The sequence below is a fragment of the Homarus americanus genome, unplaced genomic scaffold (assembly GCF_018991925.1).
Source record: "Homarus americanus isolate GMGI-L3 unplaced genomic scaffold, GMGI_Hamer_2.0 scaffold32929, whole genome shotgun sequence".
NCBI lineage: Eukaryota > Metazoa > Arthropoda > Malacostraca > Decapoda > Nephropidae > Homarus > Homarus americanus.
This window is the reverse complement of record NW_024737097.1, coordinates 1,143,635-1,215,723: the sequence shown is the minus strand read 5'-3', so window position 1 is coordinate 1,215,723 and position 72,089 is coordinate 1,143,635. Positions and strand designations below refer to the sequence as shown.

General features: G+C 39.9%; 1 protein-coding gene across 1 annotated transcript; it reads right to left on the bottom strand.

Moving 5' to 3' along the window:
- Nucleotides 1-13,212: 13,212 nt before the first annotated feature.
- LOC121873151 lies at nt 13,213-68,340 on the bottom strand. Its single transcript, XM_042376469.1, has 4 exons — nt 68,212-68,340; nt 42,846-42,993; nt 26,276-26,482; nt 13,213-13,692 (listed from the first exon to the last, which is right to left on the bottom strand). Exons 1-4 carry the CDS (start codon nt 68,256-68,258, stop codon nt 13,534-13,536), a joined length of 561 nt encoding a protein of 186 aa, XP_042232403.1. The 5' UTR covers nt 68,259-68,340; the 3' UTR covers nt 13,213-13,533.
- Between the last annotated feature and the right edge of the window lie 3,749 nt (nt 68,341-72,089).

Sequence of the window (72,089 nt, the reverse complement as noted above, 5' to 3'; positions counted from 1 at the left end):
CGAGCTACATGCTGTCCAGAGGGGGTCTGGTGGCAGCGACCCTTAGACATTAAGATTAGAGTTAAATTATCCCCTTAGATTTAGTGACCCCAGTCTGGCAGTATATTTCGTCTTGTCGGCCGCCATTATAATATCATTCCATTTTTTGTTGTTTGCTTCCTTACATGCGTCTCTTAATTTTATCTGTAGTGCTGTCTGAGTTGTATAAAGCCATCTGTTACTGCCGTGTCTTTCCATGTACCTGTTTATTTCATTGTAATAGGTCTGGATTAATTTAACTTCTTCTGGTAGTCTGTTGTTGGGTAATGTTCTGAAGTGTGAAGTAGGAGTGTGTTTGGTTATAGATGTTTTTATTGCTGAGTGCAGTCTGTCCATTTCTGAGTCTATATCTTCTGTTGTTTTCCCTTGTAGGTTAATCGAATGGTGATTACCTAAGTCGTCTTTGTAGCTGTCCCAGTCTGTTTTGCTCATTTTCAGTCTCTTTTTTATTGGTATCTGTATGGGGCTTGTTGACAGTGTTAGTATAATTGGCAGATGGTCACTGCCTGTGAGAGGTCCTTGTTTTATATGGTAATTGAAAAAGGCTTTGTTGTTGGTAAAAATTTTGTCGGGTGTTGATTGTGTATTGTGATTTCTCCAAGTTGGAAAGTTAGGACCTAGATGATTGATTTTCCCTAGGTTTATTAATTGATTAAGGGCGTTTCCCAAGGCGTTATTATTTGTATTGTCGAAAATCCTGTGTCTGGCATTAAAGTCTCCTAAGATGTACATCGGGTGTCTATTGTTAGCCAATTTTAATAGGTCTTCTATAGGCGGTTTTCAAGTTTAAGTTTAGAAGCTCCAAAGTTGATGGTAGCGAAAGTCAGAGCGGGGAAGATGACAGAGGAAGGAGCAGGAGGTGAGGAAGGGAATTGTAGTGGGAGAGATTCTGCCGTGGCTTTACACGACTGCGTATATTTGGTTAGCACATAGCACACGTATTTGGTTTTGTCTGTGTTGGGTGTGTGATCCTCGGGTCACCACTCCTCCGGATTGTGTCAGTTCAAGTTTAGAAGTTCCAACAACTTTCCCTGAATACGAATTCGCAACCTTTCGATTTACAACAGGTACCTACTTTACTGCTAGGTGAACAGGGACCAAGGGGGCTAGGAAGAGTGTCCAAACAACTTCCGCTTGCCCGGGAATCGAACCCGTGACATCTTGCTTGTGAGGCAAGAGCGGTACCGCTTCTACCACAAGCGCCCCCTATAGGCGGGCGTGGCTGGTGGTATTTAAACGATTCTGCCAGATCAGATAGATAGATCGGAAGTGAGCGGCGCTGCTCATTGGTTGAAGTGAAGGCGGTAACTGTCCAATCACCGCGCAGTCTGAAAGCGAGACTTGCTCTGTGGAACTCGCCGCTGGTTGGCTGGTAAGCGGACGGCAAGTGACAAATCGGCAGTTGTAGGGGAGAGTGTAGTGGATGTCTCCCCTACAACTGCGTAGCCGCATTCCAATGCCACAGTATCCTAGCAACCAGCCACCTGCTACGTCTTCCCTAGCAACCAAACGAGCGACCCAGGGGGGGGCGTCACCAGATGCCACAGTATCCTAGCAACCAGCCACGTCTTCCCTAGCAACGGAGTCAAGAAACCGGCGACTTCCCACGGGTTTACTTCCGGCGGCTGTGTATATAAGCTCTGTCTCTCCATTGAGATTCATTCTGCTCTCGGTTCCTGAACACGCAACACCTCCTCCAAGCAAGCTCCTCGCTGTCCAGCTCTCATTCAACCTGGAGGCCAGCAACAGGCAACATCTCCTCTAACGAAGCTCCTGCACATCTACCTCCTTCAGCACGCTACTCACCGAACGTGTCTACTGAGCAGCTCCTCACCACACGGCATCACCAGCACCAGACTGTCTACCATATAACTTATATTATATAAGAAAACCACCACCTTAGAGTTTCCATTCATCCATCCTGAGTGCTAGACAACATAATATCACGAAACCCTACAAGAGTATCCACTACACTATCATCCTACTACTATTTTCCGATTTCCCCACCTTTCTTCTTGCACTATTCACCAACCCTAAGTCCCTCCAAAGTCCATCATAATTCTTCAAGTCCAGTTCCCATACCACTAATCTACACATCAGTGGATCAAGATCTCTTCACACCTTACTTCACCCATCGATTCGATAGGTCATTCTACTCCACGTTCTCAAGCCGACAAGACTTCCTCTCAAGAAGCTTCTCCATAACACAGCAACTCCCCAGCATCCTACTACATTGTACATACAATATATATGGAGTTTACGCTATTCTGAGTTTCCTTCCTCACCTCCATCCTCAGTGCGAGATATTCTTTATGTACCCTGTACGTCTGTCGTGGTCCTAAAGAAAGAGACAGTCGACACATACAGTAGATAAGAGAATTTTTTTTTTTTATTGGTGTCTAGTCATTGAAATAAACCACCTAACCAGTTTTGTGAATTGTTTTGTATGTGAGATTTCACATAAGATTTAAGTACATATAGTTTACTGAATGTTAAGTAAGAATAATTATCAAAGGGGGCAAATAATTTTTTTGTTATAAGTTGAGTGCAATCTTGTTTTATGACAGAGGTATAGTAAATTCATGAGAATACAGTCTAATATTTTCTAAGTTTAAACAAAAGCTACCCAAGTTTTGTTGTGAGAAAGTCATTTGTTGGAGATTGCAGAAAGTTTATACAGGTACTTACATGAATTGTTATATTATTGCCAGTGTAATTTTCTTGGGTGTACTCTTGTGTTGAAGCCAATGCAATATAATAATTGCTGTGACCACATGTGTTAATGCCACTGATACTTACAGACATTGTGTATGACAAGTGAGTACGTGCAGAGCACTAGTGTTGGAAAGTGGTTCACTCCTGATACTGTACAGTATATCGCCAGAAGTGTTGTGCTGTATACAGGTTATGTAAAATTATTTTGCTCTTATAACATTTATTATGAATTAGATAAGAAGTGTTCAAGTGCTGTCAATTTTCTTTTTACCATTGAATTTAATGATTTGTACACAGTTTTTTCATATTTTCCAGTGATGAATTTATTTGAGCTCATGATTTTAATGCTGAGTAGTGCATTAGTACAGTTCTGTACTTGAAGTTGTAGTGGATTTCTCCCCTACAAACGCTGTTTGTCGCTGAGTAGCCGACCCCACCAATTCCCCAGTGTATGCCTCGTGGACTAGGTCAACCAGCGCCGCCTTACATGACGGAGTCAGCTATTAAGCCACGCCTACCCCGCTATATAAGACTTGACCTCGTTGTGACCGCTCTCTTTCTACCTCCACCAACCAGCTAGCAACACCTCCGCCGCTGCCTGGCGGCCCTCTCTCCCGCCAGCGAGCATGGCGATCCACAAGCTGTCCTTCTCTGAGTGTCCTCACCAACCAGCTCTCTCTACATCACGCTTGTAACCATGCTGCATCCCCAGCACCAAGCTGCACTGTACATCCAATACAACATGTATATAGAGAGCATATTGTGAGTTTCCTTTCTCCATCCCATCCTGAGTGTGAACCAAACATCTTGAACCCCACAAAGTCTATATTATCAACTATCAACATTCAGTATTGATGATGCATTGTATGTTACAGTATTTGAAATATAATTTGGGGTGTACAGTACATTTAGCATTGCATTTGATTGTGTTTGAGGATCTTATGGTGAATGCAATTTTTTATTTATGTAATATTTGCCTCGTGAGATAGGCGAGATAAAGGACTTGTTGAGTACAGTGATTCTTTTTTCGTGTATTCACCTGTGAAGCCTTAGTGTAAGACTTTCTCTGGGACAGAGTCTCGTCAAGTATTATCACTTAGTGTTGTGATTGATCAGTTGAGCATTATTTTAAGTGGTTTTTGTGTATTAGAATTGTAAGCATTCTTTCTGAAGATTAGTCGAGTTGTTGTGACCTCAAGGCATGATGGCCGTCAGACGTGGACAGTTCAGGCGGACTGCTCACAACCAGTGTTTGATAAGTTGATGTTTAGAGTTGAGAAGTATGAGGTGGAGATGCCTTCATTTGAAGGAATGACACCCAGGTCTCACCACAAGTTGTTTCATCAGGAAAGGGACCTGATGAACAGGGAGGTGAACTAGAGCGGCAGAAGAGTAGGGAATGCCTCTCTTACTCGTTCATGAGTAGCAGGGACATTAGTGTCGTAGAGATCTTTAAAAAGTTGTAGACTTCTTGGTTGTTGATGTGCAATGGTGAGGAGTTATGTTTTTGTGTATTTGTGTTTTGCAATTTAGAGATATGAATTGGTTGAAAATGAGTGTGTGTTTGCCTCTGTGAGTTGATAAGTGTTAGGTGGTGAGTATGTTGTTTGCCCTGGTGAGATGTGAATTATGTGAGGTGAAATGTGAATTGTGGAGAGCATTTTGTGGAGGGACTGCCAAAGTGCAGGAAGGACATAGAGATTGGAGGGTGGATCAGCACAAGGGTTGCGACCATCTGTTGGGGATTTGTTACTCTAGGAAGTAAAGATAACATGAGTGATTTGTCAAGTTTTTGTGTGTCAGGTCCTAGCTAGGCTTGTTGTTGCATAAGGGTAGTATTCGTGGCTTTTCAGCAGGACCGGGCATGTAAAAGTGGCGCTAGTTCCGCTTAAATGGCTAGATGCCAGAGGAACAGACCAATCCGTGGCTAGATTAGGGTCCCTAAGGACAGTTTCGTTTTGCATTTTGTCCAGGGACACAGCTGCTTGACCCCCCCCCCTTGACCTTGCTACATCTTGCGAGTGGGACCCGTACCTTTCGTAAATAAGGTCAAACAAGTCTACCACCGGCTTGATGGGGTCCGTTCAACTATTCCTATAGCTTGAGAAGTCTCTGTTGAATCTCGGGGAGTCCAGGAAGCATATGATCAATCGCCTTAATGAAAACTTTCTTATATGTGAGAAACTAAATTTCAGTGTACTGTACTGTATGTATTGTGTAAAAAATTTTGTCTGTATGTATGTTTGCCTGAGTTTTTTCCAATGTTTTTCAGCTTGAATTGTAGAATATGTATGGATAGCAGTATGTACTATTTTATTTATTTACTGAATTTTATCCCATGTGGACAGTATGTAACCATTGCGTTTTCATTTTAAATTTTTTTGTTGGGCGACTTTTAGGTCTGAAATATTTTTGACGTGGCTATGATTGTCTGTATTGTGAACCAGTAACCAAGAGTAACCATTATTTAAAGAGTCTGTGTAACTAGTGCAAAAGTTTTATCGACACAACCACATAACATGAATCTTTGGAAAGGGGGGAGCTGTGTCATGGTCACAAGTACGCAACTAGTGTTCGTCTCAACACCTAATTATTCATATTATGCTCCACCGCCCACAAAACATGTGTGAAACTAATGAGTTACCCCTACAGAGAGACTTGTTTTCTCAAACAATAAGTACCATCCATTTTCTCTTTTTGCCTAAAGTGTCCTCCTGTAATGTAAGTTTCAAGTTATGCTATAACCTGTATGAGTAGCCATAAGTCCAATATTCCCATCGTGAGCTGAAGCATTCAAGGTGTCTTGAGTATACAGGTATATTAAAAGCTTCATCTATCTTTGTGTGAAGTGTAAATAGTGTTAAGACGAGGTGTTTTGAGGGCCAAGCAAGCAGCTGAACTATGTTAGGGCTTTAACAAGGTGTTTTGAAGGCCAAGCAAGCAGCTGAACTATGTTAGGGCTTTAACAAGGTGTTTTGAAGGCCAAGCAAGCAGCTGAACTATGTTAGGGCTTTAACAAGGTGTTTTGAAGGCCAAGCAAGCAGCTGAACTATGTTAGGGCTTTAACAAGGTGTTTTGAAGGCCAAGCAAGCAGCTGAACTATGTTAGGGCTTTAACAAGGTGTTTTGAAGGCCAAGCCAGCAGCTGATCTATGCTGGGGTTTTGTGTGAAGTTATGAGATGACTGTTCAAAACTGAAGTTGTATTTCTGTGATGTACAGACTTTCGAGAATCCGATGAATGTATTGAAATTATTGTCAGTTTTGTATCTAAGATTCTTATTTATCTTGTTAGCATAACCTGTCGACTGTAGAACACTTTGAAGTGTAACTTATATTCTTGGGAAGAAAGGATGTTGTGGTAAGGAGCTCCGCCCACAATATGATTGTCAGCCTGGGCACATGACATACTTTTACTTTTATCCTCTTCACCACTGATCGACTCGTTAGCCGCTTGGGCGATCGGTCACGTCTCTGTTACTTTTCTTTTTCTTTTATCCTCTTCACAAAATGATCGGCTCATTAGCCGCTTGGGCAATCGGTCATGTCTCTGTTACGCACTGTTGGCAAGTACTGGGCATGCACCGGCTCCTGAATGCACCTGAACCTGCTCCAGTGATAGTCAAGTCTGGTCTTGAAAGAGCTTACACTCGGTGTCATCATAACACTTTCTGGTAGATTGTTCCAAGAGTTCACAACTCTCACTCCGAAAAAGTTTGGCCTCACAGTTTTCTGGACTTGCAGCTTCTTTAATCTTGAGCTGTGACCCCTTGTGGGGCGAGCGTCTGCCAGCTCCAAGTAAGGACACTCGACTGAGTAGTGCCCCTCGAGATGCTTATACACCCCAATTAGGTCACCCCATTGCCCGACTGTAGTATAAACTAAGCAAGTTCAGGCGCTCCAATCTCTCAGGGTAGTTGAGGTGCTGAAGTGCAGGCACCAGTCTGGTGGCCCTCCTTTGAATATTTTCAACCAACTGACAATCCCTAGCATATCACGGGGAAAGACGGGGTGATAGTACTCCAAATGGGGAAGCACTTCACTCTTGAAGACTGTTAAGAGGGACGGATCGTGTAGATATCTGAATGACCTTCTTATAAGACCTAATAATTTATTTGCCTGATTTACCTTCTTCTCGTAATGGCCCGAAAACTTCAGCTCATTGTCAACATACACACCTAGGTCCTTCTCACATTGTCTCAAATAGTGCAATTTCATCATCCCGTTGGGACATATGATACGCTTCCTTACCGTTGGTACGCCTCAGGTGCATCCTCTTACACTTCGTGACATTGAATCTCAGCAGCCACTTCTTTGACCATTCTTGGCAAACATTTGTATGGAGGGGTGTACAACGTCAGGCATGTCATTTATAAAACAAACAAACAACAGCAGGCCCAAAACATTGCCCTGTGGTACCCAGCTTGTGACAGGTACAGATGATGATTCCATGCCATTAATCACCACACACTGCTTGTGGTCATGTAGAAAGTCTTCTATCCACGCTAGGACATTTCCCCGAATTCCACACCCTTCAAGTTTGATTTTCAGCCTTTCGTGGGGTACAATGTTGAAAGCCTTGGCAAAATCTAGGTACAGTAATACCCCGCTTAACGCAGTTTCGCTTAGCAGGATTTCACGTATACGCAGTGCCTCGCCAGAGCCGAACTTTCACTTAACGCGAGTTTTTTCCATGTATACGCGGAGAGTGTCCAGCTCGAGACGCTATTTTTAGATTCGCCCCACCCGCCTGCTCCCGCCTCCTCCCTCCGCCTGGGCAAGTCGCGCGCGGTAAGGTTGCGCAGTGCATGTCTCTGTTGCGTTTCCAACCCCTACCACAGAAGGTAACTGCCATCAAGGAGTTCCCCAAACCTGAAACAGCGAAGAAGCTCCGAAAATTCCTGGGTTTAGTCAACTACTACCACCGCTTCATTGCCCAGGCTGCTAACATCGTCGCTCCTCTCCACGATATTCTCAAGGGACTCCTCAAGACGTCTCACAACCCTCTCATATGGCCTCAGCATTCACCACGCCTTACCCTGCTGGCTCACCCTGCCCCCAATGCCTGGACCACTCACAACAGATGCTTCTTCTACTGCCGTGGGCGACGTCTTACAACAGGAGATCAACGGAACTCTCATGCCTATTGCCTTTTCTCACAGTGGCTTCAACCACCTCAACTAAAGTACAGTGCCTTTGATCGAGAGCTCCTGGCCATATATCTTGCTGTCAAGCATTTCCAGCACTTCCTCGAGGCCCGTCAGTTCACCATCTTCACTGATCACGTCCACGCCTTCGTTTCGGCCTCCCAGACACATACACTTCTTGTTCTTCGTCACTTGGTTTACATCTCGGAGTTCACCCGCGACATCCAACACATCAAGGGCAGCCACAACGAGATCGCCGACACCCTCTCTCGTTGTATATCCAGCATTTTTCCCTCATCTCCACCCATGGATTACAGACAGCTCGCCGTAGTTCAAGAGAACGACGAAGACCTTACAGCATACAAGATATCTCCCTCAGGTCTCGCCCTCCAAGAACTCCCCATTCCGGGTATGAACATCAAGTTGTGGTGCGACATGTCCTGTGGGCAGCCTAGACCGTTTGTGCCTCACATCCACCGCCGCGCCATCTTCGACCGCATCCACGGTCTCAGCCACCCAGGTGTACGGGCCTCCCAGTGCCTTCTCATGCAACTTCTTGTCTGGCCCGGTATCAAGGCTAATACTCGGAAATGGGCTGCCCAGCTCCTGGCCTGCCAGTCCTCTAAGATACATCGACACACACGGGCTCCCTTAGAAACCTTTCTTGTACCCAAAGGACGCTTCCAGGTAGTGCACCTCGACATCGTGGGACCTCTTCCATCATTCTGCGGTAACACCTACATCTTCACCTGCATTGACCATTTCACCAGGTGGACAGAAGCCATTTCCATGCCCAATGCTACAGCAGAGTCTGCCGTACGCGCCTTCCTGTCCGGTTGGGTCTCCTGTTTCGGTTCCCCCACGACCGTCATCACTGACCAAGGAGCCCAGTTTGAGTCACAACTCTGGCACAGCCTCCTACAGTTCCTCGGCACTTCGAGGCACCGCACTACCGCTTATCACCCTCAATCCAACGGCATGGTAGAGTGGTTTCACCGGCAGCTGAAGGATGCCATCAAGGCACAGCACAACCCCTACAGCTGGACGGATGCTCTACCCTTAGTGCTCCATGGCATCCGCGCATCACACAACAAGGACATGGACTGTAGCCCAGCAGATCTCACCCTAGGCGAGCCCCTTCCCCTACCCGGGGACTTCTCACTTACTCCTGACCTTGACCACATCACTCCTGCTGTCCGTCACGACCTACTGCAAACACTATGACAAGCAGTTACTGCATTCAAAGCTACTGCCCCACGTCAGCCATCCTGTCGCCCTGAACACATCCCTCCTGCACTACTCAATGCTGAGTATGACTTCGTCAGACGCGATGCTCACCGCAACCCACTTCAACGCCCCTATGACGGACCCTTCCCAGTTTTTGCACGGTCAGCGAAGTTCCTGACGATCATTCGCAATGGCAGACACGACACCGTCAGCATAGATCGAGTGAAGCCGGCCACCTTACCCAATGTGCCCCCAGCCCAGCATTACCGCCAACAAACCACGTCTGCACCAGTCTGCCCACAGTTGCCACTTGCAGCACCACCTTGTCCACAAAATTTCTGGGTACACTCTTTTCATCCTCAGGTACCTACTGCTCCTGATGCGGACCCTGCTCCTGATGCGGACCCTGCTCCTGATGCGGACCCTGCTCCTGATGCGGACCCTGCTCCTGATACGGTCGCTGCTCCTGATGAGGATCCTGCATCCGGACCTATGAACTCAGACACCTCACCCGGCGCCCCTGAGGACTTTGCACCTGCCGTGAGAGAAGCACCACATTCCTCACCTGTTCAACCTTCTCTTATCTACAACCCTCCTTCTCCCACAGATTTCGTGTCACTAGACGGAGTCGTCACCCGTTAGCGGCCGAGTGGTTCTCACCGCCGCCCGTTATGTCTCACATGTGGGATACAACCCTGCCAACAACAAGTTTTCTGCAGCGCTCAGAGGGGAAGGGGAGTATTGTAGTGGATACTCTCCCCTACAACTGCTGGTTGATCACTTGCCGTCCACTTACCAGCCAACCAGCGGCGAGTTCCAATTGTGATGTGCCTAACTTTCAGACTGCGCGGTGATTGGTCCGTTACCGCCTTCACCTCAGCCAATCAGCAGCGCCACTCACTTCACACCTCTCAACCTGATCCGGCAGAATCATATAAATACCCCCCAGCCTCGCCGTGAAGGTCATTCTACTCAATGCTCTCAAACAGACAAGACCTCCTGTAAAGGCTTGGACTTTGGGATATAAATCCCTTGCCAGCCTAATCAGGATCTTATAAAAGGAAAGTCACGAATCATGGGTTTCCAAGGGGTAACAAACAACCGTTAGAGATTGACATCTCTTTACTATGAATATAATCACAACAATTGCCACCACTCACACAAATATCAAATAAACAATTATGGGAGTCAAACAATTAATGGAGTCAAACAATTAAGGGAGTCAAACAATTACGGAAGGAAGTGGCGATGATGTGGCAGCCGCGGTAGTAGCTGGAGCAGGTGTCCAGAGATTGACAGCCAAATAGTAAAGGTCTGGAGAATCAGACCAGTAGCACCAGTTGAGTACACAACCAGAGTTTGAACGAACAGCGGGGTGCAAGTACAGCTGTGTTGACGGCTGGGTAGTGTCTGATGTGTGACGAAGCAACAGCGACCTTCTCACCTCCGTCTACCCCCCCGAGTGGGGCCGCGAACAAGCAAACGAGCGGCGGACAACCATCCTGCTCGTTACCGCCCTTACACCTCCTCTCAACAAGCTCCTCACCACACAGCAACTCCCTAGCACTGCATTGTACATACAATATATATATAGAAAAGCCATTGTGAGTTTCCCTTCTCACCTCCATCCTTAGTGCGAGGTCTCCTACATGTAGGTATGTATGTGAGCCATACAAAGAGAAATGTGACAACTGGCCACATATGATACACTACAGAGTACCAGCCTCCCTCCCTCCAACTCACAGTGTCTCATACGAAGGACTTTAAACTAGATGTTGTGTGTGTGTGTGTGTGTGTGTGTGTGTGTGTGTGTTGGGTATCAATTAATGAATAATAAATAAACAATATTGTATTGTTAATGACAGTACAGTAGTTTGATGAATAGTAGCGACGACTGTAGTACACCACTGTTCATCAAACGACGGTCATTGAGGATACAATATTGCTAATTTATTATTCATCAATTAATACCACAACATCACACCCAGACACCCTAACACCATCCACACACCCCCTATTGTACGACATAATTTATGCGTGGTTAACTGATGCGCAAGTGTGTGGCTGCATGGAGGCGAATTAAAAGATCAGCTGTTGAGGAGCCTATCACTTGGCATCACTGGTGCATGTTACCACTCCAACTCTCTTGTCATCCACACCTTTCTGCTTCCTCACTCCATATTTTAAAATGTTATGTAGCATAATGTTGAAGGGATACATCGTTGCTCATTTATACTTACACTTCTCACATGTACCTAAAAGATACTGTACTTTAGCTTTCATCTTTATTCACTACATCTTCAGGTCCTGAGACCCACTAATCCCCCATCCAACAATGGGTGACCTGACACTGCATCAGGTCAGTAATATGAGACCACTAATACCCCACGCTACCTTTACCACCTGACATTGTGTCAGGGTAGGTCAGTTACACAAGACCCACTAATCCCTCACAGCTCCATGGGAGTGGAAATCACGCCAGAATCATATAAATTTTCAGTTTTTAAATATTTATTTAATGAAACTTTTAGATAAACTACTCTGGGTTATTTTAGTAAAAAAAATGGAGTTTCTAACTTAATTAGAACTGCTTTTACAGACTCTGGTAGTTTAGACTCTTGGAAAACTTTCCCCAGCTCCCAGAAACATTGTGAGGATGTGGGCTAGTGTTTGTCTGTGCAAGATGCATAGTTTAGACACCCGGAAACTTTTCCCAGTAACCGGAAAAAATTTCAGCGATAAAGAATTTTTCCGTGTTTGAGAAAGTCGTCTGGTTAAACGAAAATCTCTCATTCCCAGGAATGCTGTGCACCAATTGTTCCGGCTAGCAGGAATGAGAGATTTCCAGCTAATCAGATGACTTTCTAAAACCCGGAAAAATTCTTTATCCCTGAAATCTTTTCCGGTTACTGGGAAAAGTTTCCGGGTGTCTAAACTATGCATCTTGCACAGACAAACACTAGCCCACATCCTCACAATGTTTCTGGGTACTGAGGATGTTTTCCTTGAGTCTAAACAACTGGAGTCTGTAAATGCAGTTCTAATTAAGTTAGAAACTCCATTTCTTTACTCAAATAATCCAGAATACAGTAAAACCTCGATTAACCGATTTTTGGATTAACCGCCGATCCTGGACCCCTAAAATAATTTTTTTTTACGGGGATTAGCCCACCCGGGCACAGGTCACTGACCCACATCGGAGCCTGGGGGGCGAAAATGTAATATTAATAATAATCATGATAATAATAATAATGATAATAATAATAATGATAATAATAATAATCATGATAATAATAATAATGATAATAATAATAATGATAATAATAATAATAATAATCCAAATGAATTATTGTGCTATTATTAGTGGTGTCTAGCGATGCAAGATATGTTGAGGGATTAATCTAAATGAATTATTGTGCTATTAACAGTGGTGTCTAACGATGCAAGATATGTTGAGGGATTAATCCAAATGAATTGTTGTCACTAGTGCAATTAATATATTTTTAAGTGCTGTATGGGTGGTGCTGTTGAGTGATTGTAAACTGAAAATGTCGTAATGTGGACGTGACAATATACTGTTTCACTGTCCGTGTTAAAACAATATTAACATTACTTTTGGGTTAGGTAGGATATAAATTTTGGTGGATTGGCCCTGCCTGGTGTAGCTGATTTAGTGATGATAATAATTTAGGTATGGGTAGGCTGGTAGGGTTAGCTTGGTATAGTAAGATTGGGTTATTTTTGGTTTTTATCAGGTTGGATTGGGTTGGGTTAGGTTAGGTATAGCTAGTTTAGCTTGGGATGGGTTGGATTAGGGTAAAATTGATTATTGCATCCTATGCAAAGTCAGGTACTTTGGGTAGAATTACTGTAAATAAGTCAGGAAGTATCTAAGTTGTTGCTGATATTGGTCATCTTGCATCTCTTGTGGGAAAGGTCTTCTAAAAGGAGGGGGAGAGAATGTGTTATTTCAACTGATGGGAGACAGCAATAATAAATAGCAGAAAATTAAAATTTTCTCAATGTGAATTCTAGAGAATCTTTTCATTATGACCAAGGTACAGGAAAAAACATAAAAATGCTTTCTTCAAAAACAAACAAACTGTAATTTATACTAAATCATCAAATATATTACAAGAATACATTTTTAACAAATTACTGAGGCCTTTAGGTCATACAGACACAGTATTGTAGAAGAGATAACAGACTTCATCATACACCATTATATTATGCAAAGGTAAATCCAATTAAAAAGGGAGTACAGTATATATGTAATATAAACTTACTTTTCTTAATACAAGAATCTCATAGTGACATAAACTTTTTGAATGCAAATGTATTTACAATTACCACTCTTTATCTTTCATTTAAACACATTAAATTAGCTTTCCAGCCAAAATCAAATGATTATATTACTCCCTTGTAAAGCTGTGGGCTAAGTGGAGTGTCGAGCCCAACACATAATTCAGCTGTGGATTCCTCTCCATCTTTAGCAATACGACCACTGTTTCTACACATAGTGAGTCTGAGAACATTCGAAGCATGTCCTTCCCTTTCTGCAACAATCTGAAAGATGAGTATTTCAGTCAGTGATGAAGGAATTAACAAAAATAACTCATATTATACAGTATTTTGCAATTCGTGCTTAACTTTTTTGGGAACAATCAGTTACCATAATTTTCTCTTATCAACCTAAACTCCAGTCCATAAAAAAACATTTTGAAGCAAGCCTTCATGTTTTCTTACATCAGTAGATTTATTTCATAAAACAATTTGCCCTTATTACCGATGTGTCATACTATACATGTACAGGTACAAAGTTTAGATTATCTTGTGTGTGTGTGTGTGTGTGTGTGTGACATGGATGATGCAATATGCGCTCATCTCTGCTCTTCTCGGGAGGATAACCATCACCATTGTTTGAATTATTTTACCTAAAATCTTACCATTTTTCTGTGGCTCAATGTGTGTTGAACTTACAGCTAACCAATCACAGTGCAGCTTTATGAGCAAGTCCATTCTAAGAGTGGGGGAACAAACTTTTCACTCACTGGTCCAAGAAGAGGAAATAGGCCTCAAGGGAATGCTCGCTGGTGGCAATTTCAAATTACTGTGTACGGTGGGATTTTTAAACAAAAAATATTTAAGGGTTTGGACAAATGTTTGATGACCGTAAAAGGGTCCAGGCTATCCAAAACCCTGACTTATGGGGTGCAAACTTTCGAGGGTTTACTGTACATCTTAGATGTTATTATATTATTGAATAATATTATTCAATAAACAAAGCTGACGAATGCGGCAACACCGGATCAGCCCCAGCCAATTTATATACTCAAGTGTCTTAGTTCTCAATAGGCCTATAGCAAATCTGATTACCGTATATACTCGTCTATAATTCTACCTCGTTTATAGGTTGACCCTAATTTTTTGACCAAGAAATCATTAATTTATGATATGCCTTGTTTATAGGTCAACCCAAGTTTTTGAGGGTAATGGAACACCAAAACCTTCACTAAAAACACTACGTCCTATAAACTGCGGGTCGTCGTGCCTGAAACGCAGGTAGTTTCAGCAAAAATATTGTATATTTCCATTCAAGTATTTATTCAAGTCAATTAGGAGGGAATATTATTGTAATACCTGTACAACAGTTTTTTAACTGAAAACCATTCGAAAAGCGATTATGGTAACACCTTTTGAACGAAAGAAAGCGAAAGTTGATTGTTTTCATCATGGTTTTATCCCACTTTCCACTGTAATACGTACGTCATTTCAGCAAAAATATTACATTTCCATGAATGTATTATATCAAGCACAGTATGAATAGAATATCATTGTAATATAACAATATTTTAACCGAAAACTATTAATAAAACGAGTAACATCTCTTGAACATCGGAAGGTTAGGTAAAGTCTTTTGTTTTCGTCATGTATTTTATCTTATTTTACATTAAAATACATCACGTTTCAGCAAAACTACTATTTATTTCCGAGAATATACCGTATATACTTGTGTATAGTTCGAGTTTTTAAGACCAAATTTTTAGGTAAAAAATTGGGGGTCGTCCTATACATGCGTAATAGTTTTGTTAGGTTGAACCCGTGCATGATGGGAAGGGCGAGGAGCAACTTTTAGCTTCAGACATGAAAAATATTTACCATTTACTGCCAGTAAACAATGGAAACGTAAAATATGTACCAATTAGTAATGAAAAGTTGTGCAGTTCCTTCAGTAAATGAAGCTCACCAACTTACAATAGGCTAAATTACCTTACAACGTGCTTTCAGTAGTCTATGTTGAAGTTCTTAGCACAGGCTAACTTATTATATCATATACGGTATCACAGTTCTCATTGATCTACAAAAAATACCGGTAATAAAAACCTTTTTCATATTTCACACTTAATATAATACACTGTAATCTACTTCAACCTCCTATTGTTTACAACGACACATCACGCACCACCAGCTGTTGTGTATCAGCTAGACGGTACACGTGTTTTTTGAATCGTTTTCAGTTAAAAAACTGTTACATCACAGGTATATTTTACCTTAACTGTGCCTGAATGAATACATTCTCTTAAATAAATAGTAGTTTTGCTGAAACGTTATGTATTTTAATGTAAAATAGGATAAAATACATGACGAAAACAAAAGACTTTACCTAACCTTCCGATGTTCAAGAGAAGTTACTCGTTTTTTTAATAGTTTTTGGTTAAAATATTGTTATATTACAATGGTATTCTATTCATACTGTGCTTGATATAATGCATTCACGGAAATGTAATATTTTTGCTGAAATGATGTACGTATTACAGTGGAAAGTGGGATACAATCGTGACGAAAACAATGACTTTTGCTTTCTTTCGTTCAAAAGATGTTACCGTAATCGCTTTTCGAATAGTTTTCAGTTAAAAAACTGTTGTATTACGATAATATTCCATCCTAATTGACTTGAATAAATACTACGATACCATATTTCTGAATATTTTCATTAAAACCCATCAAAATCATTTTCCTTGTCATCGTCTGCAGCACCAAACAGCTTCTCCCAGTCTTCTCCTTGAACAGGGCTAGAGGGTACGTGTTTTTCGAATCGTTTTCAGTTAAAAAACTATTACATCACATGTATATTTTACCTTAACTGCGCCTGAACGAATATATTCTCGGAAATAAATAGTAGTTTTGCTGAAACGTGATGTATTTCAATGTAAAATAGGATAAAATACATGACGAAAACAAAAGACTTTACCTAAGCTTCTGTTCTTGAGATGTTACTCGTTTTTTTAAGTGTTTTCGGTTAAAATTCTGTTATATTACAATGATATTCTATTCATACTGTGCTTGATATAATACATTCACGGAAATGTAATATTTTTGCTGAAATTACGTACGTATTACAGTGGAAAGTGGGATAAAATCGTGACGAAAGCAATGACTTTCGCTTTCTTTTGTTCAAAAGATGATACCGTAATCGCTTTTCGAATGGTTTAGTTAAAAAACTGTTGTATAACAATAATATTCCCTTCTAATTGACTTGAATAAATACTTGAATGGAAATATACAATATTTTTGTTGAAACTACCCGCGTTTCAGTATAAAGTGTCGTAATAATAAATGGTAAACAATTTGCCTTCGGCACTCGTGTTTCATGCACGGCGAGCCTCAGTTTATAGGACGTAGAGCGTGTTTAGTGAAGGTTTTGTTGTTCCATTACCCTCAAAAACGTGGGTCGAACTATAAACGAGGAATATCATAAATTAACGATTTCTTGGTCAAAAAACCAGGGTCGACCTTTAAACGAGGGAGGGGTTATAGACGAGTATATATGGTATTCATTCAGGCACAGTTAAGGTAAAATATACCTGTGATGTAACAGTTTTTTAACTGAAAACGATTTGTAAAACACGTGTACCGTCTAGCTGAGGTTGATTACCGGGTATTATATTAAGTGTGAAATATCGAAAAGGTTTTTATTACAGGTATTTTTTGTAGATCAATGAGTACTGTGATACCGTATATGATATGATAAGTTAGCCTGTGCTAAGAACTTCAATATAGACTACTGAAAGCACGTTGTAAGGTAAGTTAGCCTATTGTAAGATGGTGAGCTTCATCTGCTGAAGGAACTGCACAACTTTTCATTACTAATTGGTACATATTTTACGTTTCCATTGTTTACTAGAAGTACCGTATATCACGGCCTATAAGACGAAATTTGAACATTAAAAAAATCTGCCCAAAGTTAGGGGGTTGTCTAAACCACCAAGTTTAAAATTCTTACCTCTTAAATATTGTGGTTTAGTGTGTCAAAAGTGGTGATGAAAACATCGTAAGCCACTCACAAGGTCTTACCACTAATTATTTTATACTGAAACTTACGTTTGGCAAGCTGGATTCAAATTAAGATTACCGGTATATTAAAATAATAAAAATGTATTATAAACCTGTCTAACATACCGTAAAAGAGATTTATACCCCTGTAATAAACACAGCTATCATCACACACCCCTCCCCACGCCCCCCCCCCATTTGCCAGTGAGGAGACAAGAAAGGGAAAGTGACCACGAGATTGGGCTATTTTTAGCCGTGGAGGTGGTCAGTAATGCATACCGGTATCGGTATATTTACTCATAATAATATTTATCTCCTATAAATAATTGATTTAAATTTTATTTTTTTACAAAGAATATTCAGTAAATGAGTGCATTAATTCTTGAAACTATCGACGGTTAATTACAGACGCTCAAGTGACGTCACTAGTGTTTACACTACACCAGCTGGTAATATTTGATGCCATTACTTGAAGTGAATTGGCCTTATTTTAAGTAACTAACTATAAATAAATACAAAAATTAAAAAAAAGATCAAAACTGAGAAATAATATACTGTATGTATGTTGTGTTGTCAAAGTAAGAGGAACAATTGTGTAAGTACGTAATATTTTTTCACTCAAATCCTAATGAAACACTACTGGAGAACATTCCTTTGTCGCAAAACAGTTTATAAATTAAAGAAAATAATTACAGTGTGTTTAATATATTACAGTATATTATAAATAAATAAATAAAACAAATAATTCGGTAAATCTATTTAAAGTAAATGGAAAATAAGCAAACATGTTATTTACCAAGACGCTTCCGTCTGGCTCAGGGTGAGATGGAGGGGAGATAACAAGGCTATTTATAGCCCATCTGAAGTGGCCAGTACCCTAATGCACCATAAATAATTCATTGAACATTCATTTTTGTACATAGTATATTCAGTATATATATATATATATATATATATATATATATATATATATATATATATATATATATATATATATATATATATATATATATATATATATATATATATATTTGTGTAATAAATGTATGTAGTAAGTACATACTGGTAACCTTTTTCACTCAAATCCTAATGAAACACCACAATTAGAATACGGTGGTTGCTGTTGAACCACATGTTGTATAAATAGTCACACCACCGAGACGAGGGAACACTCCCACCACGCTTCAGTGACGTCACTAGTGTTTACACTACACCAGCGGGTATAATTTGATGACATTACTTGAAGTGAATTGGCCTTATTTTAAAAAATCAAGGATGGTTGGTAAAGGACTACTGAGTCAGTGGGTAAGTGTCACATTTGGGGTACTGGTCTTATACAGCAAATAGAGCTCAAAAGCTACTTTTTAAATGGAAATTTGGGGGGGCGTCTTATGCACCCCGCCGCCTTATAGGCCGTGATATACGGTAAATGGTAAATATTTTTCATGTCTAAAGCTAAAAGTTGCTCCTCGCCCGTCCCATCATGCACGGATTCAACCTAACAAAACTATTACCCATGTAGAGGTCGACCCCCAATTTTTTGCCTAAAAATTTGGTCTTTAAAAACTCGAACTGCACACGAGTATATACGGTAACTGTTATTGTTTTCGTAAATTTTTTTTTAACCTTCCCCATTTCTTAAAATATATACTTTTTTGTGATCAGAGCACCTCAGAAAGTATATTATAATAAAAAAAAAAAAAAAAAAATGAATTCCAGTACAGGGTATTCATTGAATTTTGTTTATCGAGGTTTTATTGTAATTTTGAATTGTTCACAAAAGAAAAATGTATTCCTTAAAAATTCATAAAATATACAGTGAACCCTTGAAGATTCGGACCCTGTAAATCCGGTTTTCGGAAGATTCGGACAAAAAATTTGGGAGTTTTGTGCTAAGAAACCTCCCTAAGAACCATTCCCAAAACTGAGCAAAGAACATTTTAGGCCCGTGGCGCTGGTTGACCAGGAGGTGGGAAACAAACAGTTGTCAATTGTTGTTTTTGGGGAATATTTCATTCACTCTAGTAAGGATACAGTACAGTGCTTCTTATTATGTTATCATAGGTATATGCATGGTTTATATGATTTGTTTATCACTGGGCCCATCACTGTTTTCAAATTAGATTACAAGATATGTATTTCTCCCATACATATTCTGATCATACGCCTGGCAACGGATAAGAGGAGTGACTCGTGTGACCGCTAGTTAACGAGTCACCTGCACTTAACTCCCCTCCCTCCCTGCCATATTTCACTGGATTTAATAATAATAATTAACGGTTTATTGAAAGAGCATGGCAGCTGAAAGGCTGAAAATATACAGTGTACAGTTTCATAATTGAGGAATGGGTCTCTTGATTTACAAATAATATACAAGTAACATAAGTGATACAAATATGATATATGATAACTAGGTGGGGAGAAGCTCAAACTACAGGGCATTTCAACATAGTGACAGTGCAAAAAGTAAGACTGACTTGGAGTGAATACACTGGTTGATTACAAGTTATTGATAATTTTTATAATGGTTGGGACTGGGCTGTTCTTATAGCGATCAGTTCGTGCTCATATGGGCTGGATGCGGTTGTGGTGTCAAAACAGCAATTCTCGGACGAGGGACCTTGGGTGGTAGTAGGAGCCGGTATCGAGGCTGGTGCAAAAGCTTCTCACCAAATTTGCAGATGAGGTCATGGTGATGGTCAGAGAGAGCCGAGAGGGGTCAGTGTGTTGAGCGCTTCTTCATATGTGGAGTAGGAAGGGGAGAGAATAATCTTGCATGCCCTCTTTTGCACTTTTTCTAGGTGTTTATATTGTGTGGCATTTAGGAAGGAAGACCAGGTTGGGTAGGCATAGGTGAGTAAACACTGAGGAACTAGGGTGCAGGAGCTCCAATGGACTTGAGTCGGCGGAGGAGGTGGAGACGGAAACTGGAGGATTTGACAACTTCACTGAAGTGTGGTTTCCAATTTAATTTGTTGTCTATGGTAACACCGAGGAGCTTAGTGTAATCTACAACCTGGAGTGTGTAGGGACCTAAAGTAATGGAAGGGGGTGGGACAATGTCGGAGGAGAGGTTGATGTGAATAACCACGGTCTTGGTATGGTTGATGGTGACGTGGTGGTTGGTGTCCCAGTTTTGGAGACTGTTAAATAAATCCTGAAGGACGGTATAGCTGGGAGCAGAATTGTTGACACTGATCCCAATGGTGGAGTCGTCGATATATTTCCAGCGAGCAGGGGTTTCTCTTAGGGCATCATCGATAAGCATAAGGAAGCATAGAGGTCCCATCATGGTGCCTTGGGGGACGTCACAGGTGAGTGACTGTTATTATGAGTGCTTGCTGATTTATGGTGACTCATTACATCAACCACAGGCTACTGGGAAAAGCTGTGAAGTGTTATGGTTGTTTTTTAACTCGTATTTTCAGGTACAGTCAACCCTCGCTTTTCGCGGTCCCACATTCCGCATTTCCACGTTTACGCGGTACCCTGCCGAAACCGGAATGCTCACATTCCGCAGTGCGTGTACTCCTTTACGCGGGTGAAGTATATTTTTTTATTTAGCTCATAAAATTCATGCAAATTATCCGGCCAGAATATAATTTACATTGCTGGAATTCTTACAATTTGATGATCATTTTGAATATAAACATCATAGATTTTGCATTAGACATACAAATTTTAGTATGTAAGTATTTTGTTTACTCTGAGTAAATATGTTATCTTTTGTGCAAAATATATGACATTTATATTCAAAATATTCCTGGTCTTACAAGGAATCCAGCAATGTCAATTATATTATCCTAACTTTAGTTTGAGGTATTATTTATAACTATACCTTAAAATCTAGTGGTTTTCTCCCCAAAATTTCTCAGAGAGGGAAGAGCCAGCGAGTGTAGTGTGAGAAAAGGGGGAGGGAGTCGAGTCCATTATTTGAATGGACATTAACGTGGCGACTGTATTTCTCTTAAGTATTAATTGTGTGCATGTACCATCATAAAATTAAGATGTTATTTTTACTAGAACATAGGTATTGTGTCGGAAAACGTGGAGTTTGGGGGTCAGCCGGTCTCTATTTCATTTAATCCCATATGCTATGTTGTTCACTTTACGTGTTTCTCACTTTCCGCGGTACCCTGTGGGTTGAATTAACCGCGTAAAGTGAGGGTTCACTGTACATATACATAACTTTCTTCATTTATTTCAACTCATTTACATGCACACAACATCCTAAATACAGTGGTCCCTCGGTTAACGAACACAATTCGTTCCAGAAAGTCGTTCTTTAACCGAAACCATTGTTTCAATGGAATTTTGGGTAATTGGTTCCAGCTCACCGAAAATTACATGCAAAGTAAAAAAAAATGCAGTAAAGTACACTTACTTTGAGGTGTGTATGTAGAAGGCTCCTGGTTGATGATGATGATGGGAATTAGAAGTGGGGGTGGAGGAGAAGGGAGAAGAGAAGGAAGTGGGGGTGGAAGAGAAATCGCCCCATGCTTGATGCCATCATTTCACCCATAAAATTTTTTGTTCACTAGGTGTAATTCAAGGTTATTTTCTTTAAATCAACACTGCACTGCACTATATATTGTCAATATGTTAAATAAATTTCAGAATGACCAATAATTGTACTGTATTGTGAAAAGGTAAAACTATTCTGTGTTCAAGAGACCCACAAGCAAGATGTTTCCTCCACTGAACAGAGATACAAACTGAGGCCTTGGTGGGTGAGTGAAGTGGCTGATGGGCACACCAAAAACTAGTTCCCTGTACTGCAATTATGTTAAATAAGTGTTAAAATTACTAAAAATTTTCGTATAAAACTTGGAAAATTATTAAATAGTACAACCTTCTTGATATTTTCTCCAATTTTAACGAATGTAAGCCCTAGAACCGATTTCTGTATTGGCGGACTAATCTTCCAGCTGGTGAGCAAGCCAAAGCATGTCGAAACATTTTTGTAAGAATTTCGTTAACCGAAATGAAGATTCTTATGGAAGGTAATTCGTTAACCGAAATTTTGTTAACCGAGGGACCACTGTACATATTGTGAAAAAAATAAAAGAAATAATAGTCCTAAGGGCAAAGCTGTACAGTAAAGCCTCGAATAACGACGTTAATGTGTCCTCCAATATTGCAGTGTAAGGTGAATCGTCTTATCGCGAATCAATAATTACCATTAAAATAAAGCAATAATGAGATGTGTTACCAAGTGTGACCTTTTCATATCTTTTGTGTGGCTTTTTACCCTCTTTTCCCCAAAAACAATACAATTAATGAAAACTGCAAACTATATTCTTTAAATAATGTTTCTCAATGCACCTTATACAATATAAATGAATAATAATATGGTCACACAAGCGGAGTTGGGACGCCATTGTTTTTGTTAGTGTTTACAGCCGGGAGTCAAGAACGATAGTTCTACATGAGAAAATGAAGAAAATAAGACCCTGGTTGTAGCTGTAGTAAATTTAATGTAAAAAAAATTACTATACAGTCAACCCTCACTTTAAACGGTCCTACTTTACGCGTTTCCACGTTTACGCGGTACCGTGCCGAAACCGGAATGCTCACTTTCCGCGGGGTGTGTACCCTTTTACGCGGAGAGCGGTGCAAGCAGGGTGCGCACAAGGTCGCCCAGTCATCAAAACATTACCGAGTTCTTCACCCGCCACCCACCACAGCCGGCCCAAGTCAGTGATAGTGATAATGATAGTGAGGATATGGACTTATATGGACTTTGAGGAGTTTGACAAAGAGGCCCTGCAAGCCTCTGTGGTGGATAGTGATACAATTGATACAAGTGATACAGGTGAGGGCCAATAATCTGCCCTCTGCCTCGGAACCAACCGCCCATCCCCGTGTGCCCAGCCATCTTTTCTACTAATGTAAGTGTTAAAAAACCTAGTATTATTGATATTTCTCTTAATTATTAATTGTGTGTGCATACCATCATAAAATTAAGAAGTTATTTTTACTACAACGTAGGTATTGTGTCTGAAAAAGTGGAGTTTGGGGGTCGGCCCGGTCTCTATTTCAATTAATCCCATATGTTATGTTGTTCACTTTACGCGTTTCTCACTTTACGCGGACCGCCGTGGGTTGAATTGACCGTATAAAGTGAGGGTTCACTGTACAGTGACCCCTCGGTTAACGAACTCAATCCGTTCCAGAAGGTCGTTCGTTAACCGAAAAGTTCGTTAACCGAAACCATTGTTTCAATGGGTTTTTGGGTAATTGGTTCCAGCTCACCGAAAATTGCCTAAATTCAACAAAAATGGTAGAAAAGTTCACTTACTTTGAGGTGTGTATGTAGAAGGCTCCTGGATGATGATGATGATGGGAATTAGAATGGGGGTGGAGGAGAAGGAAGAAGAGAAGGCATTGGGGTGGAAGAGAAGTCACCCCATGGCACCATTTCACCCAAAAATTTTAGTTCTCTTGGTGTATTTAAAGATTATTTTCTTTAAATCAACACTGCACTGCATTATATATTGTCAATATGTAAAATATATTTCAAAATGACCAATAATTTGCTTGGAAACACAGAAAAAAAGCGTTTAGTTGAAGAGAGTCTCAAGCAAGATGTTACCTCCAGTGAAAACAGAGAGAGACTAACGCCTGTTTGTTGTGTTAAGAGGCTGGATGCCGCGCATTAAACTAGTCACTTTACCTTCAATTATGCTCAATAATTGTTAAAATGACAAAAAAATTGAATATTAAACTTTTAAAATTATTGAATAGTATAAACTTCTTGATATTTACTAAAATAGTAAGGAATTTAAGCCCTAGAACCGATTAATGTATTGGCGGACTGATACTAAAGCTGGTTGACCGGCCAGTGCAAGCGAAAACATGTTGAGGTCGGTTCGTAAGAAATTCGTTAACCGAATTTAAGAATCTTAAGGAAGGCAGTTCGTTAACCGAGGGACCACTGTACTGTATAAAAAATGCACAAATATTAAAGAGCACAATTTTCTTGATATTTACTCCAATGGAAACAAATGTAAACATAGAAGAGATTGCTGAATTGGCTGAGTACCTCCTCAGATTATAAGCTGATGTTCAAAACAAAATGTGATTTTCGTAGGGATTTTGTTAATCAAATTTTTTTTCGTTAACCGAATTGAAGATTCTTATGGAAGGCAGTTCGTTAATCGAAATTACATTAACCGAGGGGGCCCCGTTGCGGGTCGATGACCTGTGCCCGAGTGGGCTATTCCACGTGACAAAAAAAAAAAAAAAAAAATCCATTCTTACACAGATGATTATATTATTCACCCTTCTTCACATTTTCCCCTTCCCCCTAATTCTCAAACTAGATCTGTTTCTAGAGCTGATATTACATTTATCAATGAGGATCTGTGCTGCATCTCAGAATGGGGAGGTAGATTCTTGGTTAAATTCAATATAGTAATTCCGCACTTATTGTTGTTTTGGTACTACCTGTACCTTGCTAAACTTTGGACACCAAAAAATCGTTTAACGTCCCAGTGATCCGATACTACGTCGTTTTGCGTCGTCACAGACTACTTTCTAAGGCGCATCACCCGCTCTTGTCTGGCCGCGCTACGCTCTCTCGGCTCGTCACAGTCTTAGTGACTCGCCACCCTCCTCCTCCGCTCCAGCCATACTCCTCCCCTCCCGCCATCCATCTCCTCTGCTTCACTACCCACCACACGCTGACTCTACCACCTCCGCCCATCGGTGATTACCAATACAAACTTAGTAGTTGTATGTGTATGATTTTCTGTATATGTAATGTATTTCATGGGGCAAAGGGAGGCTCAGGAAAGTAACTCCCATATTTTATCTATTTCTTATGGGGAATACTGATCCTCTTAACGTTGTTTCGTATAATGTCGCATTTTTAGGAATGTAACCCCGACGTCAAGTGAGGACTTACTGTAGTAATAAAACTCAGTATTTACCAATTACACTTTCCAAATTAGATGATCTCCCACCAGTCACATTTCAGGACGCAATAATTCTGCCTAATGCTAAAATAGATATGCTAGGCATCACCATTTCCTCTAATATGTCATAGAAGCCACACATCCACAAGATTGCTAAAGCTGCCCCCCAAAAGCTGGGAATGTGTAGCTACTTCACCCCTGAGCAGTTGCTTGAAGCATATAAGGGATTCATTCTTCCTAACTTGGAGTACTGCTCTCATATCTGGGGTGGCTCTTCTTCTGTCCAACTGTTAGATAGGGTGGAATGAAAGGCATTTCGTCTTATTAACTCTCCTCCTTTAGTTGATAATCTTTCTTCCCTTTCTCTTCGCCGCAATGCACCACTGGCGAGGCCGTGGGCTCGTAACACTCGTCTTGCCTGCGGTGCCCACTGTTTCTCTGTGGATGTCAGTCACACTAGAATAACCCGCTATAGTATATCGTTCTTTCCTCACTCAGCCAAACTGTGGAATGCTTGGCCTTCATCTGTGTTTCCATACGCATACAATCTGTCTCACTTCAAAAAGCTGGTTTTCCGGCATCTTCGAGATGTAGATTAATATAATTTTTTCTTTTCTATTTTAAAATTCTTTTTACTCTCATTTTTTCGCCCCCTAGGCCCTGTTGTGGGTCAATGACCTGTGCCCGGATGGGGTATCCCTCCCCCCCCCACCAAAAAAAAAAAAAATCTTATAAGAACATGCTGAACCACACCTACCTGATGTAGCAAATTCTACATGATGGGAGTTTGTGTTGTTCTTCACCCATGAACTAAACTTCCAATTTCTGCTTGTGCAACAAGTGAGATTACACTTAAGGCTTAACCAATGTATACAAAAGCACAAATATTCACCCACCTTCAAAAGAGGAGGCATTTCCATAGTTTGTGGAAAAATCTTTTGTTCAGGAGGTGTAAAATTTTCATAGGACTGCAAATATTTAGCTTCCTCAATTTTATGTATTAAACGAAAGTCAGTTTTGTAAGCGACTTTAGACATATTCACTACACCACAGTTTTTGCCACGGAAAACCTTCTCTACGAGTATTTTTCCTTTCATGTTATCCTGAAAAAGAAAGAAAAGTATTATTTTTTTGTTAACTAACATCAGAACTTGCATCTAGAATCAGGGATATTGAAAAGTGAATAATAATAATTAATGCAGTAGAGCTACTTTGGGAAGAGAGTTGGTTGTTAAAGCATAACTTCCAACGAAGCATCTTACACAATACAGTACAGTACAATGGAGTCTTGATAATTTATGAAATAAAAATTTGCATTCTTAAATTCAAGGGTGCCTCTGTCACTACCTCTCTTTAAATTTATTGGTCATGTATTATCATTTCATTGCTATAATTTGCCTTAGAAATAAAGAAAATATAATATAAAACTATAAATAAGAAAACTCTCTCTCCAGCTGAGTGCACAGCCCCGACCATATTAATACAACATTATGCATTTTCACCATAATTCCCATATTATTTAGGTTCAATTGATACCTGGTTAATAAAACATTATTGTAAAGTACAGTAATAAATTCTCACAAAAAAAAAATCCCAAACTCAACTCCAGATACATAAAGTATTTCAGTGATAAAAGTTACTTCTGTCAATATTTTATTTCTAACTGCTCTAACCTCACTAAAGTTTTACAGGAATACCCCAGTTATTGCAAGGGATGAGTACCTAAAAGTCTTTACAATTAATGAAACTGCAAAAATCAAGGCAATTATCCTCATAACAATTAATATAAATAGGGGGGAAGCATTCCCAGACAGCAACTTTCACCACACAATTTTCAGTATGGTTATCAGGGACCAGAGTTGCATGTATACTGTAGTACCAGTAGATGTGAGGGATATATGACAATTATACTAATAAATAAAATACTGTAAAAGAATAAAATACAGTATTGCCAGTGTGCAATAGTTTCACTATACACGGGAGACGGGAGGAGCTAAGATCTCCACTACCATTCCATCCTCCCACAATCCGGGCAACTCCAACAGCTGTAAGAAATGTTCATCGTCATTATGTTTTTGACCTTATGAAAATTGTGGGTGCATGCAACAGAGCAGAGAAGAAAAAAAACTATGCGTAAGGTATCTAACTGAAAATGAGAATTGAAAAATAACAACAAACAACTCACAGCACACACTAACGTGGGTCACTTCACCACCAATGTCAACAACACTCACCAGCACCAACAGTCACTACCACCACCACATTTCTGTCACAACCACTACCTCAAACTATCCACCACCCTCCATGACCACGACTACCTAACACTACCCACCTCCAGCACACTCCCATGAACCCCACTACCACACTACTGTGACCACCAGCGACCATTACCACACTACTTTCACCACCACACTACTACGACCAAATGAACCTAAATAATATGGGAATTATGGTGAAATTTCATGCTATTGATATAAAGGGATCGTAGGCTGCTGAGTGGGTGGTGGTGAGATGTCCTCCCTCCCTCCTCCGTCACCCCTTACCTACACATCCAAATGTAGTTTTGTAACTTTTATAATTCATATTTTATTCCTATAATTTATTCAACTTAATCCATTTCATAATATATTCCTATAATAATAATCGACTTTACGGAACCGCATGATTAGTTCAGATTCATTCCAAATTAAAATTGTTTATTCATAAAAACAAAAAAATATGAATTAAGCCAAAATACAAATTAATTAGGGTACACAGTACTGTATGGGTGACTTGACAATGCATTAAGTCAGTACAGACATTCCCGGTTTACGGAAAGGTTCCATTCCTGGTCTCTTATCTGCAAGCCAAATTTTTGGGGAAACCAAAAAGACCCTGCCATAAGGTAACTATGTACTGTACCTTGTACTGAATCACAGATGGTGTCTCACAAGGGGATGAGCTCAGCCGCCTTACGCATAATCCTCCACAAATAGTGTTGTTACGCCACACTAGTTAGTTACCTTCCATAATAATAGAAACTCTTGCGCAACCCCAAAATTTTTATAATAAGACTTATGGGAGGCATTCTGTATCCTTGAATTTCTGTAAACTGAGTGTTCTGTAACCTGGGGAGTGTCTGTAATACAAAACCACTAATCTGTTATCGCCGCTGGCTTCAGCTACAGTGCTGGCGTGTGATGCCATTAAATCTTTCGACCTGTGACCTGGCCAGATGTAGAAGTATTTACAGGCAAGTCCTGGTTCTGCTGAGTGGACTGTCTTCGGCGGGTGGCGGTGCTGCCTGCCCCGCCATGAGATAGATTGCCCTCTCTAGTGATGCTGTTAAGACCAGTCTTCTGCTCTCAATGGTGAACACCGACTCACAATCCTGTCCGAGAATTTGTGCTGAGACAATTTACGCAGTACTGTTGTCTCTTGGAACACCATACTGATCTGCATTGACCCGCACTTGTAAGTACAGCTAAAGAGATGACATACCCCTCGGTACTGAAAAATTGTTGACTAATTACGCCTACTCATTTCTGCCTAACTTGGAGTAATAAGACAATGCAGAATGAAGCGAAGCTAAGATTAATAGAGTTATGAACTTTGTGTTATGTCACTATGTTTAATAAATTGTAATTAAGATAAATAGTGTGAGACTAACTAATTATGTATCAGATGGATCACCTTGTAATATTATGAACATCCCCTCTGGAGGTTTTGACCACATCAATAAATACTGAATGCATCAAAAGGCGGGTTTCAATCATTCCCTTCGACTTGCCCGTCACCTAAACGTCCTTAACCAAGGCGTTTACAAATCCCTTAACCCAATTTCACTGCAAATGAGAGAATTTTATATACAATGGGTGATCTGATATTACATCGAGAGAATGAGGAGGAACTTCCTTTTCCACAGACAATGTTTCTTATCACTATTTTCTATTTATTTTTTAATTACTACTCTATTTTTCTTTTTATTTCTTTACATACTTAAACAATTATGGAGGGTATAGACAGGAAGTAGGTGGAGTAGAGAGTAGTAGAGGCAGGGTGTGATGGGTAGAGGCAGGGTGTGATGGGTAGAGGCAGGTTGTGATGGGTAGAGGCAGGGTGTGATGGGTAGAGGCAGGGTGTGATGGGTAGAGGCAGGGTGTGATGGGTAGAGGCAGGGTGTGATGGGTAGAGGCAGGGTGTGATGGGGAAAGGAAGGGTTGATATGGTCACTACCCCCCCCCACCCCCCCCCAAAGGGCCACCTTGTCCTTTCCCCCTTGTAACCAAGTGTATGGTGTATGTTTCATCATCAAGAATATATTATACATAGAATATTAAATAATAGAAAGAAAATACAATATATGACTACAAAATTAAACGAAAAGCTAAATTAGTGATGGTGGGGTAGCAGTACCAGAGCAGACCGAGGGATGAATGACTCAGCAATGTTGAAGAACTCAAGGATGCTTTAATTAGTGCTGTACTTCACTCTGTATTTCATACTTTCTAACTTTACTTTCCTTTTCACCTTCTTACATCTTCAGAGACAATGGCTCTCTTCTCTACATCTCTATTACTACTATTACAGGCAATGTTACCAGGACTTTAAATGTCACAGCAAAGCTTTCATCACTGCTTATTTTACGCCTCAACAATTCAAGGAGAATCCAGTGACAATGACCCAGCCACTGTGGAGATTGGTTATGAAGATGAAGTCGCTTTACAAGTGTCTGCAGTCAATTCTGAAGGCTTTGAATCCGACTAGCCTTCACCCCCTACCCTGGCCCCCCATGGTCTTCCAGAGCTTCCCACTTCTCCAGTATTCGGTGGAGACAGTGGAGTATTGCATAATTAACTTCCTGGACTTTCTCAAAATATTTATTTAATAATGTAGATGCAGTTTATGTGACATTGTGTGTCATTTTTGGAAGGTTAAGTTGGTTACTCAAAGTCTTTCTAGAGTAAAGGTCTGGTGAGTCCAGTGCAATAGAGCGATTCTAACACATGATAAAGGGAATTACTTTGTGCAGATTTCTGATATGCGATGTGTACCGGTATGATATACTGTACCCATACAAAATAAGACCCCACTGTATTGCTATGTGAAAGTGGTACACAGTATAATAAGGGTGACCAACAGTTACAGTTAATGGTAAAGGGTCTGGAGATGATAAGGGGCAGATCCAGGAATAGCAGAAGGGAGGGGGGGTCTGAGAAGTTGTGGGTGGGGGAACATGGGGGCACAGCGAGTCCACCCAGCAGACCAATAATCACGGGCATTTTGAGGCCATTTGGACTTGATATTAGGAGATATTCCAAGATAAATAGTAATTACTTTTTACAATACAAAAATGACTGAGTACAATACTGTACTGTATTAAAGAAAAAGTATTGGAATTTTCTGATGAAAATTGGGGGTCTGAGCCCCCAGGATCTGCCCCTGTGATATATATTGTATAAGAACTTTATCAGATTCAAGGTATAAAATTTGAAATTAGAAAACTTATTTATGTATTTCGATGAATAAAGTAACACAACAGAGTACTGGCAGAAAAGAATTACCCATAATACTAAAATATTGCAGTTAAAATAGAGCTATTCTAACATGTGGTCTCCCAACTTTGTACAATCAATTTTATTCAGCCAAAATACATTAAACTTTCTCACAAAAGAGGTCTGTTCACAGTTTCATATCAGTAAAGTTTACTGCATTTCTAAATTCCTATTGCAATTTTCCCTCATCTTCCTCATTCTTTCCATTGTAAAAAAACATTATTTCTTGTGGATATTGTATAAACAAACTGCACAACTCTTTTCTTTTCAATATCCAGGCAGACCTCTTATAACAGACATACAGTAGAAGTCCAAAAATCCGGACTGCTTGGGAATTGGGTCGGTCCGGATTTTTTGATTTTCCGGATTCTCAGGCAGTACTTTTAAAATTCAAATTTAAGGAGGAATAAAGAAGAGATAAACAGGTACACTTTGATAGTTTATTCATTAGCAAATATAGCATGCTTCATTTACCAAAACGAGCAGTTTTAATGAAAAAGCTGTGAATTCTAGAATTTTATTCTTTGTCTTTTTTATATCATAAATTGTAGACTTTCCAATGTCGTATGTTTCCATTAGAAGAAGTATTGCTCACACCACGTTCTAGTTTCTTAATTATTTCAAGTTTGTCACTCAATTCCAACGTGTTCTTCTTTCTTTTCACACAACGAAGTTTATCTACTTTAGGAGCCATTATTATGGGCTTGTACAGTACTCTGTAAATGGAAAGAGTAAGACTCAAAATATTGTTATATTACAATGGTATTCTATTCATACTGTGCTTGATATAATGCATTCACAGAAATGTAATATTTTTGCTGAAATGGCGTACGTATTACAGTGGAAAGTGGGATAAAACTGTGACGAAAACAATGACTTTCGCTTTCTTTCGTTCAAAAGATGTTACCGAAATCGTTTTTCGAATGGTTTAGTTAAAAAACTGTTGTATTACAATAATATTCCCTCCTAATTGACTTGAATAAATATTTGAATGGAAATATACAATATTTTTGTTGAAACTACCAGCGTTTCAGTGTAAAGTGTCGTAATGATAAATGATAAACAATTTGCCTTCGGCACTCGTGTTTCAGGCACGGCGAGCCTCAGTTTATAGGACATAAGAGTGTTTTTACTGAAGGTTTTGTTGTTCCATTACCCTCAAAAATGTGGGTCAAACTATAAATGAGGAATATCATAAATTAACGATTTCTTGGTCAAAAAATCAGGGTCGACCTATAAACGGTATGTTGTCACAGTTTGATTGCTCGTTTCAAAGTGGCGACCACGTGGTCACTTGTTGTCGCTGTGCAGCAGTGGCGCTCACGCATGCGCACATACACACAAAAGCCTGCTAAAAAAATAAAAATAAAAAATCAGTTTTTGAAAAGTCCGGATTCTCGGGTGGTCCGGATTTCTGGCATTCGGATTTTTGGACTTTTACTGTATGTTCCTGGGGAGAGTCCATCAAGCAGTCATTATTATAACATGGTGCCTATAGGGAAGTGTTCCTAACAGTGTCAATTCTTAACCTATACACTGGTTCCTTGCTTAACACTGATTTTTTTAACACATTTTTGTCTTTACATTTTTTTTTGAAGGGCAATTTACCTTAATTAACTCTCATAATTATTCATAGTTATGCGGTGCACCAGTTTAAATTTCACGGGTCCCGCTGAGTGTTGTCAGAATTAGCCGGCATTTGGCGCGCCCGTCTATGTTTACCATAGATGTATGGTGCCATTTTGTGAACACTAAAGCTACCTCATACACTCCAGTCATTTGGTGCTTTTCTAGCTGGATATTTAGTAATAATGCCTCATCTTACTAAAAAGAAGCAAAGCAGATGGCCTCCAGATGAAGGCAAGTTAGTGAAGAAGCATCGTGTGTTCACACAAGAAAAAAATAGATATTAACTCAGTGGAAGGTAGAGAAATGCATGTTGCTGTAGGATGGCATTATTCTGTCAATGAATCAACAGTGAGAACCATCTGCAAGTCTAAGGAGAAAATAAGGTGTGAATTTACCAATGCTTCCTCATGTTCTGTGACCAATGTTGTGCATGTGCTTAAAGATCCATTTGTTCTCAAGATGAAAAAGCAATGTTCACATGGCTTAAAGATTGTTATAGGAAACGTTTATGTGTTAGTTCAGGTGTAAGCGAGTGTAGTACATTTAATAAATGTTGAATATTTGTATTATAATTGTTTATGGTGGCAGTATGATCATATATTGTAGGGTTAAATTTTTTAGTGAAAGGGGGTTTTGGGGGCCCTAATCCCTGTGTTATGCAAGGAATCGGTGTAAATGCTACAGGACGGCATCCTTTGGTAATGGTAATGACTCTGAAAATGTTATTGTGGCTGTATGGGCAAATAAAAGGCACTAGTAGCTATATGAAGAGACTGATCCATGCCTGCCTTACACTTGCCTACCACAGCCCTCCATATCACATCTATGCTCAGTGGTCCCTCGGTTAACGAACGGTCCAATTAACGAAATTTCGGTTAACGAATTAGCTCCCATAAGGATTTTCGGTTCGATTACCGAACAAATCTTCGATTATCAAAAGTCTTACGAGAAACACGTTTTGTTGTGTGCATCAGCTGATCGGCCAGTCCACCAATACAGTCATCAGTTCTATGTTTACATTCGTTTCCAGTGGAATAAATGTCAAGAAAGTTGGTCTCTTGAATATTTCTGCATTTTTTATATTAAAATTATTGGTTATTCTGAAATTTAGTTAACATACTGATAATATAGACAGTACAGGGAAAAGTTTTTGTGTGCCCATCAGCTGATTGAATCACCTAACAACGCTTCTCAGTTTAACTCTGTTTACAGTGGAGTGAACATCAATTTTGTTGGTCTCTTGAATATTTTTGCATTTTTACATTAAAATTATTGGCCATTCTGAAATTTAGTTAACATATCGATAATATACAGTGAGAAATTATTATGAAACACGAAGAAGGCATTAGAACCAATGCACTCTGTAAAGAATATGGCATGTCATCATCGACTGCCTCTACAATCAGGTTTGATATGTAAATAAGCTGCCGGGAATACGACATACACACCTCAAAGTAAGTTAAAATACAGTATTCTATTGTTTTTTATTTATTATAATACAGTATACTGTACAGTACAGTACTGTATTTAGTTTATGTTTAATGTTTTGTTAATTCTATTACTGGTATACGGTACTTGGTATGTATACTTTTTCTGTGAGTTGGAACCAATTACCCAATATCCCATTGAAATAATAGATTCGGTTAACGAACGACTCTGTGTAACCAATTGTGTTCGTTAATCGAGGGACCACTGTACTTACTTTGACTGATTTACCATCACTTTCACCTGCAGGCCATTAACACAAACTATATCTAAAAAAAGCAGAGTACAGACAGAAATGAAATGAGTTTTGAAGGTCTGTGTACAATGATTAAGTAGCTGCCGATTGGGTGAAAAGATGCAAACAAAGATGGTAGCGGACATGTTCATTGATTCTTTAGTCAACCCTCACTTTACGCGGTTAATGTAACCCACAGGGTACCGCGGAAAGTGAGAAACGCGTAAAGTGAATAACGTAACATATGGGATTAAATGAAATAGAGACCAGCTGACCCCCAAACTCCACTTTTTCCAACACAATACCTATGTTCTAGTAAAAATAACATCTTAATTTTATGATGGTACATGCACACAATTAATACTTAAGAGAAATAGAGAAATACAGTCGCCAAGTTAATATCCATTCAAATAATGGACTCGACTCCCTCCCCCTCTTCTCACACTACACTCGCTGGCTCTTCCCTCTGAGAAATTTTTGGGGGAAAACCAGGTATAGTAATAAATAATTCCTCAAACTAAAGTTAGGATAATATAATTGACATTGCTGGATTCCTTGTAAGACCAGGAATATTTTGAATACAAATGTCATATATTTTTCACAAAAGATAACATATTTACTCCGAATAAACTTTACATCTAAAATTTGTATGTCTAATGCAAAATCTATGATGTTTATATTCAAAATGATCACCAAATTATAAGAATTCCAGCAATGTAAATTATATTCTGGCTGGGTAATTTGTATGAATTTTATGAGCTAAAACAAATATCTTCAGTTAATAAAAAAAAAAAAATATTCTTCAGGACACTATCTGTCAATCAAAGTACCCCACCTTGCCTTCCCCCTCTTCCAACCGCGTGGTCAGTCCCAACCCTCCCCCCCACCCCCCACCAATCCTCCCTTCAAGAGATGTTGGGTGAAAAACTAAATTTTAACATTTTGTATTAAATAATACCTCAGATTAAAGTTAGGATAATATAATTGACATTGCTGGATTCCTTGTAAGACCAGGATTATTTTGAATATAAATGTCATATATTTTGCACAAAAGATAACATATTTACTCAAGAGTAAACATTACATCTAAAATTTGTATGTCTAATGCAAAATCTATGATGTTTATATTCAAAATGATCATCAAATTGTAAGAATTCCAGTAATGTAAATTATATTCTGGCCGGGTAATTTGTATGAATTTTATGAGCTAAAACAAATATCTTCAATTAATAAAAAAAAAAAAATATTCTTCACACCGTGGTGCCAGGTGGTCGGTCGCCGGTCCCTCCCTCCCTCCCACCCCCCACCAACCCTCCCTACCAGATGAATGTGTGGGAATACCAGACTGTTTACCTTTTTAGTAATAAATAATAAATCAGACTAAAGTTAGGATAATATAATTGACATTGCTGGATTCCTTGTAAGACCAGGAATATTTTGAATATAAATGTCATATATTTTGCACAAAAGATAACATATTTACTCAGAGTAAACATTATATCTAAAATTTGTATGTCTAATGCAAAGTCTATGATGTTTATATTCAAAATGATCATCAAATTGTAAGAATTCCAGCAATGTAAATTATATTCTGGCTGGATAATTTGTATGAATTTTATGAGCTAAATAAAAAAATTATACTTCACCCGTGTAAAGGGGTACACCCACCGCGGAATGTGAGCATCCTGGGTTCTGGCAGGGCACCGCGTAAACGTGGAAACGCGGAATGTGGGACCGCGTAAAGTGAGGGTTGACTGTATGTATGTATGTATATATATATATATATATATATATATATATATATATATATATATATATATATATATATATATATATATATATATATATATATATATATATATATATATATATATATATATATATATATATATATATATATATATATATATATATATATATATCAATGCACAGTAAACTTAGTAAAGATATAAAATTCAATGATAAATATGAATCAATGAGTGTCACGCCGAGCAGCTCTCACACAACGCACCCAAGCAGGTACGTGGCGATCGAACGTGAACACAGCGAGACTGAACGAGTGACTGTTAACATGGCATATTTCTGCTCGGGCATGGGGGTGGGGATGGGTGTGTGCACTAGCATTCATATTTAGACAAAAAGATAGTGCAAACTGAGGAATACCAGCATATATATTTAATAGTACTATTACTAATATAAATACGTAATATACAGTAATGTCTCCTTATACAATACAGTATAATGGTCCCTCGGTTAACGAATTCAATTCGTTCCAGAGGGTCGTTCGTTAACCGAAACCATTGTTTCAATGGGATATTGGGTAATTGGTTCCAGCTCACAGAAAAGTATATATACAAAGTAAAGGTAAAAATGCATAAAGTCAGAAACACTCCTAAAATTCCCCTAAATCACCCTTAAATCAAATCACTATACAGTCATGTGCCGGTTAACGTCCTAGATTCGTTCTTGGAAACGTGACGTTAACCGAAATGGACGTTGTCCGATTCATCACATAAACTTTTATTTATACTTACGTGTATGTGGAATACTATATACGTACATATACACTTTTACTCTTAAATCACTACTGTAATGTGATACAGGTGATTAATTTTTATCTCTTGTGCAAAATACATGACGTTTATATTAAAATTATTCACTGTTTTACAAGGATTCCAGCAATGCCGAGGCAGATGGGGAAGAGAGAGGGTGGGAGCGAGGGGGCGTGGGGGGAGGGGAGGTAGTACGTTTGACAGTTGGCACAGGCCCAGGTCTAACGCGTGTATATTTATCAGTTCTTAAGTGACTAAGCTTCTCTCTTATAAAAAGCCAGTGAAATGACCTGGGTGAATATAATTAACATTGCTGGGATTCTTGTAACATACTGATTAATTTGAATATAAACATGCTATAATTTGCACTAGACAAAACAATTTTAGTACCGTAATCAAATTAGTACATGTGCACTCCAGCTTTGCACTAAGGTCATTTATTTCTATTACGTTTCTTTTAGTATGGTGTGTGCATGTAAATGGATGAAAATAAATGAAGAAATCTATGTAAATCTACCCAAAAATACAGTTGAAAAACTTTTTTATAAAATGTACTACAGTACTGTACACTAATGTACAACAATTTTTATCTTTTGAGCAAAATATATGACGTTTATATTCAAATTATTGGCTGTCTTGCAAGGATTCCAGCAATGCAAATTATAATCTCCTAACTTTAGTCTGAGATATTATATAAGATAAAAACTGTAAGCCTAAAAGCCTGGCTGGGGGGAGGGACTGACGGCTCCGCCACCCAGCGAGGGGTTGGGGGGGTTGAGGTGATAAGTTTGAGGTGAAGGTCTCTGTGTGTTTATTTAACAGTCCTACTAAGCTTCTCTCATTTTAAAATGCCAGTGATATGACCTAGGAGAATATAATTAACATAGCTGGGATTCTTGTAAGATACTGATTTATTTGAATATAAACATGTTGTAATTCGCACTAGACATAACAATTTTAGTACCGTAATCAAATTAGTACATGTGCACTCCAGCTTTGCACTAAGGTCATTTATTTATTTTACGTTTCTTTTAGTATGGTGTGTGCATGTAAATGGATGAAAATAAATGAAGAAATTTATGTAAATCTACCCAAAAATACAGTTGAAAAACTTTTTATTAAATGTACTACAGTATTGTACACTAATGTACTACATTTTTTATATCTTGAGCAAAATATATGACGCTTATATTCAAATTAATCTCTGTCTTGCAAGGATTTCAGCAATGTAAATTATATTATCTTAACTTTAGTCTGAGATATTATATAAAATAAACATAAAGAAATCACCAATCTTTTATCTTGAACACGAGGGGTAGGGGGGAGGGGGCGGGAGGTGACAATGTCTGGCGTTTGTTTGTTTATTTATTTGAGATAAGATTTGACAGTTGGCGCTGAAGGCCTGCCTGTGTGTTTATTTATCATTACTTAAGAGTGACTAAGCTCTTCTCATAATTTGCCACCCAAACGACCTGGGTGAATATAACTTACATTGGAGGGATTCTTGCAAGATAGAAATTTATTTAAATACCTGTATAAACAAGCTATATTTGCAATAGACATAACAATTTTAGTAACGTAATCATTTAGTACATGTACAATACAGGTTTGCACTTAGGTCCATTGTTACTGTACAATATTGACTAAATTCACTAGATAACGTACGCCTGGCAGCACAATCTATAAGAATACGCGATGCATACGTGACTGTGCCCGCTCTAGGGCCATTTAGGTTCGCTAGGTCCCATTATTTGAATTTTTTTTTTTTTTCAATTTAAATTTTAATTGTTTATTCCTTGATAGAGGAAGCGGGATCCTAGTGCTGTCACTTGGTACCCCTGTACCATAACACCAGAAGCAACTGGCCAGTGTCACAAGTATATACAGTACAGTACAGTCATCCCTTGGTTATCGCGCCTAATTGGGACCCCGCCGATAACGAAAGTACAGAACCTATGGGATTTATTCTAATTGGTTCCAGGCACCCAAGACCCAACCCCAAGTTTCCCATTTTACGACCATTTATACCCACTAAATATATATATAATGTTATGGTAAATATCATAAACACACATAGGCATGGCTAGGTTTATTACAAAGTGATGAAAAGGGTACGCTTAATACTGTAGTCCACAAAACATGTAGCTATGCTTTTTTTATTTGGTCCCCCATCATACGAGTCCGTTTTCTCTCACATCAGGACGCCTGAGTCCTCCGTTTTCTCTCTTAATCTTAGAGTGCACCAGAGACTTCACTATACTTAGTAATGCCACAGAATTTGAAATTGCAACCCCAATTGCAACTGGGGTTGCAATTGTTGAGGCAACTAGATATGTCTGATTACAGCAAATGTGTTATTGTCAATTTGTAGGCGAAAGATTTTATCCTCAATAGATGTAGGTTAACATTACACTTGGAGGCAAATGTTTAAAAATAGCCTAAGATAGGAAGCATATTCCTTTAACACATAATATCTGACCAGTATGGGGAGGATCATCGTGTCTCCGTCAGGGGGTCATGGAGTGGTGGTCCAGTAGGCGTTACGGATTTTTTTTGGAGGGGGTGGGGGGGGGCCACGGACGTATATGCGATCGGACGTTGTTCGGTCGGACGTTAACCGGCACATGACTGTACTCCAGACGGGGAAACACCTCAATCTTGAAGATCGTTAAGAGGGACAAACCATCTAGATATCATAACAACTTTCTTATAAGACCTAATAATTTATTTGCCTGATTCACCTTCTTCTCACAATGGCCTGAGAACTTCAGTTAATTGTCAACATACACACCCAGGTCCTTTTTGCTTCCAGTTTCTATTAATGCAGTTGCTTTGTCCCATTGGGACATGTGATATGCCTCCTTACTGTTGGTAGGTCCCAGGTGCATCCTCTTACAAATTGTGACATTGAATCTTAGTAACCATATCTTAAACCATTCTTGAAGCTCACAAGAGATCATTCTTCAACTCTTCACAGTCTGCTTGGTTCTTAATTTCCCTAAATAACTTAACATTTTCCACAAACATTTGTATGGAGGAGTGTATAGCTTCTGGCATGTCATATATGAAACAAACAGACAACAATGGGCCCAATACACTGCCCTATAGCACCCCACTTGTCACGGGTACACATACCGATTTCATACCATTAATCACCACACACTGCTTGCAATCATACAAAAGTCTCCGATCCATGCTAGGGCACTTCCCCGAATCCCGTACCCTTCCAGTTTAATTTTCAGCCTTTCATGGGTACACTGTCGAAAGCCTTCGCAAAATTTGGGTATATAGAGTGATATCTCTGTTAGCTGGAACAATTGGAGCAGAGCACTTCCGGGAATGAGAGATTTCCGGGTAACGAGACAACTCTCTCAAAACAGGAAAATAGTCCCTCGTCTCCGGAATTTTCCGGGTAACGGAAAAATATTTTCGGAAGTTCCAGAAATTGCCCATTACATCATTTCTCGAACCCGGAAAAATATCCCTCATCCACGGAATTTTCCAGGTAATGGAAAAATATTTTCGGAAGTTCCAGAAATTGCCCAATACATCATCTCTTGAATCTGGGAAATATCCCCCATCCCAGGAATTTTCTGAGAAATGCGCTTGATTTCATCTCTCAAACCCGAAAAAACTTCCCCATCCCTGGATTTTTCTAGGTATCGGGAAATTTTTTTGGGAATTCTCCAAGAAAATTTCAATTCTGGCTATCGGAGAATTCCGAATTTGAGGGATTCCGGCTAATGGAAACATTACTGTACGTATTGTCGATATTGCCACGCAGAATTTGGGTCAAAACATCCGGTACCTTGAGTAATTGCGTTAAACAGGAGCGTCCCTGCATAAAACTGCGTTGACAATCCTTTACAAGGTTGTTTCATAACAGACGTTCCATCAAGGCATCTCTTATAATGCTCTTAAGAACTTTACGTACTGTGCTGGTCAGGCTCACTGGTCTATAATTATTCATGGAGTGACAATCGCCCTTCTTGAAAATAGGACTCACATAAGCCATTTTCCAATCACTGGGGACCTTTTGCTCATCCAAGCATCTACAGAACAGGATCTTCAAGGGCTCAGCAACCTCGTTGCACAACTCTTTTAGCACTCTGGGATGCACCATGTCAGGGCCGGGACTCTTGTGGACCTTTAGCTTTGACAATACAGTGATCCCTCGGTTAACAAGTGCCTCGGTTAATGATTTACCTTCCATAAGATTCTTAACTTCGGTTAATGAGCAATCCCTCAATTAACGAGTTTCTTACGAGCCGACTTCAACATGTTTTCGCTTGCATTTGGCGGTCCACCAGTTGTAGTATTAGTCCGCCAATACAGTAATCGGTTTTAGGGCTTAAATTCCTTAGTATTTTAGTAAATATCAAGAAGTTTATACTATTCAATAATTTTAAAAGTTTAATATTAACTTTTTAAGTCATTTTAACAATTACTGAACATAATTGAAGGTAAAGAAACTAGTTTCTGGCGTGCCTTCCAGCCTGTTAACACACCAGACAGGCGTTAGTCTCTCTCTGTTTTCAGTGGAGGTAACATCTTGCTTGAGACTCTCTTCAACTAAAAGCTTTTTTTCTGTGCTTCCATCAAATTATTGGTCATTTTGAAATTTATTTTACATATTGACAATATATAATGCAGTGCACTGTTGATTTAAAGAAAATAATCTTGAATTACACCAAGAGAACTAAAATTTTATGGGTGAAATGGCACCATGGGGTGACTTCTCTTCCTCCTCAATGCCTTCTCTTCTCCCTTCTCCTCCACCCCCATTCTAATTCCCATCATCATCATCATCATCCAGGAGCCTTCTACATACACACCTCAAAGTAAGTGTACTTTTCTACCTTTTTTGTTGAATTTAGGCAATTTTCGGTGAGCTGGAACCAATTACCCAAAAACCCATTGAAACAATGGTTTCGGTTAACGAGTTTTTCGGATAACGAGCAACCTGCTGGAACGGATTGTGCTCGTTAACCGAGGGACCACTGTATATTTCTTATAGTTTCTTCTGAGAACACAATGTGGGTCAGCACTGTGTCAAACCGTCTGTCCTCAAACGCAGGAAGATTGTTTACATCCTCTCGTGAATACCGAGGATAAGCAACTGTTCAAAGCCTCCACCTTGTCATGGTCAGAATCAACGAAACTACCGTCTTCAAGCCTCAGGTCCGGAACGACTATACCCTGTACTAGCGTTTGTAATTTTGACTTTGCATAGCAGTAAAACGTCTTTGGGTGTGACTTGACCTCACTCGTAATCTGCCTCTGGAAGTCTTTTTCAGCCCTTCTACACTCTTGACTGCTTGGTTCCTCTATCTGGCATATATCCTCCTGTCCGGCTCATCATTTGTCCTAACCTATGTTTCAAATTTCTGAGTTTTCTTTTTAACTTTGTCGGCTGCCGTATGGTTCATGTGTAACAGTCTCCTTGTATTCCTGGAGGCACTGGGTTTGGTCTTGGGTATATATTTGTTGATCAAATGGTTCACTTTACTGGCTATGATATTCAGCGTAGTGTCTGAGTTCTTATACCTTAGTGAGTCAGGACAGTGGATGCCCCCCATCTCTTCCTCATCCCATCTTAACTAACCTTGTAATATTTGAACCTTGGTCTGTTTTTGTCAGGAACCAAGTAACAATTAAATCTGTAGGACACGTTACGTGGTTATTGGTGCCAACGGAGGCAAGGTATATGTACAGTACAGTAGATGTATCAAATGAATATTTTTTCATGTCAATTTATCAAAAATATGTTGTAGTGTACAGCTCCATTAAAAGAGATCTGCCCATACAAGTACATACATATACCAAGACGAGACATAAAAGAAGTGATTAAGATATATTTGTAACACAAAATTTTATCTACATACATTATAGGAAATAGCCTCTTGGGAAATGCAAGAGAATTTATTAAAATCAAAGTATCACAAAAGAAACAGGTGAGAGAAACTAAGAAAACATAACAGCCACAGTGCCCAGAATATAGTAAGTCAAATTAATCTAGAAAAATACACACCTCACCCATATGAGGCCGCCCGGTGTCCATCTCTGGCTCAGCATTAACAATTCTGTAGAAGCATGGCTCTGGGTACCTCTCAAAGGTACTCCTCACCACCATTCTCCCTACACCAAAATTTTTAAGGCAGCCAACAATCTCCCATAATCTGAAACAGACATATAGACCATGAGAATATGGAACTGTACAGTACAGGTATACCCCAAAAACCAACGCCCCAATAACCACAGCTTCGCATAACGAACAAATACAGATAGGGGAAATAATCTGCAAATTTCGTTGATACCCCGGAGAGGAGTGGCAGAGCTGTTTTGAATTTGGCGGGCGGTGGCGTGGTGTGAATTCTTGCCATGAGAGGGCTCTGCACACTGCCTCTGACTCATTCCCACCATCTTGTTTACACTTAACAGTGTCTCTGACTTCGTGTGTTGTGCAATCAAGCCTGAACACCCCAGTGATAGCTTCTCTTAGGGGCAGCTTGATGTGATGTGATAAGGCATACAGTAATAAGAGTGGTGATGGACCAGCAAAGATTAGTAGACTCGAACTTACCACCCTATAACGTCTCTACCATCCTCAACAGGTAAATAAGTCTCAATTTATGCTTTACACTGCTTATTTAACACTCTTGACGATTTCATACACAAATTTGCATAAGATCTAATTTATTGCGTTAGGGTTTTCATATGTAAATTTGTGTAAGAACAAAAAAATTTCAATAAAATAATTTAATGTTTGTGTATGAATTCTAGATATGCAAGATGCACATTTGGCAATGTTGGTGTGATCTGGCACCTCTGTAGACCGCCTTCAAGGTTACTTGAGTGACCTCAGGCCACGACCCAAATCAGGATTGCGGGGTGTCCTCAGTAGTGTCGCGAGGGGCCCTCAGACAATTTTAAAAATATAGTACAGTACTTATCATAAAGTCACAAACAAATTTTTGCTTAAAATTCAAGCTACTGTATATATCATATGCCTGAGGGTCACAACACTGTATTGTTGGGAAATTTTGGGTGGCAGCCAAAAAAGGTTGGGAACCACTATTTTAATGGCTTGTGCTTATTTCCTGTTCATCGCAGTGATTTCATTTATTGATAACAGTGTTGTGATAGTTTTGAACTATGCCTTGTGTTGCTGGTGAAGGTGTGGGAAAACATAATAAGTACAAGGAAACTGCACCACATGGTGACAGTGTGGTGCCTACTGAGGCTTCTCCCAGTGTCCCTGGCCCTTCTAGTGACAAGTGTTAGTATGTCTGGCCCTTCAACAAGCAGTCCCAGTGCAAAAAGACCTGCCCGGCATGTTGTTGTGGCTAGAAGGAAAAAAAAATGTGTTGCACATGTGGTACCTCAGCCATCACAGCGTGGCTTACCTTGTGACCGCTCATCTCCCTAACAAGTGCGCACTACCTGTACTCCCACTAAAACTAGATTTAGTTTCCTTGTTCAGGCTAAGGGCCAAACGCAAGAACTGCCGTCGTGTACACGATGCTGTGGTGTCCCGACGGTCGTATTACAATGGAAGAAAAGTTTACTGATTTAATAATTCAAGAATGACCATGGTGGTTCCCGACCATCGGATGATGTTACTACATCATCGTGGTGTAGTCAGGTGTACCAACTGGACGAAGACTGGGAGGTTGGTATGGTGCAACCATCAAAACGTTGTCAGTGACACGAAACGTTTGCTCGTGCCGCACGATTTACCAGCATGAAAAACTTGAAACCCAAGCGAAGGTGCACCTCATTTTCCTATTTTCTTGGATTATAGGCCAATTCTGGGTATGAAATATGATCACTTACAGTGAACAAAGGTAAATAAAGTCTGTAACAACCATAAGAACTTAGGAATAAAGTGTAGCATCTGTTCCTTTCTTCTGTGTCCTTATTAAATCTAACAATAAAGTAATAAGTTTTTCACGAACTTGGGGTTGGGCGAGTGTAAATAAAGAGAACTATGGCCTGTTCTGTGGATGAAGTCACTAGAATATAATAAAGTACAGTACAGTATAAGTCCAAAAATCCGGATGCCAGAAATCCGGACCACCTGAGAATCCGAACTTTTGGAAAACTAAAACTTTTTAAATTTAGTGGGCTTTTGTGTGTGTGTGCGCATGCGTGAGCGCCACAGCTGCACAGCGACAACAAGCGACCACGCGGTCGCCATTTTAAAACGAGCAATCAAACTGTGATAACGTATGTAATATTGTGTCCTACTCTTTTCATTTACCATAGTATACTGTATAGCATACGTATTTACAAGCCCATAATAATGGCTCCTAAAGTAGATAAACTTCGTTGTGTGAAGAGAAAGAAGAACACATTGAAATTGAGTGACAAACTTGAAATAATTAAGAAACTAGAACGTGGTGTGAGCAATACTGATCTAATGGAAACATACGACATCAGAAAGTCTACAATTTACGACATAAAAAAGGCAAAGAATAAAATTCCAAAATTCACAGCCTCATCTGAGTATTTGCTAATGAATAGACTACCAAAATTTACCTGTTCATCTCTTCTTTATTCCTCCTTAAATTTGAATTTTAAAAGTACTGCCCGAGAATCAGGAAAATCCGAACCGACCCAATCCCCGAGCAGTCCGGATTTTCGGACTTCTACTGTATTAGATATTATAATTTTACTATGACAGTGATGAACTCACTGTACAGATGAATTGGGATAAAATCTTGAAAAATATCACCATAACTGTTAGTTTTCTATCAAACAGGAAATTATCTTTGTACCAAAAATCTTTACTTCCATATTATACAAGTATAAAGGCCAGTTATCTACAAGATATGAAACCTTGAGATAATGTTTCCTACTCGTCTCCACCTGATTATAGTAATGCAATAAATACCCAAAGAAAGAGAGCAAGACATGAACACTTTCACGATGTCAGGAGTAAAAATTGATAGAATATGTTAATAACATGGCCTAAACCAGCAGTTGAAGAAAAGTATCCATTGTTTAAACGGTCTTTTATTTGTAAATACAGGTAGTTCTGCTATCGCCGATAGTGTGTTCCTTTAGTAAATATCGTGTTATAATCGTAATAAATAACTTAGGCTATGGAGAAAATAGGGTTAGGTGCAGATTACTCGAAATCGAAAAAATTTAGTAGTTAGCCTAACAAAGGATAGCACAGTCTAAATAAATGTTACATTCATATCTAATAATGAAATCATACAGTAAATGTAACACTTTACTTGATGGGGGAGAAGGGTGATTTTGAGGTTGATAAAATCGAGCTTCTCTTCAAGTGTTATATCCTTTCTTTTACGATCATCACCAGGAATTCTATCACCAGAACGCTTCTTGCTGATATTCTTCTTTACTATATTCACATTATTTAATTTTTTTTTTCTAATTTATTGTTTTTTTATTACAAATATTAATGATATTCTTTATTTCAGGGGTTTAGATGCATATTTATGCACTTTTTTACAATTTTTACAATTTTATATTATATTTTTCAGTGTTAAGTGGTTGTATTTGGGGGCCTGGAACGGATTAATCCTATAACGAACGAATGCTATAACAAACAAGGTTCTAGAACCAATTAGATTCGTTATAGCATACCCCACTGTACCACAAAATTGAAGCAAGTAAGCAAAAATCGCGTTATAGCAAACAAGCGTTACGTTAACACAAGCTCTATAGTTCACAATTCATAAATACAGCGTTAGAGAGCAAATTAGCGTTATCAAAACACGTTATAGCAGGGCTCATATTACATGTAAATACAGTATATGGATCCTCACCAGTCTCCATATAGGTGGTGTACCGACATTTGCTCACAAGGCATATATCGTACTCACAATACAAATACTCGCAACAATAATGGAAAGGAAGACATGTTAGGTTAGGTTAGGTTCATCTTGTGAGCAAATGTCATGGTACCCCTATACAATACAGTAGGTATATTCATGAAATTCTACCAACTAACCAGAGACTAAAATGTTAAACATAAAACAAGATGATAATTAAATGATTTACAAATATCTTGAATACAGTCTGCATTGTTAATCACAAATTATTTCTGTATTTTTTAATGTTTAATATTAACTGTAATAACAATAAGGATAAGAATACATTGATCATGCTAATGTCAGGTTATAGCCTTTATTAAAAGCAGGATATGTTATATAATAAATGGATATGTGATGAGAGTACATCAGTACAGTACAGTACTTTGTTTCTGCCAGTATTAGGATTAACTCATTGTCAGCGGAAAATATCAGATTGCAGGGATTTCACATAAACTTATAGGAAAAACAAACCCTTTTTTTGCCGCTAATGTAAGTGGCTTATGAATTCTGAAGAAGCATCAAAGAAACAATCCTTATATTCGTTTAGAATAGGTTAAGGGAGTCATCAGCAGTGTTTCATCATTCCACCCACAGCTTAACATTACCTGTTTTACATTACAAGAATAAACCAACCACACATAGTGTGGATAGCTCATTTTAATGGTGCTGAGAATTACTCAATTTTCTGTAAGTTCTGTTAGACCAGTGGTTCTCAACCTTGTTTGCCCCATGCACCCCTTTCACCATATGTCAGAATGTCATTCCCCCCTCCTTTCCAAGATTGTCTGCATCAAAAAGTGCATTCCAAATAATATGCATATAATACTGAAAATCCTTTATTTTTTCCATATTAGTATCAGTTTACCCCCCCCCCCCCTGAAAACCTGAGGGGGGAAATTCCCCCCTGCTTGAGACCCCTGTGTTAGACCTTTCTTACATTACCCAAGATCTGTAAATGCTATTTTGACATCTTCACCAAACCAGACAGGAATCAAATTTTCATTGCATCCTTGTATTGCAGACAAATTTTATTTCTGCATATACCTGTAAATACTGTAGTCAAATTATTTTTGTAAGATGAGCTATATCTTTATTTACCAAATTTATAATAAAGCATATGAATATGAAACAGGATATGGTTAAATGATTATTTCTTTGTATATCTGTATATTTATTCTAAACTGATGGGAATGAAACAGATTGCAAATTTGGTTATACAGTACAGGTATATGAAATTAAATTTTATATAACAAAATATGACAACTCACTACTGTACATAGAAATGAATCAAGAAAAATTTACAAAATCAAAACACCCCAGAAAAAACAATGTATATATAAGCTCAATATTACACACCTCTCAAAGACAACAAAAGAAAAACAGAACTTGCATGTCAATAAATACATTAAAAGAATCTATTTACAATATCTTAAGTTAAGTCTCTGCTGGTGCTATTAACCTTCTGCTAGCGCACGTAAGTCATCTGCCTTAGCTTACACCATATGTAAAAAGCAATTTAAGTGCGTTAGAGTCAGGGATCTTGGAAACTTTAAGTCCATCTCCGTTAGCCGGAACTCTCCAAGGCCCAGGATTGAAATTGGCTCGGATTTCTCAAAGGCATATTTTCTGAAATTTCCAGAAACTGCATTTTTTCCAGTCTGTGAGCAAAATCCGAGGATAAAATAATGAATAAGTCTGGGATTTTATGGAAACTCGACAAATTTTTCTGCTTCATGTCTGGAAACCAATTCCAAGGTTAGGTTAGGTAGCAATTTCCAGACTCTTCCCAGTAACCGCAAAAATTCCACATCATCCATGACACCAAGAATTATTTCTCCAGTGTTGGTGAAAGGTGAATAGTCAGCTGTATCTCCACCTGTGAGTGAAAATAAAGGCATTAATATTGTGTTAGTTTCGGTTAACGAGTTACCTCCCATAAGATTCTTAGCTTCGGTTAACGAGTTTCTTACGAGCCGAACTCAACAAGTTTTCGCTTGCGCTTGGCGGTCAACCAGCTGTAGTATTAATCCGCCAATACAGTAATCGGTTCTAGGGCTTAAATTCCTTACTATTTTAGTAAATATCAAGAAGTTTATACTATTCAATAATTTTAAAAGTTTAATATTAAATTTTTTAGTCATTTTAACAATTATTGAACATAATTGAAGGTAAAGTGACTAGTTTAATGCGCGGCATCCAGCCTCTTAACACAGCAAACAGGCGTTAGTCTCTCTCTGTTTTCACTGGAGGTAACATCTTGCTTGAGACTCTCTTCAACTAAACGCTTTTTTTCTGTGTTTCCAAGCAAATTATTGGTCATTTTGAAATTTATTTTACATATTGACAATATATAGCACAATGCAGTGTTATTTTAAAGAAAATATTCTTTATTTACAGCTAGTTTAACTTTAAAAAACACGTGTTGACATTGTTTGAATCCAGCATGAGGCCTAAGAGATCAAGAAAAGCGATTTCAATCCAAACCAAGCAGGAAGTTATAAAAAAACATGAACAAGGCATTAGAACAAATGCGCTATGCAAAGAATATGGCATATCGACATCAACTGTGTCGACAATTCTTGCACAGAAAGACAAATTTAAAGAAGTGAAAGTGAGAGACAAATCTACCAGTGTTTAAAGGTAGATCCCTAATTGCAGAAACTGAGAGGTTACTTATCATCTGGATTAGGGAAAAACAGATGGAAGGTGATTCAGTTTCTACTGAATTCATTAGTGAAAGAGCCAAGGAGATTTACGAACATTTAAAGGCAGATCAACCTGGTTCTTCAGGCACAGAATTTGAAGATTTTTGGGCCAGCAAAGGCTGGTTCGAAAAATTTAAGAAAAGAAGTGACATTTTCAGTGTTGTTAGGCATGGTGAAGCTGCTAGTGCTGATAAGGAAGGGGCAGCAAAGTTTTTAGTTGAATTTAAAGAACTGATGGAAGAAGAAAATTATCTTCCACAGCAAGTGTTCAATGTGGACAAAACTGGGCTGTTCTGGAAAAAGATGCCCAAAAGAACATTCCTCACCAGAGATGAAGCCTCTTTACCTGGGCATAAACCCATGAAAGACCGTCTCACTCTATTGCTTGGTGCCAATGCTTCAGGGGATTTCCGACTGAAGCCTATGCTTGTCTGCCACGCTGAAAACCCCAGGGTGTTCAAGCAACAGAAAGTGTTAAGAACAAAGCTTGGAGTTTATTGGAAGTCCAACCGTAAGGCATGGGTGACAAGACAGCTCTTTAATGAATGGTCTGTTGATGTGTTTTGCCCTTCTGTCAAGAGCTACCTAACCACCAATAAACTCCCTTTAAAGACTCTTCTCCTCATGGATAATGCTCCTGGTCATGACCCTAAACTTGCCAGAAATTTGGAGTATCAATTTGACTTTGTGAAAGTGTTGTTTTTGCCTCCAAACACTACATCAATCATACAGCCAATGGACCAGAATGTGGTCAGCAACTTCAAGAAGTTGTACATGAAGAAAATGTTTAGGAGGTGTCATCAGGCAACTTCCACTGATCCTGAACTAACACTGAAACAGTTCTGGAAGACACAATTCAACATCCGGGAGGCTGTAAAATTGATTGTGTCATCATGGCAAGAAGTCTCCACTAGATCCCTCAATTCTTCATGGAAAGCACTGTGGCCATCAGTAGTCCATGATTTTGAGGGATTTGAGGAAGAAACAGAGCTGGACCAGGAGATTGTGTCCATTGGTCAGTCATTGGGCCTTGAAGTGGAGGAGGAGGATGATGTGGAAGAGCTTGTGATGTCTCATGAGGAGGAACTTACTCTTGATGACTTGAAGCAACTGGATGAGATGTTACAGGTAGAGGCTGACAGTGGTGAGGAGGAAATTGAAAGTGATGACCATATGTCAGCTAAACAGTTGAAAGATGTGATTTACTACTGGGAGAAGTTCAGGGAACTGGCTTCAAGGCACCCAGACGTGGAAAAAACTGAACTAACTTTGTGTCATGTTGAGGACTCAGTGGTCTCCTTCTTTAAACATAAGTTAATGGTGAGGAGGAGAGATGCCCCACAGACCACAATTGACACTTTCTTCAGTAAAAGGCAGAGGGAACAAGATGCTATCCCTCAGCCTTCCACTTCAAGAAGGAGAGAGGATATTCATGGTGGAGAATCTGTCAGTCCAGAGGTTCCTGACATTTTCATGGTAGGTGACTCACCTTCCAAGAAGCAGTAAAATGCTTCTCCTCCACCTCCACTTCCTTCTCTTCTCCCTTCTCCTCCTCCACCTCCCACTTCAAATTCACATCATCATCATCATCATGCAGGAGCCTTCTACATACACACCTCAAAGTAAGTGAACTTTTCTACCCTTTTTGTTGAATTTAGGCAATTTTCGGTGAGTTGGAACCAATTACCCAAAAACCCACTGAAACAATGGTTTCGGTTACGAGATTTTCGGTTAACGAGCAACCTGCTGTAACGGATTGTGCTCGTTAACCGAGGGACCACCGTATACTAATGCAATATCTATTTTGGTAGTGTTGGCCGACTATTAGTTGCGCTCATTACAAAAATTAGGTCGACATTATTCCTGATAAGGGAAGTCATTCACCATCACAGTTGAAGCAGCTCACTTGCCACTCTCCAATTAGGCCTTGTATGCTTTTTTTAGCTTAATTTGATTTCCATACATTCCTACACATAAATTATTTGGATTAGCTATCTTAAAGGCTTACCTTTAATGATGGTTAGCAGAATTTTGAATATATAATCGGTGATGAGGCAAGTAGAGGCTGGCGGATGTTACCCCACATATATGGAATTCTTTTAAAAAGAACAATACAAATTCTTCATATGCTGTTCCATATGGAGGATATCTTATAAAAAATATTATTCCTTTGCACATTTCTACAATTTATGTACATCCAATTCAATTTCTTTCCTTTTGGTTTCAAAATACAGCTCCTCCCCAACTTACGACGGGGTTAAGGACCCAAATCCAGGTCGTAAGTTGAAAATGCTTAAATAATACATAGAAAATAAAAAATGGGTGTCTCCTTTTCTTCTCAGCACCACAAAACACTCACTTTTAAGCTTGCCAGCCATTTTAAAGTGAATTACAATTTTTTTTTGTCTGTGTACTGACGCTGGGACTCGAAAATACATAATTTGACAAAATTTTGGTACAACTGAGGCAGGTCGTAAGTGCGGGTGGTCATAAGTCGGGGAGGAGCTGTATAGTTCCATCGTAGTGGTCATCAGGCGGGGGTGAGAGCACCATGGAAATCGCTGATGTTCCAATAATGAATCGCACATTATTTTTTTTAAAGCACTGAGTGCTTCTTGCAAAGCGACCATTGGGAGACAGCATCGTGTAGACGACGGCAGTTCTTGCATTTGGCCCTAAGTACAGCACTGGGGCACGGAGAAGAAGGGGAAATGGCAGTAGGGGGGAAGAACATTGCCAAATGCTCCAACACCTAACAATATATAAGTACAGTCAACCCTCACTTTACGCGGTCCCACATTCCGCGTTTCCACGTTTACATGGTGCCCTGCCAGAACCCAGGATGCTCACATTCCACACGGTGGGTACCTTTACACGGGTGAAGTATAATTTTTTTTATTTAGCTCATAAAATTCATACAAATTATCCGGCCAGAATATAATTTACATTGCTGGAATTCTTACAATTTGATGATCATTTTGAATATAAACATCATAGATTTTGCATTCGACTTACCTATTTGGTCTCATGACATACCGGTAATATGTATGTACTGTGCAGCTCTCATTTATATTCAAAGTATTCCCTGGTCTTACAAGGAATCCAGCAATGTCAATTATATTATCCTAACTTTAGTCTGATTTATTATTTATTACTAAAAAGGTAAACAGTCTGGTATTCCCACACATTCATCTGGTAGGGAGGGTTGGTTGGGGGTGGGAGGGAGGGAGGGACCGGCCACCGACCACCTGGCACTTGGTCACGGTGTGAAGAATATTTTTTTTTTTATTAACTGAAGATGTTTGTTTTAGCTCATAAAATTCATACAAATTACCCGGCCAGAATATAATTTACATTGTTGGAATTCTTACAATTTGATGATCATTTTGAATATAAACATCATATATTTTGCATTAGACATACAAATTTTAGATATAATGTTTACTCTGAGTAAATATGTTATCTTTTGTGCAAAATATATGACATTTGTATTCAAAATATTCCTGGTTTTACAAGGAATCCAGCAATGTCAATTATATTATCCTAACTTTAATCTGAGGTATTATTTAATACTAAATGTTAAAATCTAGTTTTTTCACCCAACCTTTCTCTTGAAGGGAGGATTGGTGGGGGTGGGGGGGGGAGGGTTGGGATGGACCGACCATCTGGCGGTTGGAAGAGGGGGGGAGGCAAGTGAGGGTTGACTGTACAGAAATTCATTTATTAAAAAAAAAAAATAAATAAAAATAAATAAATATATATACAGTACTGTACAGTTGTACCCCACTTAACGTGGTCAATTGAACCCAGAGGGTCCCGCGTTAAGTGAACAACAGAACATATGGGATTAATTCCAATAGAAACCGGCCCGACCCCCAAACTCCACTTTTTGAAGGCAAATACCTATGTTGTAGTAAAAATAACATCTTAATTTTATGATGGTACATGCACACAATTAATACTTAAGAGAAATAGAGAAATACAGGTAGCCAAGTTTAAATGGCCATTCAAATAATGGACTCAACTCCCTCCCCTCTGCGTGGCACCTATAGGTGGGGAAGCACTTGGGTTTGTAATGACCTCTAAGTTAGGATAATACAATTGGCATTGCTGGATTCATGGAATATTTTGTCTCACATCTCATATATTTTACTTTTCAAAGGCAACGTTTGAAGGCGCATCTACAGAATTGCCATGACATGCATCTCGTGATGGTTTCTTCGAAATAATCCTGTGACAAAATTCCTTAATAACAGAAGATCTCTAGCGAGTGACTGTACCACGTTACATATGAGCTAAAACAGGCAGTCCAGGCAGGGTGGTGGGGCGAGTCAAAATAGAATGCGAGCTTGGGACACTCACCGCGTATATGTGGAAAAAATCCGTGTTAAGTGAAAGTTCAGCTCTGGCGAGGCACCGCGTATATGATAAAACGCGTTAAGTGAAACCGCGTTAGGCGGGGTAATACTGTACAGGTAATAATAATAAGTAATATTTTTATGCATTACATTTCCTCCATAATTTAAAATTATTATTTCATTTGAAAGTAAAAATAATAAGCATTTATAAACACATTATGTATAATTTATGTAAAAAATATAGAAACTGAGTGAGAAATACAGGTATTGGCATTTGGGAGCTTGAGCGGCAGCCATGCAGTACAATTTGTGTTATACTGGAGCTTACATATATACAGTACTGTAGTTTTAATCATTTTATTGTGATTAACTATATAAATCTATATGTAGATGCAGTATTATATTTACAATGGTAATGCAACTAACCTGACCTCTTTATCTCCACTAGTATGCTTGCTATGACTCAATACAGGTAATGTACAATTATCTTTTGTGCTTGGAGGGAAAAAATAAATCCAGTAATCTGCACTCAGCCTGAGTGTGCTCATCAGAACGCACAATTTACATCACTATTACCTAGTAAAATATGGAATAAAGTCCATATTGCAATCACATGAAATAACAAAGGTATAAAGTGATGTACAGTAATATCTCCGTTAGCCGGAATCCCTCAAACCTGGAACTCTCCGATAGCCGGAATTGAAATTTGCTCGGAAAAGCATTCCCAGCTGGAATTTTAGAAAATTCCGGCTTTGGGAACAAATTTTCCCGAGGTTGAAAATCGAGAGCATTTTCTGAAAATGTCTTGAATAAAGACGAAAGCTCAAGAATTTTTGGGAGGGACCAGACCTGACTCAATGTCAGGTGGAGGTAGGGTGGGGGATTAGTGGTCTCATATTACTGACTTTCTGATGGAATGTCAGGTCACCCTTTCTTGGGTAGGGAATTAGTGGGCTCATGACCTGAAGATGTCTTGAATAAACATGAAACTTAAAATATCTTGAGAGATTGTGATAAGTATACTGTAATTATAAATGAGCAAAGCTGTATCCCTTCAACATTACATTACATAACATTTTAAAATATGGAGTGAGAAAGCAGAAAGGTGTGGGTGATTAGAGAGCTGGAGTGGTAACATGCACCAGCGTTGCCAAGCGATAAGCTCCTCAACAGCTGATCTTTTAATTTGCCTCCATGTAGTCACACAACAAGACCCTCACTGGATGCTTGTCTTAATTCCCGTGTGTGTGTGTGTGTGTGTGTGTGTGTGTGTGTGTGTGTGTGTGTGTGTGTTTTAGCTTGCCAGGCACATTGTAGGAATTGAAGACACTTACACAACACACACATTAACAGCACTACTAAACAATTGTCTTATAACATTTTACATTATAATTTATGTTTTAAAATTAATTGATACATGATGGCTCAACAGGGCTACTTTTGCACTTAGACAACTGATCAATGAATAAACCAGGGCATATGGAGACTCATTATACACTAGTGATGTCACAAAGCTTTGAAACTGCAGCCACATAAATTATCACAACCTGTTTTATCCTTAAGTACTGTATGGGTTAATCTCCCCACCCCCTCCCTCCCCCCAGCCAGAGGAGAAGGGTCTATTGAGGGTAAAAGTGACAGCGACACCCCCTTCCCCAAGGCTAATTCACCGGTGTACTTGAAGTAAGTGTATGTGTGTGTGTGTGTGTGTGTGTGTGTGTGTGTGTATGTGTGTGTGTGTGTGTGTATGTGTATGTGTCATAAATGCATGTCATCATGTGTGTGATGTGTGTATGCTGATATGTGTGTGTGTGTATGTGTGTATGTGATGTGTGTGTGTGTGTGTGTGTGTGTGTGTGTGTGTGTGTGTGTGTATGTGTGTGTGTGTGTGTGTGTATGTGTGTGTGATGTGTGTGTGTATGTGTGTGTGTGATGTGTGTGTGTGTGATGTGTGTGTGTGTGTGTGTGTGATGTGTGTGTGTGTGTGTGTGTGTGTGTGTGTGTGTGTGTGTGTGTGGCAGATATTGTGTGTGTGTGTGTGTGTGTGTGTGTGTGTGTGTGTGTGTATGTGTGTGTGTGTATGTGTGTGTGTGTGTGTGTGTGTATGTGTGTGTGTGTATGTGTGTGTGTGTATGTGTGTGTGTGTATGTGTGTGTGTGATGTGATGTGTGTGTGTGTATGTGTGTATACATAAAATAAATTATACTGTTTCCTTGAGTGCATACGTACATATGTTGGCCTCCTGCACAGTCTCACTTTTTTCTCTACCAATTCATTGATCACTTCTATTGTACATAACATTAATTAAAAGATACATACAGTATTTTTTACATTAATTACTCATTTCATCCCAAATACTACTGGATAATTGCTTTGGAAAAATCCATAAATGGCAACTGTAAGCTGATGGGATGCTTACTGTAATATTCTGTAGTACTTATTAATACCCATACCCTTCATATATAATAAAGTACAATACTTTTTATAATGTATCAGTTCTGTAATGATTAAATAAAAAACTGGTAAATTTGACAATGGCTAAGCTTACCAGCCACCTACTCTCCTCCCAGTAGACAGTTCTGGGTGAAAAAATTGCCGTATTATTCGACTTGTCATGTAATTTTGACGTCAAATTAATAATTACACATAATATTTTTTCTAATGTGTTTAATATTTTATATTAACCATGATAAAACACACCATAAGAGGCTGATCATACGAGAATATATAATAACAAATGTTGGTGGGGTGTGTATCGCCCTCCCCCCTGCCAGCACCTTGCCTCCCCCAAACTCACAGTGTCTCACACAAAAGATTTTATGTATGATGTGGTGTTGGGTATTAATTAATGAATAATAAACAATATTGTATTGTTAATGACAGTACAGTACAGTAGTTTGATGAATAGTAGTGACAATTGTAGTACGCTACTATTCTTCAAGTGACCGTCATTGACGATGCAATATTGCTATTTATTACCATATCATCACACCCAAACACCCCCATATTGTATGACATAAATTTATGCGTGGTTAACTATGTGGGGGTGAATTAAAAGATCAGCTGTTGAGGAGCTTAGCGCCTGGCAACACTGGTGCATGTTATCACTTCTTTCCACTCCATCTCTCTAATCACCCACACCTTTCAGCTTTCTCACTCCACATTTTAAAATCTTATGTAACGTAACGTTGAGGGGATACAATGTGATAAGTGTAAGTATAAAAAATACTGTATTTTAGCTTTCATGTTTATTCAAGACATCTTCAGGTCCTGAGACCTACTAATCCCCCACCCAACAGTGGGTGACCTGACATTGTATCAGGTCAGTAATATGAGACCACCAATAACCCACCCTACCGCCACCTGACAATGTGTCAGGTCAGGTTAGTTACAAGAGATCCACTAATCCCCTACAGCTCTAAGGGAGTGGAAAATACCAGTCTTTGCTCTAACACACAGCTTCATTCACGACCATATCATATAGATTTTTAGTTTAGACTTTTGGAAAACTCCCCAGCACACAGAAACATTATGAGGATGTGGGCTAGTGTTTGTCTGTGCAAGATGCACAGTAACCGGAAATATTTCCGGGGATGGGGGATTTTTCCGGGTTTGTGAAAGTCGTCCGGTTACTCGGAAATCTCTCATCCCCGGAAGTGCTCTGCATCAATTGTTCCGGCTAACGGGGATATCACTGTACAGTCAACCCTCGTTAATTCGGACCCCTTTAATCCGGATTTCGGATAAATCGGACAAAATCTGAACTGTCCATATCAAATTTCTGGTTCTGGGATTGTCCCAGTTGCAATTGGGGTTGCAATTTCAAATTCTGTGTCATTACTAAGAAATAAAGAAGTCACTGGTGTACTGCACTCTAAGATTAAGGGAAAACGGACGACTCAGGCGTCCTGAAGTGAGAGAAAACGGACTCCTATAACGGGGCACTCAACTAAACATACACATAGCTGTATAATGCAATATTATGCAATATTAACCCCTAAATCGGTTAATTCGGACAATCGGCTAAAACGGACACCCTCCCCCCCTATTAGACCGTTTTAACGAGGGTCGACTGTATAAACATTTTCTTTAAGTAAATTTTTGTGTGTGTTCTACTCGTACTTACATACAGAAGTTATCATTTTATCATGATCACTCGTAAAAATGTTTGTGGATAATATATTTATAATGCTAATGCAACAAACCCTACAGATTTGATCTCAAATAGCAAGCTTGCTAGGACTCATTACGTACTATTATCCCGCAAGGTGAAGTCAAGTGTGGCGAGGTCAGTAACTGGCCAGACCCTGAGCGTCTCACTGGAGAGCACCTCCCTAAACCCATGAGTGTTAAGGCAATTTATGTTTGTTGTATATGTCTGCTTTATTTTCTTGCCTGACAGTGTGCACAACAGAGATATATCAAGGGTAGATGGGAGTTTTGGGATAACTGATGATTCACTAACCAACGACTTTTCCTAGTCCCTATGTGTTGGTTATAGGAGTAAACTTGTATAATACAGGGGGTCCCCGACTTATGAATGCCCGCCACTATTTTATTTACCTGGGGACTCATTTTTTTACTTTCATTTAATTTATTTTGTCATTCTATTTCTTCTTTTCTCATAAATTAAGTGATTTTAGATGAATATAAGGACTTAGGTTATGATATAGTGGAATTTTAAACATTCTGTAAGTATGGTGTGCACATAGCATGTGTTTCGACTTAAGAACGTCCTCAGGAATGGAACCTGTTCGTAATCCGGGGACCCCCTGTAACAATAATATTATAAATGAGAATATGGTAACGGTTAATTCTTCAACTGTAGCTACTGGAAAACCTGCTTACCCCTGTGCAGTCCATCTATGTGCAAAATACACAAAAATTAAAACATGTTTTACAGGAAGTCTCTGGGTTATGAACGGGATACATTCCTGGACCCTGTTCGAAATCAATATGTTCAAAACTCAGAACCATGTTAATTATGCAAAGAAATACTGTACGAATAAAACCCATCCTTATCTGTAAAATTATAACCCATAAATATCAAATAAATACAGGCAGCCCTAGATAAATGTCCTCTGTTTACCATGAGCTGCAAAAATACAGTAACACATACTGGATATAGAGAAGATACAGTACTGTAAAAGTAGCTCTATACAGTAGCCCCTCACCAACTTCAAAGGTTAGGTTCCTGGAAAACCCTGTGGTTAGCCAATCTGCGGTTGGCAAGACTAAAGGCTTATGGGAAATAGGGGGTTAGGTTCCAAAGCTGAACTAAGTTACCTGTTCCTTCACTAAACAATACCTGTATTTAACTAAATTTGAGTCAAATGCATAAAAACCTGAATAAATCAGACTTTAATATACAGGTACACCACCTGTTTTCCCGGAACTGATGGTCCGGAACCTCAGTTAGTCCGGACAAAATTACGGGGGGCACTTAACTTGCCTTCCTCCCTCCCTGCCATATTTCACTGGATTTACTGTTATTATTAGTGTTTACTAATATAATAATGCTTAATAGTGATTAATCATGGCATTGTAGCCAGGTTAGACTCGTCACTGTAACCACCAAGCTACTGGGCCAAGCTGTGAGGTGTTTGGTTGTTTTTCAACTCGTATTTTTGGGTAGATATATATAACTTTCATCATTTATTCATTTACATGCACACACCATCCTAAATACATATTGTGAAAAAAAAAGTAAAAGAAATAATTGTCCCAAGGGCAAACTTGTACTCAAATGTACTAAGTTAATTAAAAAAGTTTTGACTAGAGCAAGCAATGGGATGATTGAACTTAACTTAATCACTAACTTGTAAGAATTCCAGCAATGTAAGTTATATTCTGCTAAGTCAATTCAGTGACATTTTATAAGCGCAAAACTTAAACTCCCTCTATTTGACTGATAACTACGCACTTTGTTATCTCCCCACCAGCTGTCAACACCTCACCTCCCCCCTCCTCCCAGCCAGGGTGAAGGAAGTATTAGGCTTAGAAGTTTTTATCTTTTAAAATGTCACAGACTAGACGTAGGAGAATATAACTTATATTGCTGGAAGCCTTGCAAGATGATGATGATTAATTTGAGTGTGAACAAGAGATAACAAATTTAACCCTTTAGTGTAGTACAGTGATCCCTTGGTTAACGAAATTTCGGTTAACGAATTACCTTCCATAAGACTCTTCACTTCGGTTAACGAAAAAATTTCGGTTAACGAATTCCTTACGAATTTTTCCCAACATGTTTTCGCCTGCTCACCAGCTGTAGTATTAGTCCGCCAATACAGTAATCGGTTTTAGGGCTTAAATTCGTTACCATTTGAGTAAATATCAAGAAGGTTGTACTATTCAATAATTTTCCAAGTCTTATATTAAAATTTTTAGTCATTTTAACAATTACAGGTATTTAACATAATTGAAGTACAGGGAACTAATTTTAGAGCGCCAAACAGCCACTCAACACACCAAAAATGGCGTCAGTGTGTGTCCCTGCTCAGTGGAGGAAGCTTCTTGCTTGAGACTCTCTTGAACATAAACTATTTTTACGTTTTTACGGTACAATTATTGGTCATTCTGAAGTTTATTTTACATATTGACAATATATATAATGCAGTGCAGTGTTGATTTAAAGAAAATCTTGAATTACACCAAGTGAACTAAAATTTTATGGGTGAAATGGTGGCATGGGGTGACTTCTCTTCCACCCCCACTGCCTTCTCCTCTCTCTTCTCCCTACCCCATTCTAATTCCCATCATCATCATCATCATTAACCAGGAGCCTTCTACATGCACACCTCAAAGTAAGTGAACTTTACTGCATTTATTTTTAGTTTGTATGTAATTTTCGGTGAGCTGGAACCAATTACCCAAAATCCCATTGAAACAATGGTTTTGGTTAACAAAATTTTCGGTTAACGAACGACCTTCTGGAACGAATTGTGTTTGTTAACCGAGGGATCACTGTACATACATTGAGTACAGTAATATGTTGCTCAAAATTATGGCTTTTTCACAGGAAAAAGTCTGTATAACTATCCCCAGTGGTCAGGATATTATGTACGGTACTGTATTTTTGGTGTTTTTTATATAATTATTTATCGTTTTTATACATTTAGTTCATTCACCGGAAGATTCAGACAATTGGCTTTTTTGGACAGGTGGTCCCCCCCTTTCAGTCTGGATCTTCGAGAGTTCACTGTACTCTTATAAAGAGGACCCCTGTTTTATACTGTAGGTTAGTGATTCAAGTTATCCGAAAGTGTTTATTACCGGTATTTGGGTAAATTCACACTTATTGCCACTATACAAAATCGAAGTTGAAACTATGGTTTTCCTATGGTTTTTGATGTGTTATGAACAAAGTTGATCTTCATTTCTGGTGCAAATCAATAGTTTCTGAGATAAAGCCCCCCACACCCTTCCATCTCAGAATCTAGAGATTTGCAATAAAAATCAAGGTAGAAGTGTTCAAAATAAAATAAAAACCATTGGAGAAACAGTTTTGAATCTAACCTAACCAACCAAACCTAAACCTAACGTACCCTAACCGGGAAGCTCTACAGTTGTTCGATGTTCTGGGTGTGTCCCGCCACATACGAACATACATAATACAGTGGTCCCTCGGTTAACGAACACAATTCGTTCCAGGTAGGTCGCTCGTTAACCAAAACCATTGTTTCAATGGGATTTTGGGTAAATGGTTCCAGCTCACTGAAAATTACATACAAAGTAAAAAAAAAATGCAGTAAAGTACACTTACTTTGAGGTGTGTATGTAGAAGGCTCCTGGTTGATGATGATGATGATGGGAATTAGAAGTGGGGGTGGAGGAGAAGGGAGAGGAGAAGGAAGTGGGGGTGGAAGAGAAATCACCCCATGCTTGATGCCGTCATTTCACCCATAAAATTTTAAGTTCACTAGGTGTAATTCAAGATTATTTTCTATAAATCAAACTGCACTGCACTATATATTGTCAATATGTTAAATAAATTTCAGAATGACCAATAATTGTACTGTAAAAACGTAAAAATACTCTGTATTCAAGAGACCTGTAGTGGCTCCTCTCCCCTACAACTTCCAACTAATGACTGAGCTCCCGCACGCCTACCAGCCAATCAGCGTACAGCCAGTGACGCTGGTAGACCTACTCCACAGTGCGGACGCACACGTAGCAACGCCAGGATCAGAGTGCCGGGTACTTCTGGCATTCTCCTCTGTGATTGGCTCTCGCTCCACACGCATCCCAAATCCTGACCCTCGTAAATTGTATAAATACGGCCATGCCTGTCCAGGGAGAGCACTCTACACTCGGCTACTGGACCAGCAACATCTCTCACAGCTCCTCACCTAGTTACTCCTAAGCACTGCGCTGTACAACAATATATATACAGAAAGCGCATCGTGAGTTTCTATCCTACCTCATTCCTGAGTGAAGATGTCTAATGTACGTACGTTTGTGTGCCCATACAAAGAGATAATAGACAACTGGCCACATACAGTACGCTACAATTGGTGACCCTTGGAGCCGTGAATACCACACTCCTTTCTGCTGCCTTACTCCTGGAGCTGTGAAGATCGTCCTGCCTGCTGCCAGCCTAGGCCAACCACTGGCGGTGTGAGTGACCCACATCACAGCCGGAGAGCAACTATTGTGCGATATTCCAAACGTAGTTTGAGCTCTTTTGCCTACTTTCCTATTTTTCTTTTGTTTTTTTAGTTCTGGCCTAAGGACCTGCACCCTAAAAAGTGTATTCGTCCCGAAGTCCCCCCTGCAACTGTTCACCTCCCTCCCAGGAGATTGTGAACACGGAAGGGGGTCGGAACAAGCACCCATTCCTCATCCTTCCCTAACAGGTGTGATATACTCCCGCAAGAATGGACGGACGGATATCTCTACCAACCTTCAACCACAACGTAGAGGACTGGTTAGTTCATGTCGAAGCAGCTCTCATCGGCTCTACAGCTACAGACGGGCAAAAGTACGGCGCCCTGCTCTGTTCCTTGCCCACTGAAGTCGCCACACAAGTCTCACAGACCATCTCCAACCCTCCAGAGAACAACAAATTCGCCACCCTGCGGGATACCTTAAAAACCCATTACCAACGGACCCGCTCCAATCTCCTGCAGAACCTATCTTCTATGTCCCTTGGAAACTCAACTCCGGGATTTCTCTGGGAGGAGATGTGCAGGTTGAACTCCCGGTACACAGACAGACTTCCTGACTCTATCCTGCGCCAGCTTCACGCACAAAAGCTACCCACACAAGTACGCAACATCCTGTCCGCAGTGGATTACTCTACGACACCAGAACTGTATGCTACAGCAGAGACTACTGTCCGCTCCTTCATGTCCGGTTGGGTTTCCCGTTTTGGCCCCTCCCGCAACCGTAATCACTGACCGAGGAGTACAGTTTGAGTCACAACTCTGGCAGCACCTCCTACAGTTCCTCGGCACGTCAAGACAACGCACTACAGCATACCACCCTCAAGCCAACGGCATGGTAGAGCGTTTTCACCGGCAGCTGAAGGACGCACTCAAGGCACAGCACGACCCTTACAGCTGGACTGATGCGCTTCCCTTAGTGCTCCTCGGCATCCGTGCGTCACACAAGGAGGATATGGACTGTAGCCCAGCAGATCTGACACTAGGCGAGCCCCTTCGCCTACCCGGGGATTTCTCACTCCCTCCTGACCCCCACCAAACCACTCCTGCCGTTCGTCACGACTTACTCCAAAAGCTACGACAAGCAGTTTCTGCATTCAGAGCTACTGCTCCACGCCAGCCTCCTCGGCGCCCTGAACAAATCCCTCCTGCACTACTCACAGCCACAGCCGAGTACGTTTTCGTCAGGCATGATGCTCACCGCAACCCATTACAACGCCCCTACGATGGACCCTTCCAGGTGGTTACCCGTTCAGCAAAGTTCCTGACGATTATCCGGAATGGCAGGCATGACACCGTCAGCATAGACCGAGTCAAACCGGCCACCTTACCCGTTGGGCCCCCAGCCCAGCAGCACCACCAACAAACTACGCCTACACCAGTCTACCCGCAGTTACCACCGGCAGCAACACCACGCCCACGACATTTCTGGGCACCCTCTTTTCACCCTCAGGTACCCCCTGTTCCTGTCCTGAACCCTGCAGCTGTCATAGAACCTGCTCCTGCCATAGACCCTCCTCCTATCATAGAACCTGCTCCTATCATAGACCCTCCTCCTGTCATAGAACCTGCACCTGTCATAGACCCTCCTCCTGTCATAGAACCTGCACCTGTCATAGACCCCCCTCCTGTCATCGAACCTGCTCCTGTTATGGACCCTCCTCCTGACGCAGCCCCTGCTGCAACAGGAGCACAACAACCATTGCTTGTACAACCTCCTCTAATCCCAAACCCTCTTTCTCCCCCCAATTCTCCCACAGGTTTTGTGTCACTAGACGGAGTTGTTACACGTAGCGGCCGAGTCGTACGTACACCTGCCCGGTATGTGTTATGTGTGGGACACAACCCGGACAACATCCAGCCTCCCGCCGCGCCGGGAGGGGAAGTATTGTAGTGGCTCCTCTCCCCTACAACTTCCAACTAATGACTGAGCTCCCGCACGCCTACCAGCCAATCAGCGTACAGCCAGAGACGCTGGTAGACCTACTCCACAGTGCGGACGCACACGTAGCAACGCCAGGATCAGAGTGCCGGGTACTTCTGGCATTCTCCTCTGTGATTGGCTCTCGCTCCACACGCATCCCAAATCCCGATCCTCGTAAATTGTATAAATACGGCCATGCCTGTCCAGGGAGAGCACTCTACACTCGGCTACTGGACCAGCAACATCTCTCACAGCTCCTCACCTAGTTACTCCTAAGCACTGCGCTGTACAACAATATATATACAGAAAGCGCATCGTGAGTTTCTATCCTACCTCATTCCTGAGTGAAGATATCTACATGTACGTACGTTTGTGTGCCCATACAAAGAGATAATAGACAACTAAAGAGAATTGACAACTGGCCACTTACAGTATGCTACAGACCCACAAGCAAGATGTTTCCTCCACTGAACAGAGATACAAACTGAGGCCTTGGTGGGTGAGTGAAGTGGCTGATGGGCGCACCAAAAACTAGTTCCCTGTACTGCAATAATGTTAAATGTTAAAATTACTAAAAATTATTTTAATATAAAACTTGGAAAATTATTGAATAGTACAACCTTCTTGATATTTACTCCAATTTTAACGAATGTAAGCCCTAGAACCGATTTCTGTATTGGCGGACTAATCTTCCAGCTGGTGAGCAAGCCAAAGCATGTCGAAACATTTTTGCAAGAATTCCGTTAACCGAATTTTTGTTCGTTAACCAAAATGAAGATTCTTATGGAAGGTAATTCGTTAACCGAGGCGTTCGTTAACCGAGGGACCACTGTACATTATTTCTTATGGGAGAAATTGCTCCGCTATTCGTAATTTTGATATTCGCATCGAGTTTCATGCCCGTAACCTTTGCGATAAGTGAGACAGCCCTGTAATCTACACGATGAAGTTGCCGGAAAACCAGTTCTTTAAAGTGAGATAGATTGTAAGAGTATGGCAAAACAGAAGGTGGCAGAGTATTCCACAGTTTGGCTGTGTGAGGAAAGAAGGATGTACTATAACGGGTTATTCTAGTGTGACCGACAGCCACAGAGAAACTGTGGGCACCGCGGACAACACGAGTGTTATGAACCCACAGCCTTGCAACAGTACACAGGATGCCAAATCCACCGAACATTGCCTGTTAAAGTTCCTGTAAAAGAGAGAGATTGAAGCAACATTGCGGCAAAGAGAAAGGGAAGAAAGATTATCAACTAAAGGAGGAGAGTCAATAAGACAAAATGCCTTAGATTCCACCCTATCTACCCTAACAGTTGGACAGATGAAGAGCCACCCCCAGATATGAGAGCAGTACTCCAAGTTAGGACGAATGAATCCCCAATAAACTTGAAGCAACTGCTCAGGAGTGATGTAGCTACGGCATCTGTACGGCGTTCCCAGCTTTCGGGAGGCAGCTTTAGCAATGTTGAGGATGTGTAGCTACCATGACATATTAGAGGAAATGGCGAGACCTAGCATATCTATTTTAGAACTTGGCAGAATGATTGCATCCTGAAATTTGATTGGTGCGAGACCATCTAAATTGGAAAGTGCAATTGGTAAATACCGAGTTTTATTACAATTGAATTTAACCAAGTTTCTATCTTCCCATTTGGAGATGCAGCACAGATCCTCATTGATAGATGAAATGATATCAGCTCAACTTAGTTTCATCCAAGCAACTGTGGAAAATATGAATAAATGGCTAATATTGCCGACTAACCTGCTGAAGTGTTATTTGTTTTGATGTTTACATTCTACTATATCTTCATCAGTGAGTTCTGATATGATGCGGTGGTACACAGCCACTCATCTCCGATTGACACCAGTCGCCAGTGTACGTTTATGAGCCACACTGTCCATGCAGCTATTCTCATGTCAACAAAAAACGTAAAATTACACCATATCATAGTAAGTCCTTACTGTATAATATGCCAAGGGGGCCAGAGGGTTGAGCCTCATGGCTAGGAAGTTAGGTAAGGTTAGATAGGTTTCTTTGGCTATGTTGGTGAGGTCTTCTACCAATGCTTCTGCTGCTTGTTTTTCTTATTAAATAAGGTTAGGTTAGGTTTATTTTAGAAATAACCACAGTGTCCATTATAAAACACAGGGTTAATATTTGTTTAATGACTGCGAGAAGATTTTCGTATTTGGTTAGGTAGGTTAGGTTCGGTTTGGGTCAATATATAGTAGAGCACCGTTCTTTCAGTCTTTTTATATTAGTGCATCGTTCTATCTCTCAGTGTAATAAATATGATTTTCCAAATGTTTAGACAATTCTAAAACATTTTTATTCCATGATATTTCTAATACTGAAAGAAATATAACCTAACTTAACCTACCCCTTTTTCTGTGTAAAAAAAAACATAGAAAATCACCAAAAATCAACCAAACCTTAATTTCCGACAAAAATACCACAGAATAAAAATGTCTTGGAATTGTCTGAACATTCGGAAAAACATATTTCTAACACCGAGAGATAGAACGGTGCACTGATATAAGAAGACCTAGGTTTGGTTTGGTTAGGTTAGGTTAGATTATGGGTAAAATTATTATTTGTCATGCACCTATTTGGAAGTACAGGTCAAAATCGTTTAACACATCAAAAACCATCAGAAAAACATAAGGTAATTACGTATATATAGGACTAACCAGTGTGTGAAATTGATTGAAAACAATTATAAAAAAAGCTTGATTTTCATTGTTATATTATAGTGGACACTGTTGTAGTTTGTGGAAATATGTTAAAAAATGGAAATTTTTAAAATAAACACTACTTAACATTTGTGGGAATGAAGAACAGGCCTAACAGACCAAACCAAACAAACCTACCTAACCTTACCTAACTTCCTCGGTATATTAAACAGAAAGAACTTACTATGATTTGGTGGAATTTGAGGCATTTTCTGAACGTGAGATGATACAGCCGCATCGGCGCTATGCAGTCCTGGCGGGTTAGTCCTTTATATTAACCAAACATAATTTCAACCAACCTAAACCTTTCTTGGTCGAAACTTAAAATCCTAAAATTCGCTGCATGATCGAAATGGTTATAATACCAGGTTAGGTAGGCTTGGCTAGGTTAGGTTAGGTTAGGTCAGATTTAAGTGACACACACCTAAATACACAAGAAAAACTATTCTCATAACAAAAAGGAACCACAGCCATTAAACAAATATTTACCAAACACAATAAAATTGCAGAATTAAAAAAAAAAAATTATGAAACATCGGCAGCGGGTTAGTCGTCAATAATTACTGAACAAAATATACTGCCTTTGGGTGCTGTCTGCTCCACCTTTACCACTTCCAATGCTGTGTTCTCGAAAACTAAAATTGTCGATGGAAACGTTATAAAGTAGTCTTGTTTTTGTATTGCTCCATCTCCCTATATGAGAATTAACATAAGATTTCCGTGCATTACAACTAACGAATATTAAACCTCGGCGTTAATTTTCGTAATTTCCCTCATTCTTCATGCCCTGCCCACTAACAGGGAATTTATGATCGTAGGATAGAGTACTTACAAAAAATCCTAAAAATAGTTAAATATCATAATAGAAAGTTGTCGTTTCTTTTAATATACTTAAAAACATCAAAACAATAAGTATAGCAAAAATCAAGAAATTCAACAAACTCCTTCTGGTGGTAGCAATTGTCTACACTTTTACTTTAACTTTTGTATTATATAATTAGTTGTTTATACATGCAATGCATTTTTTTGGGATTGGGATAAATTCAAAAGTACAATCATAATCACTAACGGTACGTAAAAATGACTAATCGATCTTTCTAGGTTTACCCTTATAAATTATGGTATCATGATATATTCTACAAATTTTGCACTACATTACAAACCTTTTGCCCTTGAAGTTGGTTGTTCGTCCCACTAACACATACGGCATTTTAATTTCTTCCTAACAGACGATGATGAAACGACGTGGTCCATGCAAGGGCTAGCAGCGACTTAGTCTCAACCCCATCCTCCTCAAACCCGAACACATACTAATAGCAATATTATTGTTGTTATCAATGTATCTTGGTTATTACTCGTTTTAACAAAGAAAGTCTTTAATCAAATTAGTAATACATTAGTCCAACTGTCCAACAACAATAAAATAAAAATATATGAGAGATAAAACTCTCTGCTTAACAACGACAAAGAAAACATTATATATAAAGAGCAAATTTTCATAAATTATAAATGAAATCCACGTTTTGAGGATACACTTCTTAGTTACTTACTTTTACTTTTACCCTCTTTGCCACTCAGATTCAGATTCAGATTTGCCCCCGAGGGGGCTAGTTTATTGGGCACCCCCTTACATCCTGTGCAAGGTGAAGCGCAGAAGGGTTTACAGCGCCCAACAGGGAAGTATGAAAAGTTCATACTTGCCTGTATGACTCGTACATTAAGGGCGTAAAAGCCTGAAGGGTCATAGGTTTTGTCAAGTTACATAAAGTGAGAGAATGATGAGTGTGTGGGGGGAAAGTTCCCGGTACATTTTATCTGTTTATGGCAAAGAGTGGCAGGTCCCTAATAATGTCAAATGCCAGGCCTGTGACTAGGAGGAGGGATATCTGGTCTGGGAGGGAAGAGGTGTTGGTAACGGCTGGGGACCTATAGGAGGAGGTCATAGGGCAAGTGAGGATGTAGTGAGAGAGGGTGTGAGAGTCGGGTTGGCCACAAAGTTTACAAACAGTGCGGTGAGGCTCAGGGTTGCCAATGTACTCCCATAGGTACCTGTACCCTAGGCGCAGTCTCATGTATATAAGCTGTTGAGATCGAGTCAGGGATTGATATTCTCTGTAGTGGCGGTTGTCGTCACCGGTTACAGCGTCATAGTGGCATAGTGTGACGCTACCCCGTTGTTTCAGGTGTGTCCAATTTTCGTTGAATGCCTCTCGTTGTGTGGCGTGTATGCGAGATTTGAGATGATTCAGGGAGAGGGCGAGAGTCTCTTTGCCACTGATCGACTCGTTCGCCGCTTGGGCAGTTTTGCCAGACTGGCAGTGTAACCTAAAATTTCCCAAATACAGAGGCAAAAATTCCCCCAAACTTCCGATGTCCGATATTTCTCATAATATTTAAATGAAAAACGGTTATCATTGAAAAGATAAAGCATAATTAAAATATGTAGTCGGTAATAGTAAATATTAAAACCTAGTATGGTATCAGATTGTTAAGCTGGATAAGATTAGGCGTATTCTTGGTTGCCCCAATCCCCAAAATGCATAACTAGTTACCTTTACTTTTTACTTTTATCCTCTTCACCACTAATCGGCTCGTTAGCCGCTTGGGCGATCGGTCACGTCTCTGTTACTTTTATCTTTCTTTTATCCTCTTCACTAAATGATCGGCTCGTTAGCCGATTGGGCGACCGGTCACGTCTCTGTTAAGCACTGTTGGCAAGTACTGGGCATGCACCGGCTCCTGAATGTACCTGAACCCGCTCCAGTGTTGGTCAAGTCTTGTCTTGAAAGAGCTCACACTCGGTGCCGTCACAACACTTTCTGGTAGATTGTTCCAAGAGTTCACAACTCTCACTCCGAAAAAGTTTGCCCTCACAGTTTTCTGGACTTGCGTCTTCTTCAATCTTGAGCTGTAACCCCTTGTGGGGCGAGCGTCCGCCAGCTCCAAGTAAGGACACTCGACTGAGTAGTGCCCCTTGAGATGCTTATACACCTCAATTAGGTCACCCCTTGCCCGTCTACAGTATAAGCTAGGCAAGTTCAGGCGCTCCAATCTCTCAGGGTAGCTGAGGTGCCGAAGTGCAGGCACCAGTCTGGTGGCCCTCCTTTGAACATTTTCAACCAACTGACAGTCCCTAGCATATCTCGGGGACCAGATGGGGTGACAGTACTCCAGATGGGGAAGCACTTCACTCCTGAAGATCGTTACGAGGGACGGACCGTCTAGATATCTGAACGACCTTCTTATAAGACCCAATTATTTATTTGCCTGATTTACCTTCCTCTCGCAATGGCCCGAGAACTTCAGCTCAATGTCAACATACACACCTAGGTCCTTCTCACACACAGTCTCAACTAGTGCAGTTTCATCATCCCGTTGGGACATATGATACGCCTCCTTACCGTTGGTACGGCCCAGGTGCATCCTCTTACACTTCGTGACATTGAATCTCAGCAGCCATTTCTTCGACCATTCCTGGAGCCCACAGAGGTCCTTCTGCAGCTCTTCACAGTCCGCTTGGTTCTTAATTTCCCGAAATAACTTGGCGTCATCGGCAAACATTTGTATGGAGGAGTGTACAACGTCAGGCATGTCATTTATGAAACAAACAAACAACAGCGGGCCCAATACACTGCCCTGTGGTACCCTCACAGTTTTCTGGACTTGCGGTTTCTTCAGTCTTGAGCTGTTATACTGCCCGATTCTGGGGTAACTAATTCTAAGGGGATAACTTAATTCTACTCTTAATTTTAAGGTCGCTGCCACCAGATCCCCTGGACAGTATGTAGCTCGGTAGGTAGCGGGCAGATCAAGCTAGGCATTGGGTTGGATTTTTCATTGACCAAATCGAGCGTGGGAAGAAGGGTTGTAGGGTACTGTACACCGGGGGTCACCAATTGTAGCGTACTGTATGTGGCCAGTTGTCAAATTTCTCTATGTTTGTTATTTCTCTTTGTATGGGCTCACATACGGACGTACATGTAAGAGATCTCACACTCAGGATGGAGGTAAGAATAGAAACTCACAATGCGTTCTCTGTATATATATTGTATGTACAGTGCAGTGCTAGGGAGTTGCTGTGTGGTGAGAAGCTTGCTCAGAGGTCCTGTTGGGTGACGAGCTTGTTGAGGAGCTTGTTGGTGAGGAGCTTGTTGGGAGGTCTTGCTAGTTCTGGAGAGTAGAGTAGAATGATTTTCCACGGCTGTTGTTGAGATTGTTGTTGAGATTGTAGGACTTTGCCTGTAGGTGACCCGTTTCGTGGTTCCGGCCGGAGCACTTGGAGTAGCCAAACCGGATTTGGGATTGGAGGTTGTCCTACCTGCAGTTATGAAAGGATACTGCAGGTTTGCAAGTGTGAGCGGACCCTCGGTCAGTGAACGCTTACCACCAACCCCCACTCTTGGACGTGGTCAGTTTCGGAGTGGCGCGCCCCCCAAACTGGGGTCCACACTTTCTGGGGGAGGATACTTTCTGAGCTATCTGGGTGGCGGGTATCGTGTGATGACCCGGAGAAGGTGGTGAATGTGGTTTGTTTGGGCCTTTCGGGTTAGAGTGGCCGCTGGTGTTGTGTGTTCTTGGAAGTTTCGAATTCTGTTTTAGAGACCATGCGTGACTTCGCAGTCGAGGAGATAGTGTTCCAGTGGGTTGGCCGCTGGCTCCTGAAAGTAGGTGCATTCCCTGACGACATTTCCGATCGTCTGCCAAGTGCACTTGTACCCTAGTCGTAGTCGATGAAGGGTAACTTGGGTTTGTCTTGGTGTTTTCTTGTCCACGAAAGGTGGTTCCCCTTTTGTAGCCGCCAGGTACCATTTTGCTGATTGGGAACCAGCGTTGAATGCGTGAAGAAAGCTCTTTTGGATGTGGTAGTCTTTCTGAGGTGATTCTTGATCTGTTGCACGCTTGCTGGAACTTGAATGTGTACGCTTCTAGAACGTGTGGCTGCCTTGGCTGCTTCGTCTGCCATGTCGTTTCCCCCAATCCCTACATGACTGTGAATCCAGTTTAAGACGACTGGGCGATTTTGTCTTTGGAAGTCCTGTAG

What these genes read in the sequence shown, in the direction of transcription:
- LOC121873151 (XM_042376469.1), bottom strand. Translation starts at nt 68,258, where the DNA reads ATGCCGTATGTGTTAGTGGGACGAACAACCAACTTCAAGGGCAAAAG. An exon ending in ACCAACTTCAAGGGCAAAAG is followed by an intron (nt 42,994 to 68,211) that starts GTTTGTAATGTA and finishes TGTCTGTTTCAG; the next exon opens with ATTATGGGAGATTGTTGGCT. An exon ending in AAATGCCTCCTCTTTTGAAG is followed by an intron (nt 13,693 to 26,275) that starts GTGGGTGAATAT and finishes CTCATCTTTCAG; the next exon opens with ATTGTTGCAGAAAGGGAAGG.